The sequence below is a fragment of the Magnolia sinica genome, chromosome 19 (assembly GCF_029962835.1).
Source record: "Magnolia sinica isolate HGM2019 chromosome 19, MsV1, whole genome shotgun sequence".
In the NCBI taxonomy this organism is placed as follows: Eukaryota; Viridiplantae; Streptophyta; class Magnoliopsida; order Magnoliales; family Magnoliaceae; genus Magnolia; species Magnolia sinica.
In genome coordinates this window covers 48,107,228-48,179,316 of record NC_080591.1, presented here as the reverse complement: position 1 = coordinate 48,179,316, position 72,089 = coordinate 48,107,228, and the positions used below count along the sequence as shown (strand labels likewise).

The window sequence follows — 72,089 nt, the reverse complement described above, 5'->3', positions numbered from 1 at the left end:
CAGTGTTTGCGCCCGATCCTGAGTCGTGTCCCGTGTATTAGAGTCGGCTCGACTCAAAACTTGTACCAGTACGACCGCGCCATTACCGAGGTTCGGACGCCGCGCCTCGCACGCCGATGTGATACCCTGGCCAGGAGATGTGGGGCTGCGTTCAGTTTGAGGAAAACTGTAATGACCCAAAAAATTTTATGCCAAGACCCGAGTACTACCTCTATTTTCCTTAGAAGCTATTTGTGGGGTAATTAGCGCTAAACTCGATTGCTTGTGAAATTAGCATCAATCATTTTAAATTTGATCTGCAGGACTCAAAACTTGTAGAATAGTTAGCGCTATGTTACTCAAAAATCTGGGATTCAACGCTAAATCCAGTTGCTCTTAGAAATTTTTAGAAGCTTTGGATCGGACCTGGACCACGCGTCGAAAGTCCGATAACGATGATCTTAGACATTTATGGTCACCATGTTGGACTTGACCATCACCTTAAAAATCAAGTCCAGATGATGTTGTAGGTCGATTTGACTGAGTCCGGAGTGAAGAGTGTGAGAACGGTGAGAAATTAAATGTGATTTTATGAAATCTGAGTCGTGTCGCTTGCGCAACGATTTTAAGCTATCTGACCGTTGGATTCTAACCCAATTTCACCCTCTAATCAGGGAAGATGGCCCAGGCATGTCATTATGCTTGTGGACCTGATCGAGTTTCGGTGACCATTGAATTGAGTGTGGTCCGCCACGGCTGATCTGTAAAGCCGATCGGTACAAAAACTCAGCCTGACCTAGATCCATGGTCAGTGAGCTTAAGTCCGACCGCACGTGGAAAAAGGACCACCGAAAGTGTTCCGTTGGATCGAGAGAGGCCTGATTTGGTTATAACCTAAGTATATCTTGGCCCTGGGGCTATTTTCATCAATGTTAGGCCTATATAAAGACCTTAAAACCCTCACTCTCTTTTCCATACGAATTTCCTAACCCTAGCTAAGAAAGAGAGAGGAAAAGAGAGAGAAAGTGAGAGAGAAGTTGGTGAATCATCTATAGATTCTTTCCTGTTATTCTGCATCCTTAAACCATCACTTTTGAATCGTTATTCCGGCAATTCTAAGTTCCTTCTTGGGTAAGTTAACCTAACCCTAATCTGTTTTAGAGCTTAGAATAGTCTATGTGTTGTTGTAGCTCATTTCTATTCTTGCTTTAGGTTATCTTGTCGCCGTTGACGAAGACATATCATCTGAATCAGTTCGGTGTTCTTTTCTGGTTTAAGGTGCAAGCTATATTCGTATAGGTTATGGTTTTCAAGGCTTTCAATGTCAGTTAATGGTTTATTCTTGTTATGGATGTAATTTCACATGCTAAATGTTATGTTTATATCGTATTCCTGATATATATGCCATGTGTTGAGATTTGTGTATTCTATGTATATGTAGGAAGTACCGTATACGTATAAAATATGAACATGTGTTTGCCATGGTTATTTGTCGTGTACTTGTGCTAATTGTATGTGTGTCAACTCCTTGGCAAAAGGAATTTTCTAAATGCGTATATTTCGACATGCGTCATGTATGTTGAACTATGTATTCTAAGTGTTTATAGAAATGTCTGTATGGTCTAAGGGGTAGCATACTATCCTATTTGCGGGCATTGAGAAGTGATCCTCAACTCTCCTATTGGTGTGTATGATTATCCACATGCAAGTCACTTTCCTTGTTGTTTAATTTCAAGTATTACTTATGTTTAAATCCATGCTAAGTTGATATTCTGCAAATGCTCACATACTACATGATTTGAATTATTGTTCCATTACTATTCTAAATTGTTGATATGAATATCTATTGTAGTGGAATGTGTTGGGACTAGGAAATAGTCCAGGAAATCGGTAATCGGCCTTGAGTTCGTAGCTGAGGTTGCTTTCATCACGAAGGACGTGATTTGACGAACCCGAGTCGTATTAAAGTTGTTGGCGGTGGTTTGGCCACACGGAGTGTTTGTGCACTCTATGTCGTTCAACCCAACGTGCGCTCGTGCTGGTCGACTTCGTCAAGTAACCCGATTGTCTGATGTATGTTCACCATGTATGGATGCTATTGTTTGAATCTAGGGTACCAAACTTACCGATGAAATCCCGTTAACCGTTGTACCTTGATCCGCTAAGACTCATGAGCTGGACATGGTGGTATGGGACACCGTGGTCGAGCTGTCGGCCTACGCTGGGGTGACGAGCCTCCCCGTAGTGACCAGTGAGCAACCAAACTCGTGAGCCAATTATGGTAGTTTGGGACACTATATTTGTGTTGTCGGCCTACATTGATTGGTGACGAGCCCTTTGTAGTGACCTCAAGCATACCTGGATACCGCATTGAGGTGACGAGCCTTATTGTAGTAACGAAGGTATGATAGGCGTGCATTGATTGGTGACGAGCCCTTTGCAGCGACCTAAAACCATATGATCGTATGAGATGTCTAGGACTAACAACTCTAGAATGGATCACTGTGTGGAAAGTGATATGAGGAAGGTACCTTAGCTTCTCAATCCGGCTGTATGAAAAGGACTAATAACAACTTGGTAATCATGTTCATACACCGCATTGCATGTGCCTGGAAGAGGTGGAGCACTTGAGGTGATGTCATGCGTAACGTAAGATGAAGACTCTAAGGGTGTATAAGCGAGGGCATGCATCATTCTACATGCATCCTTTCACTAACAAGAGTAATTAGGACATGTTTGATTGTTCTGCTTTATCATTACTGCTTAATTGAATTGATAACATGTTAACCTTTGTTGTATTGTTCCACTGAGTTGATCACTCACTCCCACGTTCTGGGGCGGTGCTTAAACACCAACCAGACTCTGTCTTAGATGCAGATATTGATGCGACCCCTGAGGCAGAGCAGGAGTTCGAGGATGATGAGGCTGCATTTTCTTTTATGCAGTTTTCAGGCGGGTTCTAGTGAGCCATGTCCTGATGCGTGAGAATTCTGGGTTTCCTTTGGAATAGATAATGTCTTTTAATGCTTGTATTTTTTGATAGCAACACTTGTAATATGACCTGGTATGTATACGGACTTCAGGGATTTACACATGTACACTTATGTTTCTTTAAGTTTTTCGCTTGCGTCTTTCACTTATCCCTGAATTATGTTTACAGTTTGGCTTAATCTTTCCCATGTTTTATGTACTCATATAGACAACATACATCCATCATTAAATATGTTGCATAAGTGATGTTTTGAAACTCGGGAGCTGAGTTATGCTCGACCCCTGAATTTCAGGGCATTACAAAAATGCCGCGCATTGCGAATTCTGAGAGAATCTCTACGACATGTCACATCAATCAATTAATGTACAATTCAAGTACAATCCCATCACACCCATCCTTCTCTCACCCAAAGTCAAAGCAACCCATTCTTAACCGATTCCTTTCTTACCAAAAGTCAAGAGAACCCATCCCTTTTCATCCCATCACCACTCCTCCCTCTCTCATTTTCTCATTCTAAACAAATCCCAAAGGGAGATCCAATGTCCAAGCCCATGGATAGAGCTTGTGTGGCCCACCTTCCTACCTCTCATCTCCACCATCCAAGCTTCATCTCAACCCTTAAATCGAGATCCTTGGGAGCTCTAGATTGTGTTGATGAAAGAAGAAGTCCAAGAAGAAGCATAGGTGGGTGTTCATAGCATTAAATTTCTTTAATTTTGATTATTTGAAGGCCCACATATGGTGGGACCATTTGATGCATGGTTTGTATCGCCTTGAGGGGCCTATAGTGGTGGGGTCCCTCCATCACCATCTGATCTCTCTCTCTCTCTCTCTCTTTTCTTTTTTTTGTATGGTGAGGATGATGAAGAGGTGTGTGGTCCACCTGATGTGTGTATATGTGGCCCACCAACATGTGTTATATCCATGCCATCTAACCGTGGGACCCACCTTGATGGCGTGACCCATCTAGGGCCGCCCGTCAGCTGGACGTCTAGTGTCCCTAGACGAAAGGAACATACAAATATCATCTTAATCCAAGGTGAGGTGGGCCACATGTGTGGACCCACTTTGACCGTGGAAAGTGGATTGGCTTGTCTACCACACAGCAGCTATCTGTAGTTAACAAGTTCTGAAGGTCTAATCACGTGGATCCCACCTTGATGTATGTATCTAATCCACACCGTCCATCCCATTTCTCAGCTCATTTTAGACGTTGAGCCGAAAAATGAAGCCAATCCAAATCTCTGGTGGGTCGCACCATTAAAAGAATTATTTTAATAGTGATGAATTTGTTAGAGCCCACTATGATGTTTCCATATGTTAAAACATATCAAATATTAGGCTCATTGGATCCATCACAAGCTCAGGGACTCAACCGGTGGGGTGGATCTTCTTAATGTGGGCCCCACCTATGAAAAACCTTGATAAAATAATAATAATAATAATAATAACGCCAGCCGCTGCTACTGCCAGCGTCCAGAGGACGCTGCAGCAAGCAGTGGCAAGCTGCTTCAGATGCTGGGTCCATGGGACCCAGCAGTAGGCCCCACCATGATATATGTTTCATTCACACCGTCCATCAAAAGGTGTGACCCACCGTGATGTATTTATTTTATATCTACACCGTCCATCAAGGACGATCGGCCAGTAGCATCAACAGTTGTATTTTGTCAACAAGTTCAGCGAGCCACACCATGATGTGTCTGTCCACACCATCCAACTGTCTGGACAGTGGGGATATCACAAATATCAGCTTGGTCCTAAGCTATGGAGAACACGTGGGACCCACCATATTTGGTAGAGGATTGGCAAGTGTACAGCCATTATATAGCTGCTATATTAACATCAACAAATTTGTGGGTCTAATCGTGATCCCCACCGTCCAACACACACCGTTATGTATATGTTTTCTACCCACATCGTCCATCTAGCTGATGGGCGTAGGACCACATCATATATGTGTTTTAATCTAAATCGGCCATCTTGAGATGGTGTTGCATGAGGCGCACCATGATGTATGTGCCTTGCATCCATACAGTCCACCTGTTTTACATCCAAGCTGTTCATCTATTTTACATCTCAACCGTCCATCTGTTCGACCAACAGCCCAGTTAAGTGGGTCTGTTCATAGAGCATGTGTTTTATCCAACCATTCATCTATTTGGGACCCATGTGCTATAAGTGTTTTACCCACATGTGTGGGTCCCAACTTGATGTGTTGCATATATCCACATCTTCCATGTGTATAGGATGGTGGGCCCTGATTTATGTGGCCTGCCATGGTGTATGTATTATATCCACGCCATCCTTTGTAATTCACACCGTGCATCTGTTTTAAATCCATGTCATCCATATGTTTTATATTCACGTCGTCCATCTTACATAAGGCCCATTTGATGATGCCTAAGTGATGTATTTGTGGCCCATTTGTGCGCGGCCCGTTGATGCGGCCCATCTTAATGTATATGAGGCCCATTGGTGCAGCCCGATGATGAGGCCCACTTGATTTATATGAGACCCATCGTGATGTATTTAGGGACCGGGTGTGAGGCCCATATGAAGTATTTGGCCCATTGAGATTATATGTGGCCATTGTGATGTGTATTAAGCGCATTGTGATGTGATGGGGCCCATCGCGATGTATATTAGGCCATTGTGTGAGGCCATGGGCCCACTATATATTTGGCTCTATGTGGGCCACTCCTTGGGAGCAATGCTGGTTAAATGTCTACATTGATGGGCGATGATAGTTAAATGTCCACATTGTAACCTTCCCTTAGGCCAATTCTGATTATTGAGCCGATTCTGATTGTCGAGACCGATTCTGATTATCGAGGCTAATTCTGATTGTTGAGGCCGATTCCGATTGTCGATACTGATTTCAGGCCAATTCTGATTTGTCGAGGCCGATTCTAATGAACGAAGTCGATTCCGATTGTCGAGGCTGATTACCATTATCAAGGCTGATTCTGATTGTCGAGGCCGATTCTAATTGACGAGGCCGATTACCATTATCAAGGCCGATTTCGATTGTCAATGCCGATTTCGATTATCAAGGTCGATTGTCGAGGTTGATTATCGAGGCCAATTTCAATTGTTGAGGCCAATTCCGATTGTCGAGACTGATTGTCGAGGCCGATTTCGATTGTCAAAGCTAATTACCATTGTCAAGACCAATTGTCGAGGCCGATTATCGAGGTCGATTCTGATTGTCGAGGCCGATTCCGACTGTCGAGGCGATTACCATTATTGAGGTCGATTCCGATTGTTAAGGCCGATTACCATTGTCGAGGCCGATTAACAAGGTCGATTCCAATTGTCGAGCCGATTACTAAGGCCGATTGTCGAGGTGGATTCCGATTGTCAAGGCTGATTCCAATTGTCGAGGCCGATTGTTGAGGTCAATTATTGATGCCGATTATCAGTGTCAGTTGTCAATATTGATTATGAGTATGTGACAGCATAGCATCATGATACATGCCCATACGCATCATTTGCATGTTTGTTATGAGATATGATTGACCATTGCAAATGACCATAGGGCAAGTTGTTATGAGACTCCCTGATAGGTGGAGGTTATCTCACATAAGTGCATAGTATGCGCAGGATTGATGCATGACTGAATTGTATGACTCATACATCTTGCATTGTGTGTTGTGATTACTGTACGCCCTAGCAACATTAGGGTCGTAGCCTCTACAGGCATGTCGTGGATGGCCAGATGAGACACCAAAAATATGTTACTAATATCGGGCCGCCATAAATGGCCCTGGGTGAAAATCCCTAGACCTCTAAGGCCAGGAGACGCCCCAACGTCAAGACCGAGTGAATACATGAGCGCCCGAGTGCCGAATACCATTTGGCCGCTTCTCCCACTATGTCGTGGTTGGTTGGGAAGGGGTGTGGCCTTACCCGCTTGAGGGTAGGAGGCATAGCTAGACTAAGTTTAACCAGCTCATGATTCGGTCCGCTGTTGACGTGCCGGGTAGATATTGGCTAAATACTAGCCAAGCGGATAGTGAGGTCTCTTCCACTTACATGGTTGCGCATCCAATGGGCGGTGATTGCATGTAGAGTGTACTAGACCCCGGTGATGATCCCAAAGATGTACAATACTGATTTGTAGAGTAGGAGTTGCATACTCATTCATTCATCCATTCACTATCCACTCGGGTTGGTGGTGCGCAACTATTTGTTACGTGTACCTTTGCAATGGCAGGATTTTGGTTGGGGCATACAACTAACCTAAGAGCAGGAGTTTACCGCATTAAGTCTGACTATCCAAATTAGGTATGGGACTAGTTTGGATAGAAGTCCCTTCTGATGGACCTCATAGCCTGCGATACTACGTACTATCATCCCGACTTCACAAACTCCAGCATGGTCATTCCATTCGTACCATATATTACATTACATCCGCGGCATATGGCATTTTGGGTTACTGTGTTTCTGCATTTATATGGTCTAGATACAATTGACGGTATTCATGAACTCAACAAGAATTGTATATTACATTGCATCCTCGGCATCTGACATTTGGCTCTTTATGGCTCCTCATTTGTATAGTTGATCTGTATTGCGTACTCTGATATTGTTTAACTTATGGACTTGTCAATATTTTCGCTTACTCTAATATCGTATGATTCATGATCTTGTCAGTATTTTCGATATTGTATGATTATGGCATTGTATTATATTCTTGGCACTTACCTTGTACACACACTTACACCACCCTCTAAGCTTTCTATAAGCTTATGCATAATAGATCATGCAAGTGATGTTAGGTTGCAGCAGCGTTGAGCTCTGGACATGCAGCAGTCTTCTGGAGCTTTGATTTCGACATATATGTGTTTCCCTTTTAGCACTGTATTCAAATATTTATATTAGTGGATATGTGATGATGATGTTGCCTTTGTGATTTGGGTAAACTTATGGTTATGCTTCTTATGAGATAAATTCATGTTGAAAATCCTCCTTGTAGAATCCCAGGATCGGAATATGGTGTATGCACGCTAGGATCCGAGAATGGGGTACTACAGAGGTTGTCGGCACTGGATCCGGCGATCGAAATTTTGTGAGCCCAGTTTCCGAGTTTGGGGTGTGACATGGAGAGTGAACAAACCTCCATCACTAATGATGGCCCGAGGCGTTCCAAACCTAGAAAGGATATTTTCTTTTAAGAATCGAATGACCGTTTTATGATTATTATTCCGGCACAGGATTGCTTTGACCTACTTAGTGACATAGCTTACTGTTAACAAAATGTAAATATTTTCAAAGGATTGGGAGAATGGTCCCATGAAATCAATGCCCCGACAATCAAATGTTTCAATGATAAGAATGGGGTTCAAACGCATCATATTTCGATGGGATAACCCTCCCAATTTTTGACAATGCTCACATGCTTTGCAAAACTCATGAGTATCTCTGAACATCATGGGCCAGTAAAAGTCGCACTGTAAAATTTTTGCGGTGATCTTTTTAGTTGAAAAGTGACCACTACAGGCCTGAGAATGAAAAAGGAGATGACACTCTAATGTTCACTGTCTGGCACACTTCTCCTTAGAATTTGGTCTGGACAATATTTAAACAAATAAGGATCATCCCAGAAAAACTTATGTATCTCGGCGAAGAATTTTTTTCCTTATCTTACGCAGTCCAATATGTTGGCGTGAAACCAGTAGCAAGATAATTTGCAATGTCAACAAACCAAGGTAGTTGGGAGAATTTAAACAAGTGTTTATAAAGGAACATATTGTTTATTAGTGTCGGCTCAAGAGAATCAGGAAGGTCAAGTCAAGAAAGATGGTCAGCCACTACGTTTTCTGCTCCTTTTTGTCTCGTATTTCAATATCAAACTCTTGGAGTAAGAGGATCTATCTTATCAGGTGGGGCTTGGCATCCGTCATAGAAAGAAGATACTTTAACGTTGTATGGTCGGTATGGATGACGATCTTGGATTTGATTAGGTAGGACCTAAATTCGTCCAAAGCGAACACTACAACTAAGAGTTCCTTCTCCGTAGTAGAGTAGTTCACTTGGGCAGAATTTAGAGTTTTACTTTTAAAGGACGAGCTATAGATGTCCTAGAGGGGGGTGAATAGGACAATGCCAAATATTTCAATATAATGCGGAATAATAAATCAATGGAATACTGTAAGTGTTGTGATGTATAAAGCACCCTTATTTGTTAAATTTAATGGGATAAAATAGCATATAATGTGGCTCACACATGTGTTGGAAAGTTCACCTTCAAGTAAATCAAGATGGAAAGTTCACCTTCAAGATCAACACATGAAGTTGGAAAGTGCAAGACATGAAGATAGTTACTTCAAGTTTAAGCTGTACTTCACTTCAAGTTCAAGATCAAGCTACAACAAGTTTACTTCAAGTGGAATATCTACTGAATACTACTGAAGATTCAAGTAGAAGTTTCATGGTATACACTTCAATGTCCAATAATTTCAGGTATAATTGACCCTAGAGAGACCTTAGACTTAGGTTCTTTCATATAGTAAACATGTATAGGTTTTTATACTTTGGTTAGGCTTTAGTTCGACTAGTCTAAGCCTTAGTTCGACTAGTCCAGGCTTTGGTTCGACTAGTATAGGGAACGTTTCGACTAGTCCAAGATTTAAACTTAAAAATGGACTTTTTTTGGTGGTTCCTTGACCGGTCGAGCAGGGTGCTCGACGAGTCGAAGGGTGCTCGACTCAAAGTCCAGCAACCATTTTATGGCACCCTTGACCAGTCGAAGGTTGTGCTCGACCGGTCAAAGAACGGTTTTATCCGATCATGCCCAAAATTTGAAATTTGGTTGATTCTTAAACGAGTCAAAGGACACCTTAGACCAATCGAAGCAACCAATTTTCAACCTATAAATAAAGGCCTTTTCTCATTCTATTTATTCATTTAAAGCCACAAAAAACCTTCACTTTGAGAGAGAAAAGTCTCCATCTTCTTCAAGCTATAGCACGATAATTTTAAATCTTTTTAATAGCTTTTAGCTTTGTAATTTCTTGATCTATTTTATGAATCTTATGTTATAAAGGGAGTTTATACTCTTGTTTTTTAGATCTAAGGAATTCAAACAAGTAGCCCAATGTTTGAATTAATTTAAAATCAATTTAAAACCTAGAACCCTTGATTGTATTATTGGACATTGAACATTTCTACATCAAGAGAAGCGGTTCAACGTGCTACACCAAAGAGTGTCTTCAGAAGAAGATAAGTATTATTCTTTATTCATTTTTGGTTTCTTGAGATATCCAGAAAATCTCTGTATTGGTTTTGACTGAGATAACCAGAAAATCTCAGCATGGGGTTTTGATTGTGATAGCCTATTTGAAAACACAACTGTATACGTTTTAAGGTGAACCTGAGAAAACCTTAATTATAAGTGAACGCCAATATCACGTGGGTTGTGATTATTGGGAGTGGAGTAGGTGTAGCTGTTTGAGAACAGTTGGTGTCCACACCTAACCACTATAACTCCTGATATTTTGTGGTGAATGATGTATATGATGTATATGTGTTGAATGGCTGTAATCTTTTTATGTGCATGTGGTGAATGCTTGTAATAGATAGCTTTATTTCACTTTCCTCTTATTTTAGTTTGTGATCTTAATCCTTACTACATTCAAGAAATCAGGTTGTCCTACCTAAAACATCTGTTTTTGGTGTAAGGTTGTCCTTTGAACAAGGTTTGAATCAATTTCTCAATACTATTACAGTTGAGATCTCTGATTAGTTCTGATTTATTTAATCTTTCAGTTCTTTAATTTTTAAATTGTCATAGTCCTATTCACCCGCCCCCCCCCCCCCCCTTTAGGTCTGAGAGCTCGCCGTTTCAAATACAATTTTGCAAAGTATTGAATTCTTGATATCAAATAATTTGTAGGACAACATTACACCTAAAAGATTTTGGTAGGACAACCTTATGTCACAATGTCTTTAAAATCAAAATATTAAACTAATGCAAAGAATAAATAAATCATAATAATAGCACAAATAATAATATCCCATTATCACAATGCATAAATAAGTTATAGCAGTTCGGTGCCTCAATGCAACCTACTCCACTCCCAAAATTACAACCCTCGCAATTTTAGCTTTCACTATTTTAAGGTTTTCCAGGTTCACCTTAACAACCTTATATAGTTATTGCGATTTTCACAGGTTATCACAATCCAACCCACTTTGTGATTTTACAAAGTCACCACAAACAAACCCGCTAAGATTTTCAGGCTATCTCAGAAAAATCTAAACTGAATTAATTTAAAAGACAGTACTTATCTTCGATTTAGTGAGTCAAAGTCATAGCTGTAGCTTGAATGCAGCGATCTTCTTCTTGAGATATTGATGAAGTCGTTGTATGAGTTCAACCTAAAAATATATAAAGGTATCTAATAGATTTTCAATGAAATAAATGAAACCCTATTGCTGCAGATTCGATTCTCCCTTTTCTCAGGGTAAAGTAAGGATTACTCTATCAAAACAATTTAATCAAACCTTGAGAAAGAGAATGGAATAAGTTAATAATAATAAGAATTACAACACAAATAACTTAAGGAGGCTTGAAGAATTTCTCTTTACAACACAATATGAAACTATGAATTTTTGTTGTTTTAAAGAGTAAGAGAAAGTCTCTATTTATAGCCACGGATCTGTGTAGTTCGGCTGGCCCGAGAATCAGTTCAGCTGGCCGAACTTCAAAGATTATGTTCCAATCTGAACTCAAATATTGCAGGATAAAATCATTCAAAACTTCGGCTAGCCTAAGCCCAAGTTTGGCTAGCCGAACACCAGATTCGGCTGGCTGAGCAGGAGATTCAGCTGGCCTAACTGGTCCAAAATCTGATTTTGTTCTATTGTTGGAAATTAACCTAAACCACCTTGGGCTAGCCGAACCTACTGTAAAAAGACTTTGTCAAATTGTCTTTTTGACCAAATATTGTAGGGTTGGCCCAAATAATTAGGCTGGCCAAACCGGACTTCGGGCTGGAGTAACTTGAGTGTATTTAACATAAAATATGATTCTAAATATGATGAGTGAAATACATTTAACCCATGGTCAAACTAGGTTTATACCACCTGTAGGTTGACTCATACGAAGTGTTCTAAACTTTAAACCATGAATGATCTTGCTATGAGATGTTAAGTCTTCTTTCCAAATGCATAATCTAGTTGATAGCTTGTCTTCAATCGAGGTTGCGATCATAACCGGACTATGAAATTTGACAAAGTAAAATATGTTTTAAATATAAGCACTTACGTAATTGCATAGTGAATACCGTAGGGCTTCTTTTCTTTTCTCTGGCCTAACACCACCCCAATAGCATGTTAGATGCATCACACATAATCTCAAAAGGGATGCTCCAATCAGGTGGCTGCATAATAGGTGCGGTAGTTAACATGCGCTTGAGCTTAGTGAAAGCTTCTTAGCATTGTTCAGTCCACTCGTATGGTACATCCTTTTGAAGTAGATTGCATAAAGGATGAGAGAGATGACTAAAGTCCTTTATGAATCGTTTATAAAATTCGGCATATCCTAGGAAGGATCGCACATCACGTATACTCTTGGGTGGAGGTAGGTTAGAGATAAGATCAATTTTTACCTTATCTACCACAATTCCCTTAGACGAAATTATGTGTCCAAGCACAATTCCCTTGGGAACCATGAAATGGTATTTCTCCAAATTCAGAACCAAATTCTTTTCCTCGCATCACTTCAGCACACATTTAATATTTTTAAAACACTCGCTGAAGGATGGACCAAAGACAGAGAAGTCATCCATGAATACCTATAAATATTGTCCCACCATATCAGAAAAAATACTCAACATGCATTGCTGAAAAGTGACGGTGGTATTACATAATTCGAATGGCATCCTTCAGTAAGCAAGTGTGTCAAAGGGACATATCAATGTTGTCTTCTCTTAATCTTCAAGGGCTATCTCTATCTGATTGTATCCCAAATATCCATCAAGGAAGCAATAGTAAGATTGACCGGGTAGCCTTTATAAAATTTGATCAACAAAGGGCAAAGGAAAGTGATCATTCCTTGTGATGGTATTCAACTTCCTATAGTTAATGCACATTCTCTAACCAATAGTAACTCTAGTTGGCACGAGTTCATTGTCAGCATTGGCTACGATGGTGATTTCAGACTTCTTAGGAACTACCTGAGTTGGACTCACGCATTGACTGTCAGATATAAGGTATATGATACCAAATCTGATAACTTAATTACCTCAGCCTTAACCACTTCTTTCATAGTTGGATTGAGTCGACGTTGTGGTTGTCAGGAGGTTTTTGCATTATCCTCAAGATGGATGCGGTGAGTACAAATCAAAGGGTCAATTCCCTTTAGGTCTATAATCAACCATCCAAGAGTTCATTTATGCTCAACGAGAGTGGAAATGAGCACACTCTCTTGTTCTTTCTCAAGGTGGGAAGAGATCACTACTGGGTATGTCTCATCTTAACCTAAATAGACATATTTAAGATCATCGAGCAAAGGTTTTAGGTTAAGCTTCGATGCTTTGAGGTTAGACGGTAGAGGCACTACATCGGTTTGGGTTAATTTTTCAAATTGTAGCCTTCACCGGTTAACTTCAAGTATCGGCATAGCATCAAGCAAGGCATCCATCTCCCTAATTATGTCATCATCTAAATCAAGGGAGTGGTTCAAGCATGTCTCTAACATGTCAGAGTATAGAGTCAGGAGTTCTCTATCTTCCATGAAAGAATTAATCATATTAATGTCGTGGGTATCGTCATCATCCTCTGGTTGTTTGTTCATGTTGAAAAAGATGTTGAGCTCTAATGTCATATATCCGAAAAATAAATTTATAATTCTATTCATACAATTAATGATAGCATTTGATGTAGCAAGGAATGGGCGACTAAGAATAACGGGTATTTGAGTGCTCACATCTATGATGGGTTGAGTATCCAGGACAATAAAATCTACTAGATAGTAAAATTATCAACTTCGACCAACACATCCTCAATCATCCCTCTCAGTACATGAACTGAATGATCAGTAAGTTGTAATGTGGTCCAGGTGGGTTAAAATTCACCTAGACCCAATTGTTTATAAACCGAATAAGGGATCAGATTTATGTTTGTCCCCAAGTTAAGAAGTGCATGCTCAATCCGGTGGTTCTCAATTACACAAGTGATGGTTGCGCTACTGGGATCTTTGTATTTTTGTGGCACATCTTGCTTGAGGATGGCACTCACTTTTTCTGTCAAAAAAAATTTCTTTTGTATGTTTTACCAACTTTTGATCATACATAAATCTTTCAGAAATTTGGCATATGAAGGGAATTTTTTAATGGCATCCAATAGAGGGATGTTGACCTTTAATTGCTTAAGCACCTCTAGAATATCCTAAGAGTTATAGAGAGGTTTTGGTGCAATCAACCGTTGAGGGAATAGCGTAATTGGCTTACTTTGAGGTTCCGATTCTAACCCATGTGGAGCATTGCTAGGTCTATCATTTTCATCTATTTTTGGGTCCTTATGCTTTGCAGCCCTCACTGGAATAGATTTGTCAATTATCTTCCTACTCCTAAAAGTGGTGATAGACTTAGCCTTCTCCATCTGTTTTGAATAGCTTGGGTCACTGATTTCATATTGTTGTTTTAGGTTGGGGAGAGGCTGAGCCGGAAGGATCCCTTTCTCCCAATTGAATTTTTTGTTTCAAGCCCTCGTGTGGCCTTTGTAAGGCCTTAAAAGGCTTGCAGCATACCTTAATTAAAAAGCTCTTGGTTTTGTATATGTTTTAAGACCGGATCCTCTTGAGGTTTCTTTTGATTTAAAAATTGGTTAAGGATCCCTTGAGGACTAGTTGTTTGTCCGTTCCTCCAACTGAAGTTTGGATGGTTCCTCCAGCTTGAGTTATATATATTTGAGGTGGCTCCACTGAAAGGTTTTTGGTTGTTGTTTACGGCATTTGATTGTTCATTCAATATCTCTTGAAAAGTAGGAATTGTTGGGCAATTCTCAGTTGTATGTATGTTACAAGCACAAATACCACAAACAACTTCTGCAATCTTTTCGGGTTCTACCTTCTTAAGTTCATGGCCTCCACTTTTCTTGTGAGTTTGGCCACTCTTGCATTTATATCATTTTTCTCTTTTAGAACATAAATTCCTCCTCTTTCCTTTGATTAAGTAGGCTTAGAAGTGGTAATTCTTGAAGAGGTATCCCATGATTGCGCGTTTTCAGCAAGTTTATCAAAATAATCCTACACATCATCGGCTTCCTTATTCATAAATTCCCCATTACACATCATCTCCACAAATTGGCGCATGGGTGAGGTCAATCCCTCATATAAAAAGCTTATTATACGCCATGTTTCGTACCCATGTTGTGGACATGAATTTATGAGATCCTTAAATCACTTCCAACTTTAGAAGAAGGTCTCATCATCTTTTTGCGCAAAATTCATGATTATTTTCCTTAAGATATTTATTTTATGACAGGGGAAGAACTTTTTAAGGAACTCCCTTGTCATCTCAGCCCACGTGCCAACGGACCTTGGTCTTAAGAAATGTAACCACAACTCAGTCTTTTCTTTTAAGGTGAAAGGAAACAATTTCAGTCTAATTGTATCCTCAGACGCGTTTGGGAAGTGTAATGTAGATATAATTTCATCGAACTCTTTTATATGTAAGTATGGACTTTTAGATTCTAGTCAATAAAACTTAGGGAGGGGTTGAATTACCCCTGGTTTAATATCCACAGTTCCTGTATTCATTGGAAATATCATGCAGGAAGGTGTACTCACCCTCGTCGGTTGTAAATAATCTCATAGAGTACAAGGTGGGGTGCATTCTGCACCTCATTTTCATTATGAACTTCCTCAACTGGAGGTTAAGATTGATTTGCACCATCACTTCTATTGACTCAGAGGGTCTCAAGTGGTGTCTAATCCTGTGATAGATAGGAAACCCTTTAACTAATCCTCCTTCATTCAAAAGATGTAGAGTGTTATCATGGACCCACTTGAGAATGAAACACTCTCAGCCCTCAAGTAACTAAATAACTAAGCCTAAAAAGAAAAGTAAAAAAAACTAAAACAAATAAGAGATCTAGAAAAGATAAGAAAAAGGGTTGGAACAAAATTATCGACTAAGAGTTGTTATGTTAGGATCCTACAAAATAGAAAACAATGTTAGTTTCTAAAAATAATTTAAGAAAAAATCCTAACCTAAAAACATAACAGAAAAATAAACCCTAATCTTAACTTAATTCTAATACCAATTATTTTCAGAAAAACATAGCCGTAGTCCCCGGCAACAGCGCCAAAAACTTGTTCACAACCCCAAGTGTAGGGTCACGATGTAATAATAACTCGATAAGATTAAGGTCAAATCCACATGGACTAAACTTATACGTATTTTGAAAATAACTTAAACTGAAACTAGAAAAATATTAATTTTGAAATCTAAATAATTGAGAATAATGGTGAATAATGTTGATTAAAACTTATGAATTTAAAGGTAGGAACTAGGGTGTTAAGGATCCACTTATAGCTATCAAGATGCAACCTTATTTAATTCAAGGAACACAATTGGAATTAGAATCCTATCCCAGCCAATTGAATGATAAAGCAATTTAAATCAAATCTGAACTTTTCATTGACCTAATTCTCAATGGAGGAGAATCATGATGATTGGAAGGGATTCCATCACCCTACCATGCCTAGAAGATGATGGTGAACAACGGGATTTACCAATCTTACCATCTCAAAATAGAAAAAGAAGATATCCAAAACTATCATAGCACAATTGTAATTTGAGTCACAATAAATCATAGAAAACTAAAAATATTCCCTTAATATCAAACTAGAAATCAATGAAGTTCAATAAGAATAAGAACAAAAATAATAATAAACATTCAAACATGTTACAAGCTTCACCTCTTAGGCCTAGCTAAGAGGTTTAGCCAACTATAGACATAATCGAAACCAAATCTCTTAGACAAAGTATGAAAAATAAACTAAGGAAGAAGAAAAACTCTTTGGCAGTCGTTGCACCCTTGTGTATGCTCCTTAAGACCTTTACAAACCCTAAAAGATGCTTTGGAGCATCCTAGAAAGTCCAATTTATAGTTGTGGAACTACGACTTTCACACCAAGTTGGAAAAATCTATAAACCGCCTCAAATTTATGCACTCTACACGGTTTTTCAAAATAAATTCGGAGTTTAAATCGCCTCAAATTTATGCACCCTGCATTTAGTTTTTCAAAATAGACTCGAAGTTTCAAAATATGCTTTTCAGGATAATTTCAGGAATATGTTTGATTTCAGGACAATTTCATGATTTCTTTTCTTCACTTCAAATCTTTGATTCTCTTCATTCCTCACTTGGTTTTCTTGGATCTTTGGCATGTGAATTCTTCATTAATGACTTCCAAATCTTCAAATCTTCATTTAGTAATCTTTCGAGCATAAATCTTCCTTTTGGCATCAATTTCACCTTAATCTCTCGAAATCACCTCGCACATGAAAACATACATAATTAAATCGATTAAGCACTATCATGTTTATAAAAACAAGGTATAAATAGAGAAAATAAGCAATATTTCACACTCAAAAATTATCGAGGTAAGGCCGAACTTCCTAGTTTTAATGGCTTATTACGTATAAAAGATTTTCTCGACTAGCTAGCCGAAGTAGAACAATATTTGATTACATGGATGTGCCGGAACATAAAAAGGTGAAATTAGTAGTGTTTAAATTAAAATCCGGTGCTTTTACATGGTGGGAGCAATTATAATTCTCATGTGCCTGACAGAACAAGGTGCCCATCTCATCTTGGCCACAGATGAAATGCCTTCTTCGATCATGATTCCTCCCTAGTGATTATGAGCAAATATTATTCTAGCAATACCAAAATTACCAACAGAGGAATCGAACTATCATAGATTACATTGAAAAATTCCAACAGTTGGCAACGCAGAATAATTTGTCAGAAACTGAATCACAGAAGGTAGTACGATTTATAGGTGAGTTACAGTTAATGATTCAGGACCAAGTTCATGCACCCAGTCGGGACTGTGGATAAAGCAGTTCAGTTGGCAAGTAGGGCAGAAATGCATCTTGTAAGAATTATCACACCCCAAATCCAGAAATTGGATTCACAGGAATCCCGATCGCCGAATCCAGTGCCGACAGCCTCCATAGTACCCTATTCTCGGCTCCCAGCACCCATATGCCAGGTTCCGATCCTGAGATCCTACAATGAGAATTTTCTAACATACATTTATCTCATAAGAAGCATAATCACAAGTTTACCCAAATCACAAAGGCAACATCATCATCACATATCGACTAATATAAACATTTGAATATAATGCTGAAAGGGAAATACATATGTCAAAATCAAAGCTCCAGAAGTCAGCTACATGCTCCAAGCTCCACGCTGTTGCAACCTAACATCACCTGCACGCATCTATCGTGCATAAGCTTATAGAAAGCTTAGAGGGTGGTGTAAGTTTGTGCACAAAGTAAGTGTCAAGTATTCAATATAATGTCATAATCATACAATATCGAAAATACCGGTAAGATCATGAATCATATGATATCAGAGGAAACGGAAATACTGACAAGTCCATGAGTCAAACAATATCAGAGTACGCAATGTGGATCAACTATGTAAATGCGGAACTATAAAGAGCTAAATATCAGATGCCGAGGATGTAATGCAATATACAATTCCTGATGAGTTCACGAATACCGTTAGCCATATCTAGACCATATAAATTCAGAAACACAGTAACCCAAAATGTTATATGCCGCAGATGTAATGCAATATGCGGTGCGAATGGAATGACCATGCTGGAGTTTGAAGTCGAGATGATAGTACGTAGTATTGCAGGCTATGGGGTCTATCACGAGAGACTTCTATCCAAACCAGTCTCATACCTAATTTGAATAGTCAGACTCAATGTGGTAAACTCCTGGTCTCAGGTTAGTCGCGCGCCCCAACCGAAATTCTGGCCATTGTGAAGGTACACGTAACAAATAACTACACACCACCAACCCGAGTGGATAGTGAATGAATGAATAAATGAGTATGCAACTCCTACTCAATAAGTCCACATATTAGTACTGTTCATCTCTGGGATCATCACCAGGATCTAGTACACTCTACACCAGCTTGCTGCCCCATCAAGTGCACAATCAGGTAAGTGGAAGAGACCTCACCACCCGCCTGGCCAGTAGTCAGCGAATATTTACCCAGCACATCAATAACGGACCCATTCACGAGCTGGTCAAACTTAGCCTAGCTATGCCTACTCCCTCAGGCAGGTAAGGCCACGCCCCCTCCCAACCGACCACGACACAGTGGGAGACACGGCCTACTGGTATATGGCCCTCATGCACTCATATATATCCACTCGGTCTCGACGTTAGGGCGTCCTCTGGTACCAAGAGGGTTTAGGGATTTTCACTCAGGGCCATCTATGGTAGTCCAATGCTAATAACATATTTTAGGTGTCCCATCTAGCCATCCACGATATGCCTGTGGAGGCTACGGCTGATGTCGCTAGGGCGTACAGTAATCACAACACACAATGCAAGATGCATGAGTCATACAACCGAGTCATGCATCAATCCTGCGCATACCGTACGCTCATGTGAGCTAACCTTCGCCTATCAGGGAGTCTCATAACAATCTGCCCAATGACATATGCAATGGTCAACCACATCTCATAACAAACATGCAAATGATGTGTATGGGTATGTATCATATGCTATACTTCACATACTCATAATTGGTATCAATAACCAGCATAGACAATCGACCTCGACAATGTGGACATTTAACCAACATTGCTCCCAAGGAATGGCCCACATAAAGCCTAACATATAGTGGACCCATGACCTCACACAAAGACCAAATATACAACACTATGGGCCTCACTCAAGAGCTTAATACACATCACAATGGGCCTTTCACATGAGCCTAATATACATCACAATGGCTCCTTTGCCTAGCCCTCAAATGCATCGCAATGGGCCTCATTACATAACCCTCATATACATCACATTGGGCCTTAAACAAGGGCTGAATACACGTCACAACAGGCCTCAAATACGGGCCATATATACATCACATTGGGCCTCAAACACAGGCCGAATGCACATCACAATGGGCATCAAATACGGGCCGCATATACATCACATTGGGCCTTGACAATCGGCCTTGGCAATCGAAATTAGCCTCGACAATTGGAATCCCCCTCGACAATCGGAATCGGCCTCGACAATTGGAATCAGCCTCGACAATCGAAATCGGCCTCAACAATCGGAATCGGCCTCGACAATCAGAATCGGCCTCGACAATAAGAATCGGCCTCAACAATCTGACTCGGCCTCGACAATCGGAATCGAAATTGGCCTCGACAATCTGACTCCGCTTAAGGGAAGGTCACAATGTGGACATTTACCCATTATTGCCCATCAACGTAGACATTAAACCATCATTGCTTTCAAGGCATGGCTCGCCATAATCATCATTACATACATCATGAAGTAATCATACATCACAATAGACCTAATATACATCACATTCGACCCCATACAAAGGCCCCACATACGTCTCATTGGGCCTCACTTGTGGCCCTTATATCGATCACATTGGGCCTCAACCCATGGGCCATCAAATACATCAAGTGGATTACATCCACAAGCCGCACCAATGGGCCTCATATATATCGAGTCGGCCATGCCATATGGGCTGCACCAGTGGGCCGCTTATACATCAAGTGGACCGCGTCCACGGGCCGCGCTAATGGGCCTCATATACATCAATTGGACTGCATCAATGGGCCGCACTAATGGGCCTAATACATCTCACAATGGGCCTTGCCCATAGGCCACGAATACATCACAATGGCCTTACCCATGGGCCTCAGATTAAGTAGGTGGGCCCCATCATATGGGCCTTATATATATCACATCGGGCCTCACTCATGGGCCTAATATACATCACAATGGGCCTCTCCATCTGGGCCTCACATATATCATGCTGAGTCGCATAGCAGGTGGGCCCTGCACAACCAGTAGGTGGGCTTGCACCTCCCAAATGGGCCCACCAGATGAACAACATGGATGTATAGCACATACATTAAGGTAGAAAGATCATCTAGACCATACCACAAATAGCAGTGGAGATAATGATTTTCACCGTTTAAAATTCTGGGGCCCACCATGACATTTATTTTCCATCTAGTATGTTCATAAGGTCACAAAGACCTGAACTAAGAGGAAAATAAATTTCATATCCATCCAAAACTTTTGACCCCAAATAGGTTTCAATGGTAGACATTCAAATCCCACTGTTTTTTGCGGTGTGGTCCACCTGATCAAGGGCTGGACACAACACAGTGTGGCCCGCCATGATGTATTTTGAGATCCAACCTATTCATAAGTTAACATAAAGATAGATGAAGTGAAAACAAATATCAACTTAATTAGAAACTACTGTGGCCCATAAAAATTAGAACGATGGATGTCACTATCCACTATTATTGCAAATGGTAGGGTCCACTTGAACTTGAGATCTAACTCATTCTTTTACTCATGCCATAAAATGATCTCTCAAATGGTTAGATGGTATGGGTACAGCACATGCATCATGGTGGGTCCATAGATGGACGGGGTGGATGAAATAGGTGGGACCCATAAAACTTGCTGCTGTCAGTACAGTAGCTATATAGCTGGTGTGAGGTACCCAGCCAATCTGCTTTCCACATCTAGAAATGGACGGAGTGGATATACATATCAGGGTGGGTCCCCACGGACGGCCTAGCCCACCAATGATTTGAATCTGACTCATTTAGATGGACAATGTGGATTCACACCATACATCAAGGTGGCTACTTAAGACTCTTGCCCGTCCAACTAAATGGATGGACGGTGTGGATAAAACCATACATCACAGTGGGTATCCACCGTCCAGATAGTTGGACGGTGTGGATCCACACCATACATCAAGGTGGCCCTTGGACAGATGGATGTAACGGATATAGAATAAATACGTCCAGGTGGGTCCCATGCAGGGCCCACCATATATATATATATATAATATTTTATAATATACATCAAGGTGGGTCCCATGCAGGGCCCACCATACCATATATTATATATTATATTATATTATATTATTTATTTATTTATTTATTCATTTATTTAATTAGTTGTTTAGTACACCCTACTGTCAGTTCACACTTCACTGGCCACGTCCAGCGTCCTTAGACGCTGGACGATATGGATACAACACTTGAATCATGGTGGGTCCCACATGGACGTGGCCCACCTGTTTGATCAATCTGATATTTGTGTTTTCTCTACATCTGGCCTGTTCAAACGGAATGCCGTGTGGCCCATTCGATGGACAGCATGGATAAGATGCATACTTCATGGTGGGGTCCATCCGGGTGGGCCACACGGCCATATCATCACAAAAATGAAAGAGAGGGAGAGAGAGAGAAAGAGAAAGATGTGTGATGGAGGGACCCCAGCACTATGGGCCCTCTCTTCCATGATTTACAACATATATCAAGTGGGTCCCATTACATGTGGGCCCACCGATCAAAAATCAACGATGGAGATCATTTCTCCACCAAAATGCAAGGTCTATATGACCCTATTCATATAAGAAAAATAAACATCATGATGGGGTCCATGGAGAATGACCCCATCATGGAATGATCATGCGAATCATAGTGGGCCATTGGCCACACCTAGGGTCCAAAGTGGGATCCATACCATCAATCAGTGGCCCCACTTGGCCCATCATTAAAAGAATGAAATCTGGGCCTAAGAAACACCCACCTTTGATCTTCTTAGACTTCTTCTTCCATCAACGCATCCTAGAGCTCCGGGGGATGAATTTCAACGGTGGAGATGATCTTTGGATGGTGGGATCAGGTGGTAGGGATGTTAGCCACACCTGGCTTCTCCATGGAAGCCATGGACGTTGGGTGCTTGGGTTGCTTGGGAGAATGAGTAGAAAATGAGAGAGAGAGAGAGAGAGAGAGAGAGAGAGAGAAGATGTAAGGAGAGAGGGATGGGAGGAATGGGTTGTTGTAAGGAAAGGTTGACTTTAGGGATAGGAGAGAGAGGGGTGACATCCTTTATTGGTGGGAAAGTGATGGGCTAGGTACTTGCTTGTACTTTAATTGATTGATGTGAGGGGTTGTAGAGATTCCCTCGGAATTCGCAACGCGCGGCATTTTTCTCGAACTGAACGTGGGCCCACATCTCCTACCCGGGTATCGCCTTGGCGCGTAATATGCGGCGACGGCGCGGTCGCTAGGGTACAAGTTTCGGGTCGAGCCGACTTTAGAATGCGGGATACAACTCAGGATCGCACGCAATTGCTGATAATAGATCACAGGTCACCGGAATTCGGCTAGGAGGACCGCGGAAGTCTATGGAACGGTATGGGCTAGGATATGGGTCTTACAAGAATCTTTACTCAATCTTATCCTTCAACTCAACCCCTTATGATAGGTCCCATACAGGATTCAGTGATGGCACAAGGAAAAAAACCAATAAGAGGACGTCATCAACCTCTTGTGACTGCAAACCGTGACATGGAAAGTAGCCCATCTAAGCCTCAATGTGCAGCACCCACAGTAGGGGGTTTGACAAAATAAGACCTCAGATTTTACAAAGATGAACAAACCACTGAGAAAGGAGCTGCTAATGAAGAATGGGTGGCTGAGGATCATAGCAAGTCCATAGTCATGAGGCGATTACTATACACTTAACGGAAGGAATTACATTCACAGCGACACAATATATTCCATATGCGGTACACCGTCAACGACAAGATCTGTGATGTGATCATAGATAGTGGTAGTAGCGAGAACATTGTCCTGAAAGTGATGGTGGACAAGTTGCATATGATAAAACATCTTTCCCCTTACTCAATTGGCTAGATTAAAAAGGTGAACGAGACCAAAGTAACCGAATAATGCACTGTCTCATTTTCAATTGGTAAAACTTATAAGGATCAGATACATTGTGACATGGTCGACATGGAATCATGATATATGTTACTCGGTTGACCATGATAATCGGACCGTGATGCGACCCACCTAGGACAAGACAATGTTTACGTCTTCGTTAAGGACGGTCGAAAAATAGTCCTTGCCCCTATGGCACCAAAGAAACACCCCGAAGCTTCTAAAGTGGAGGGGAGCTCTCTCTTGATCATTCGGGATTTTGTGGAGGAATTCAAGGTGTATGCCGTAGTGGTAAAGGGTGAGGAATTGAAGCTCTTAGACATTCTTCCAAGTTTAAGGTCATTTCTGAATGAATTTAAAGAAGTCTGTCCCTAAGATTTACCCGATGGATTGCCCCCATGAGGAACATCCAACATCACATAGGCCTTGTCCCTGGGGCTAGATTGCTCAACCGCTCTCATTGTCAGGTGAGTCAGAAAGAATGTCAAATCTTACAAGCACAAGTGAAGGAACCTATCCATACTAGTCAAGTCAAGGAAAGCAAGAGTTAAGTCAAGGAGAGCGTGAGTACATATATTTTGTCAGCTCAAGAGTCTATTGTCAAGTACAAAAGAAGAGCTAATAAACATCAGGGTCAGAAGTTATCTGAAAATCATGATCTAAGTCCCTTGAGTAACTCGAGGACAAGTTTTTCTCAAGTGGAGGGATCTGATGTAAAACATGTCACAGATACATTCCTAGCATGGTTAGACCAAAAGAAGGTGGATCGTAAATTGATCTAGGTATCGTTACGGGGCACACCTGATTGAGTATCATGAACTGAAGTAGGACGAGTTCTTTAAAGTGGAGGGGACTAATGTAGAGTAGTCGTGGACACTTTCAAGTTCAAGATGGACCAAAGAAGGCCCGATCGGAGGCAAAAGTCATCAAGACCGTTAGAACCTTGAAGCAAGCATATCTCGTAAACCGGAATGAGTTACTCAATATACCATATATGATTTTGAGGTAGGACGAGCAACTTTAGCCAACCAACCTGGTTATTCTGGGTTGCCCACGCTGAATTTGCGAGATTCCATTAAATCGACAATTGAATTCAATGTTTATTTTTGTTTTTACTATTTTTAGTAAGTTTTGGTTTGGTTGTTAATTTTCATCCATTGGGCTTTAGGAGTTGTGTCCAACATGAAAAGTGTTTAGAAATTTTAGGAAAATAATGTGGTTAAGCCACATAGGACACTTACTATAAATAGCAAATTTATTATCTATGGTAAGTTACGAATTTTAGGGAGTTTTAGTTGTAGTTTAATTCCGAAAGTTCTTCCAAGGCTTGGTATCCCTATATAAAGAGTTGTAGACTCATTTATTTCAATAATCAATCAGTTTACAAATTTTAATGAATATTATTTCTAGATTCTTTTTTTTTTTCCTTATGGATTCGACAAGTCTCTATGAGGAGTCTAAAGAAGCTCCGCGGATTCAGAGTAGTTATCCCCTTGAGGAAGACAGTGATGACCTCATCACATTCATCCTTGCATCAAACTTGCCATCACTTTGAGGTTACATGTTTATCATGTAAACATGTCATTGCCACAATTTGAATGATTAGGGAGAATGTGGAGGATTATTGTGCATAGTACAGTACGGTTGCAGTGTACAATAAATTAAATTATATGAACAACCAATCCACGCAATGCCAAGCCATAAGAGTTGGCCGGAAGTTGACAATGTCGTGCTTCTGCCTATTTGTCAGCATCCTCCTAATCAGACACTCTTCCCCTCAATGATGCTATCACTGACATTGCGGCTCTTGCTCGTATGATCAAGGTCTAAAATCAGTGTATTGTTCACCACTGACATGGCCACCTATTATCGCATATTGTGATGGAACAGGTTAATTTCAGACCAATAAACCCATATAGTTCATGGACAATACTGGAGCATATCAGGAGATACATACCAATTTAAACTTCGAAAATTATTATTTTCCAAGAAAATATGCTAACATGGATTTCATTTTTAAGAGTATTGTTTTAATAGTAAGTAGAAATCTTTGTTCCTCTCACAATATTCACATCTTATCTCGTGCTCAAGCATCCAAACTATGGAAAAGGTTAATGATTGCTTGGTGAAATTCAATATTTTCTTTTGCCATTTAAACAACACAAAAGGTCACATAAATGGAAAAACCTCTTCCATTTGCTTGGATTTCCTTGATTTTACAAGTATCCAAATATATTAGGAGATTACACATGAACAAAAACAAAAGAAAGCTAGAAATCATACAACTGGGTATCAGTTCCCGCATGACTTCTGATCGGATATGAACCCGAAATCCAATATTAATCCATGGAACCAACCCTACAAGCAACTTGCCCAAGTCAGGGCTGAACCAGCCCGACTTGGCCGATCAGGGGTGACTTGGGAGATGACCTGCAATATCGAAACAGATTGTAGTACTTAATCGGAGATGACCTGAACGAGTCTCATGCGATTGACCTGATTTTTAAAATCATGGATTGGATTAGAGTACCCATTGACAAGCCCTATTTCAAAATTCAATTGTTACTGTCCAAAAAGAAATTAAGAAGAAAAAAATGTGACTTCGATGCGGCCAGCTGCACTCCCACCAAAATCCAGGACATTTGGGCTCCTTGGAATATGCATCTCAACTGAGAAATCATGGCAGTACACTCATCAGGTGGGCCCCCAAGCATTCGTGATTTACAGATGTCCACATTCAATACCCAGTAGTAGCCCAATCATATCTACAATCTGCTTAGAGAAGTATTTAAACTTGAGAAGTATTTAAACTTTGACCTTGTAAGAGGATACTGAAATGTAGAGCTTACCAGTCCAGGATGATCAACTGCCAGACAGTCAATGCCAATAAATCACCACCATCCAAATAATTTCCATCTTCATTCTTCCTCTTCTTGTAATCATGATTGATATATACAGCTCTCGTTTCACCAAATTTTCTCACCAAACAACCATTGCATGCCTGATTACTGTAATTGTCAACACCTTTCATAGAATACCAATAATAATAAAAAATATCAGCATATCTGCGGATACTGCTCTCTTCCCAGGCCCACCAATATCTGCCACCTGCATCCGTTTGTGGGTCTGCATCTTGTCTGGTAAGCATGAGAACTCTCTAATCTGATTGGCAACAGTACTAGTGCGATCCAAAATCTCAGTGCCATACAGTTCAGATGACTCAATTCCAATCCTGGGCCACGATAGACCATGCCAACATGGTGCATGAGTGCAAGATTCAAGGCGCCCATTAGACGGGCCCCATAGCATAGATCCCCTGGCTCCAAAAATCTGACCAATCTGCTCACCGGTTGGGCCACGGTACGAAAGAAGCGTATGACTAGACCAATGATCCACATTCAACATGCACGACTGGCCACCAAATCAGCAGAATGGACTTGTCTTTTGGCCCACCCAATGAATGGCTCGGCAAGTTCAAACGCGCGAGTCCTAACTGCATCACCAGAAATCCCTACACGAACACGAGCCATCCCTAAAATGGTGAAACCGATTTGTATCCCGGACAATGATGACCCTCCCTGTGATCTTCGATGCAAACTTCATAACAGAATGGCAGTCCCCACAAATGCGAAGATTCTTCTTGATAGTGATCGGTGCGTCCAATGGTTGGCTGATGAGACCGAAGGCAAGAGCCAGCTTCTCACTGTGGTGTCTCAACAGCTCCTCCTTTTGATTGTCCCCCACATCATGCAGATCATATTCAATCTCAGCCTTATATTCCATCTTCTTCATCTCTTTTTCCAAATCATCAAGCTTCGCATAGATCTCAGCCATTCTTGGATGGCTTCTTTCACCAACCACAAACGTGTGGACCTGGCTCTTAACTTCTATCCAACTCATTCCCATCGCCTTCTTCACCCCACTGTCTTTCAAAGCCTTCCTCGCCTTCACAACTCCCCCCCACTTCTTATTCACGGCATATGCATTTGAAAGCAAAACATGGTTTCCCGCATTGTCCGGCTCAATCTTGAACAGACGATCCGCTGCAACCTCCGCCGATTCAAGATTTCCATAGATCCTACATGAGCCCAACAGTGAACCCCACATGGAAGCTGTCGCCTCAAACGGCATCCGTTCAATCAGTTCACGAGCTTCACAAATCAGACCAGAACGGCCAAGAAGGTCGACCATGCATGAATAGTGATGGACGTTCGGCTCTATGTTGTTGTCTCTGATCATCTGATCAAAATAATGCCGTCCATCCTTGACCAAACCAACATGACTGCAAGCAGATAAAAGAGAAATGTATGTAACTTCATTTGGGCACATACCTGCCTGCTGCATTTTCTCGAATAATATCATGGCCTCAGTGGAACAAGCGTGTTTAGAGAAGCCCGCGACCATTGCATTCCACAGCACCACATTCTTCTCTTCTGCGCCAGAGAATACAAAGTAAGCTTCCTTGATGCTTCCGCACTTCGCGTACATGTCCACAAGTGAGGTGGCCACAAAAAGATTCGAGCCAAAACCTTTCCTTACCAACACTGCATGCACCTGGGTCCCTTCAATCTGAGCCGCTAGATTTGCGCAAGCACTGAGAGCGGCGGAAAGCGTAAACTGGGTCTGTTCCAAGCCCATCTTTTGGGCATGGTGAAACAAGGCTAGAGCCTCCTCATAGAGATCATTCTGCACAAACCCCGCCACCATCGAACTCCATGTGACCGCAGTTTTTTCTTGCATACCATCAAAAACCTTACAAGCATCTTTAATCAAATTGCATTTGGCATAGACATCAAGCACCGCTGTTCCCACAAACACATTGGAACCAAATGCTGTTTTGAGAGCAAACGCATGCAACTGTTTGCTCTCACCGATGGCCAATTTCGCAGCACAAGCGCAGAGAATACTTGAAAGAGTGAATTCACTTGATGGAGTACCCTCATTCTGCATCTGCTTAAAGAGTGTCAATGCCCCTTGTACATCTCCATTCTGAGTATGCGCACCAATCATGGTATTCCATGAAATGATGCTTCGTTGCAGCATTCTATCGAAGACCTGACGTGCAGAGTCAATGAGCCCACATTTGGAGTACATGTTGATGAGGATGTTTGATACCAATGTGTCTGTTTGTAGACCTGCTTGAATCGCACATGCATGGCAGCTCTTCCCTTCTGCAACAGACCTCTTCCTCACACATATCTGTAAGAGATGCTGCAAATCCGACACCTCCCAACTGTCAGTAACAACCCATGTAAGATTTTCTGATTTGGGTGTCTCAGATTTAATGCCGTGAATGGAAGAGAAGACCCTAGATTGGTAACTGACACAAGACGAAGCTTTCCTGTATATGAAAATCAGAGTTTTCATGCTTCCACTTGCAAGAAAAGCTTACCTCTAAAAACCCTCTTTCAAAAACTAAGGAATGACATGCAAATCGTTGTTTCTATAAATTATCTAAGATATGAATATGTTTTTGGTTGACTCTCATCGCTTTGAGAATACAAGAGAAAATCAAATTGATTTTTGTGGATTGTCTTCCTTCTTTTGTGGACTGTCTTCCTTCTGCTTCAATTGAGTATCTTCCTTCCTTGCCATGACCTGCTGTATTCCTTCTTGATATCCTTGAATAAAGCTTTTGAGTGCATCTCTATAGGCAGATGCTCTTGTCATATATACTCGCTGCAGAGCAGGCCTTAGGGTCTCCATTCCACCTCTCGCTGCCACCGCTGTTTATTTGCACAGCCATACAAGATAGAGAAGCCATGTCAGAATTGGAATCAGCGAGCAAAGATGGGCACAAATACAATTATACAGCTAGGAATTTTGAATTGTGACTTCAAATAAAGAGTACCAATGAGTCAGGCCAGCCATCAGATCTTAAGGCCTCGCCCACCATGGATTGGTTCCAACAGAAATTACCAGTCCAGGTAGGAAACCCATTTCTAAAAAATCATGCCAGCTTATGTGGACAGGCTTGTGTCAGGTCAGCATCAGCTCAGCTCTGGACTCACCCCAGTTGGGGATGAACAAAACCAATTTGGCTGAGTCAAGGGTAACTCATACAGGTGACTTGCTGTTGAACTGGATCGGGTCTGACCAGTCCGAGTCGACTTGGACGAGTCACATGGGACTCAGCTGTCTTAAAGCCATGGTCTCAAGTCCATAGTCTATAATAGTGGTCTTGAGCCTTGACCATCCTCCTATACAGGTCATACAGGACTCAGCCAAGTCTTAAAACCATGGTCTCAAGTACCACATTCTATGCTTGAGCCTTGACCATACTCCTGTATACATGGCACATGTGCAGCTGACTGATATACAAGGGCTATAGTTCCAAAGCTTCAAAGAAGAAGTATCAACAAAGCAACATCTACAATGCAGTGCTGACAAATCCTATGTCAGTTTAGCATCAACAAAGGGACAAGGATACCATGCGCAATACTCTTATGTCAGTTTAGCACCATTTTGAAAAGGGTGGGAACTCATCATCCTCACACGTGGCACTGATGTAGAGCTATCCAGACCATCCAAGTTGTGGGTCCCATTATTGATGGAGCATACCTCTAAAATAACAATCATCAAGATATCCTAACCACCAATTACTGGTTACCAAATTGATGTTTAAAAGTAAATAGCAAGTGGTCCAAATTCAAAGGGAGAAAAAACGACTGACCTTCTCGGCACAATACATCGGTTATGCTACAGCCACAGTTGGATCAGCAGTTTGGACAGTCTGCATAGCAGACGCCTCACAACTATGCCATGTGTATAATTGAAGTGTCACTATCATTTCCTAAATGTTGCAAAACTAACACAGGAATCTCTCCCAGATATCATATTCAATTTTACGCTACTAACTACAGGCATTGTACTTTCTTTCAACCAGTTTTAGGTTGAAGAGTCTACTTCGCTTGAGGCTCCATTTTCAGAAGAGGAAGTGAAGGTGGCTGTTGACTCATTGGGGAGTGACAAAGCGCCGGGCCTGGATGGTTTTCCAATGTATTTTTTTCCAAAATCTTTTGGGAGGACATTAAACAAGATGTTATGAAGTTCGTATGATCTTGGTGTTTCCTTCATTGCTATCATTCCCAAAGTTTCAGGTGCGGAGTCGCTAAAGGATTTTCAGCCGATCAGTCTTATTGGCGGACCCTACAAAATCTTGACAAAGATTCTAGTGACTCGTTTGCAGAAGATCATTGGCAGTGTCATCTCAGACAATCAAAGCGCTTTTGTCCCGGGGAGGCAAATCTTGGTTAGTGCGTTAATTGCATATGAGTACCTTGTTTCTAAGTATAAAAGTGGTGAGCAGTGTTGTTATGAGTGGTCACATATACAAATATGCAATCGCAAATGCACATATTTTTGCATTGATCACATATGCGGTCATGGCATATGTGATGGCATATATTTCATATACAAGAATATGTGATCACATATTCACCTAACGGCCAAAAATCTGACTGTTGGGATTATTTATTATTTATTTATTGTGAAATCTGGACTTTTTGCCTATAAAAGGCCTTCAAGTCCCCTCTATATGCAAGTTTCATTCATTTAAACTCTCCTCTACTCTCATACTTTCAAATCTCTCATTCTCTCTTACATTCTCTATATTTCAACTCTCAAGTTCCAAGTCTCCAAGGCCCAAGTTCCAACTTCTTTCATGTTTCAATCAAGAATCAATATTCAAGATAGAAGAAGCAAGAAGACATCAATTTCCAAGTCTCACATTACACAGTTCTACATTCTCTCATTTCATTTTATTCATTTTCTCATTTCATTCATTTCATTTTCTACATTCTCTTACTAATTACTATTAGTTATTACTTATTAGTACAATTTAGTAATTTACATTCTCTCATTTCATTTCTTACTAATTACTATTAGTTATTAGTACAATTTAGTAATTTACATTCTTTCATTCATTTCATTTTCTACATTCTCTTATTAGTTACATACTTCCATTCTCTTGTTTTATTTTCTAGTTTTAAATTTTAAGTTTCTAGAACTAGATTCATTCTCTCATTTCGTTTTCTAATTCTACATCTATCTCATATTCTCATTCATTTCACTTTCTAGTTCTACATCTAGATTCTCATTTCCACAATCTACGATCTACATTCATCCATTCTCATTTCTTTAATCTACAATTCTACATTCATTCATTCTCATTCTCTACAATCTATACATTCATTTGATCATTTCTATTGAAATTTGAAATCTATATCTCTTCCTTTCTCTCTCTGTACATTTAAATCAAGAACAAGAGTCAAGCAAGATATTTTTTTATTTTTACATTTTACAAGCTACAAGTCAATATTCAAATTTCAAGAATCAAGCAAGAGTTCAAAAAAGGCAAGAATCAACATTCTACTACAAGTCTACAACATTCAAGAGTCAAGACAAGAATATATTTCCGAATTTTAGACTGTGTAATTGTGTAACTCTCTCTCTCTCTCTCTCTCTCTCTCTCTCTCTCTCTCTCTCATCTCCTACTACAAGCGGAACTCTAACTCCCTTTCTCCTTTTCTTTTCACTCTCCCTTTCTACTACTACTAGTGTAAGTGTGTAAGTGTAACTCTCTCTTTCCCCCTCTCTCTATCTCTATTCCCTCTTTCTCTCTCTCCCTCTTTATCTCTCACTCTCTCTCTCTCTCCTTCTCCCATCTCTTTAGTCTTGACTCTTTACTATAGTTTTTAGCTTTTACGAGTTTACAACTTACAAGTTATAACAAGAAGAATCAACACACACACACACACACACACACACACACACACACACACATATACCACACCATGTCTTCTTCCCAATCTTCCTCTTTAAAACCTAAGTCAAATTACCCGGGTTGAAGTATGGGCACTATCATAGTGCTATAGATAAGACTCGCATAGTATGTGAGTAATGTGGGTTCTTGATGGGGACATCTCACGCACATGCATGCCCCGCCTACGCACGTACGCAAGGAGGAGGAAGGCCCTACCATCGATCTAGATCGATGACGACGTCCAGGAAGGGTCTCTTAGTTAAAGGGCTGCGTTTTGGTTTGTTAGCGTGGACCCGATAGTCATGTAAAGCTCACCATGGGTTCTCATGATCGTGGCCCACTATTCTGATTAAGCTAGTATTTTAGGTTTTACTTATTATTGTTATTAAGAGTATCAATTATGATTTAGATTGCTTTGATTAGTCGTTATTTTTTATTACTTCATCGCCAAGTAATAGGTTGCGCACATGGCGCGAGTTTCAGGGTATAGGGTTTTATTATAAATAGGAACCCCTTGTAGTCTTTTGAATTATTGAATATTAACAACAACAAAAAAAAAAAAAAAAAATCATGCGTTTTCCTACTCCTCTGAGTTCTTGAGTTGTGGAAATCCAATTGGGTGTGAAGCCCTCCCTTCATTAAAGGGCTAACTACCGTGGTGCGAAGCCACATCTATCCCGATCCACCCCCATCTTCTATCACTCATTCTTCTCACCTTCTACAACCATCCTCACTTCAAATCCGTCAGCTTTTGCAGCAGTTCTTCTCCCTACAGCCGATTTTCAGAATCTGGCCCTACGGGAGGACTAAAACTTTGGCGAAGCACCACGCACAGACCGGGCATCCGATCAACACAAAACTTCGGGGTTTTGAAGCCCTCCCCTGGCCAACCAAGGCCAAGGAGGCGCTTTCGAAGTTCGACGCCCCCTCGCACGTGCGGCCAGGCCCCTGCACACGTGCGTCAGTCCTGGCTCGCTGTCCGTACGCATGGACTGTCGCGAGGTTCATATTTCCTACTTATTTCATCCCTCTCATACCTATTGTCCATAACCCAAGCCTAGATTACATTATTTTCAATTTGTTTGTCCTTTTTCTTACCCTAGGGTTCTCTAAACTGAAACTAGTGAATCCCTTGGATTAGGGACAAATTGTTGTGCATGTGTGGATGAGTTTACTTCCCTTTGAGTATCGTTTGGCTCATAATTTTTATTGATCCAACCCTAACATGTGTAGGCCTGGACCCGTACAGATTCCCCTTGCTTGAATGTTTGAACTTTTGTGTGGGATGTGGAAATTTTATGTGACTGTTTCTGAATTAGTTTGATCTAAAGCCTGAGATCTTGCATATCATAGTTAATTTTCATGTCCTACATCAGTTCCGATGGCATTGCCCGGCACACGCGACACCTTACACATTTACTATAGTCAAATGCAAAAGCATGTAACAAAATTACTCCAGAAATCCGAAGGGAGATGGAGTATACAAATAAACAATCGACAAAGAGATGTGATAGTGCCCTACGCCAAGAAGAATATATGGAATAAGATGTGTACGATGATATAAATGTAGTTGATGTAGATGGAGCTAGCCCTACCCATTGGAGTGATGTCAATCCCATTGGCTTCACAGGGATACACATTTGTACTGAAAATATCATAAAGAAATTTGAATTTTGATTCTAAATGCATAGAGTGCAAACGGTTTCCCTTACGCCTAGAAATCGTCATGCCATTGCACAAGAATCTGGTGACCTCACCCCAGACTCCTAGAGAATTCAAATCATGTTCAATTATACCGATAGAGGATACTGGTACCCCAATAAGTCGAGCAATCGTCACAGGGGTGATTCGGGTGGTGATTTTCCCTATAGTGATGTCTATGGATGGTGGTTCGAGAATGGTAGAGTGGCAATATGCCAGAAATTAATATACTTGTTCATATTGAGGCGCATCGCCAAGATTGAGTATGTTATCCCAACCAATGGTGTCTAATAAGGGCTCAATCCCATGGGGCTATATGCATGTGCGATCAACAATACGTTAAAAAATCATTTCCTTCCCCCTAAATATATTATATAAGCCTTTTGGAGGAGGGGAAATGGCAGAGATAAGATTATCATCGCACAACTTTGTTTTCGTTGCCCTGAAGGACTTTCCTCGTGCAATGGCTTTGCCTTTGTCTTTTACCATAGTGCACTCTCAAAATGAACACGATTTACCAAGAACACCAACTAAGGAATGCACACGAACAAGAAAAAACCTAAATTGACCCAAATAACCTAGACCGAAAATCCTATTTAGGGAAAGTGAGAGTAGAATATGCAAATAGGATTCCTTACACAAATGAAAATGGAAGAAAATTGAATGGAAAACCAGCCACTGGACTCCAAGGAGGGTTGGTGATGGGGACATCACGTCACGTACACCCTTACGTACATATCAGAGGAGGAAGCGGGCTACGCTAATTTCTACCCGTGATCGTGCTAAAGACCCCATGTGCATGTGCGAGCATCTGGAAGACCCCACACTGGGAAGATGCACATGGGCTACTTTATGGAGTGATCCAGACCGTTGGATCGGAGGGACGCGACGATCGGGCCATTGGATCACATGAATCACATGATTGGACCATCGATCATTGATCGTCCACATCAGTTATAGACTTTATCACATTTTAGGATTTAGTTTTTGATTATTTTATATTTGGACACATTTTGAGTGTTTTAGTTGATTTTATTTATACTATGGTTATTTTCGTTTAAGTTCACAAGACGGGGATTTTTGTAATTTTTGAAACCTCTTAGATCTAAAAAAAGAGAAGGGCGTGTGACCTCCCTCATGGAATTTCATGATTAAAATAATAATAATAATAATAATAAACTCTTGCTTTCTTTTCCTATCTTCATGTGATTTGAAGATACTTCCATGCGATTTGGAAGGAAGATTGGTGCGAGGCTAATCTTCATCAACGGAGGTGCGAGGTCTCCATCTATCCCCACACCATCTTCTCTTTTCTTCCCCATCCAGGTATTTTCTTCAGATTCTTAATTCTCCTATCTCAAATCTGTGTCTTCTCCCAAACCCAACTTTTCCATACCCATCCCCAATTCAAACCCTAACCAACCTAAACCCATCCTCTCACACCACATGTGTGACCGTACGGCCACACGTGTGAAACCCACTTGCCCCTTTTAGTTTCCCACCATTATTATATCAAAACCCCTTTCTTCCATCCCCGAAACCCTAACCCTAAACCTAAATTTCCTAAATTTCCTACTTTCCCAAATTACCAAAACCCTAATTTTCACCTTAGGTTGTATTAGGTTTCCTATTTTGAAATAGACTATATCCTATGTTAATTGGATGTCCGTACATCCATTAGATCATAGTTTCTTTTTATTTTAATGATCTTGAGTTACGATGTTGGTAGCTTAGGCTAGGATAATGCATGGTTTTTTTTTTCATGATATTTGTGATGATTTTAGCGATGTTAGTGTTTTTTTTATTAAATATCTTAATTCTGCTATTTGATCTCACATGTTACTCAGCTCATGCATCGGTCCTGCATCAGTTGGAAGACGATCGGACGCGCGGAGGCGGGAGGAGAGATGAAAAATGAAAAACAATCCCGCTCACGCACTATATATAGCCCCCGATACTTCGATGCCATCGAAGGATCTTCGATGTCATCGAAACACCTTTGATGCCATCAAAAAGTGTCCAGTTAGGTCAGCGAGGTATGATGGGTTTTCGATGCCATCGAAGATCTGTTCGATGCCATCGAGGCAATCTTCAAAATAAAAATTTACCAGTTCAGCTTGCACCAACCTATCCTCTAAGATGTACACATATATTTACCAATAAATTAGTATTTGTACATCCAATCAAAATTTACAACAAAAAAATAACTACACAAATAGTCAAAAAGAATAATGAGGCCAAATCCTCGAATATATTAGTTAAAGCAAGTGAGCAATAAACAAGATTAGACAGCACATACTCCAATAGATTTTTGGAGATCTCCAAATCTATTGGCATCCAGCGGTTTTTTCAATATATCGCAAGTTGTTACTTGGTAGGCACATGATCCAACGCAATTATATTTTCCTCTACAAGCTCACATATAAAGTGGTGTCGGATATCAATGTACTTATGTTCTTTAATGTTGGACTGGATTTTTAGAAATGTTAATGGCACTTGTGTTATCACAAAATAGTGTCATTGTTGATTGTTCGATGCCATAATCCAACAACATTGGCTTCATCCAAAGAAGTTGTGCGCAACAACTACCGGCTGCAATGTATTTGGCCTCGGAAGTAGACTGATATTAAGTTTTGCTTCTTGCTATACCAAGATACAAGACAATTACCAACAATAAAAACAACCACCGTTGGTTGATTTGCGGTGATCAATATTACCAGCTCAATTGGCATCTGAATACCCGGCAATGATGGTAGATGTGTCAAACGGATATCATAGCCCAAAATCTGTAGTTCTAATAATTTGATTGAGGGAATAATCCTTAATAACTAGAGTGTCACCCGACGGTTGAGACTCTAAGTTGAGGAACGAAATTTTTTTTATCAGGTTTACCTATAGTGCATGGTTTCACATCATCCTCCACATCAATAGTAAGACCTTTGTAGTCATGTGGTTGGTCATCAACAATCATATTGATTGTTTCTTGAATACTTCAAGTGCATCAAATTTCTCCTGAAGAATTGCGACTCAAGTAAATCTAGAGTGATCATTTATTACTTACCAAAAGGAATATCCCTTGCTTTCATGGCTCTCAACTCTGATGGGACCTACTATATCTATGTGCAATAAATCCAGGGGTTTTTTAAGTTACTACGGTGGTTGACAATCACTGCACACAATTTTTCCTTTCTTCTAGTCTCAGGAAATCCCCTTACCAGATTTCTGAGTTGATTTGAGGTAGTGAACATGGCAAAGTCTTTGGCGCCACAATTCAGACTCATTATCCCAGGCCATAATACATCTTGGGGATGAGACACCTTCTCCATTACTTTCAATTACATAGCAGTTGTTACTTGTGCAAAGACCTTTCATAATAAATTTACCTATGCGGTCCGAGATCTTGCACGACTTTGGAGAACGAGATTAAGTGTTCTTTGTCACAAGTTTGGGTAATACTTAGAAGATTGTGTTTCAGTCCCTCAACACAAAGAACATCTTCATTCTTGGGCAATCCAGGCCCAACTATCGTCCCTCGTCCAACTATCTTGGCGGTGCTCCCATCTCCAAATGTAACTGCCCCGCCATCAAATTCAGTGTAATCACAAAAATGGGACCGCTCCCCAATCATATGTCTGGAGCAACTGCTATCAAGATACTATTTAAAACTACTGCCCGCTTTAAGTGCGGTATGAATCACAAGGCAGTTGTTCTTATTTTTCACTACCCATTTGGTGACCATCCTTTTTGGAGATGATGTTTCATTTTCTCCTTTAGGGTGGTCATCCATGGGTGCTTTGGATTTTTCAAGCAACTGATCCATATTTCCTTGATTCACCAATTCTTTGGTCTTCTGATTCAATTGAGCTACTTGCTTTAGCAACTCCTCCATTCTTTGTGTCATTTTAAGAGGAGTGGGATATTTCCTCCTCTCATTTAGTATCTTCTTTGGAGGACTCTTTTGTTTCTGCATTATTTTTCCGGTTGATTTGAATTTACCTATATTGCTCAACCTGGAAGTGGAGTAAGGTTGTCTTAGTATAATGTAGGGGCATTTTCACATCAGGCTCGAGTGGGGTCGCCTGTGGGATGCAGGGGCACACTCGGGGTGGGCGGGGCCCATGGGGGAGGTCTCGTGTTCGAGACTCCTCACCGAGGGTGATTAATGCGCATTTCACACCGGGCTCGAGTGGGGTAGCCTGTGGGATGCGGGGACACACTCGGGGTGGGTGGCCCATGTGAGGCAGTACCCATGTGATTTGGGGCCCACGAGGGGGGTTCGGCCGAGGTCCTAACCCATGAAATGTGGGGCCTGGGCTATGAGATAAAGGGATTAATTCGCCGTGCTCTAACAATTTGAGCTTTTAGAGCAAGTGTTTAATTGTCCTGCATCAAAGTACTAGACATTCCAACTTATAGTGCCCCATATCTCCACATAAATGGCAGACAAGAGTAGCTCATATGTTGCTTCTTAATGCAACAAATCTCTTAGTCATAGTAAGTGTTGGAGAAGAGCTTGATTTACCAGTTTCCTAGCCTAAGCCTCTCTTATCCCTAAAGTTTCTACCCGGGCCTAAGAGTCTTTCTAGTTTTTCATCACTTTGGGAGAACTAACAACTAAGTTCTACTAAGTGATTGGATTTCCCTACATCTAGATTCAGTTTTTCATTTTCAATTTTTAGTTTCTCATTTTTCTAATTTCAGTTTTCCATTTTCTGATTCTAGATGTTCAATCTTTTTTATTAATTTTTCAATCTCAAAGCCATTATCAGCAGCTTCCCTTTCAAGCTTGGCATTCTCAACATAGTATTCTTGTAGGCTATCAGCCAATTGTGTATTTACAGCCAATGCTTCATCCAAGTTTGTTTGTAGCTGTTTGTTCTCATTGTTGGCTTGCCCAAGCTTTCATAAAACGTTTTTGCTATGAGTATAGAGCTGGTCATAAGCCACTTGGATGCTATCACTTTCTTGTTCTTCTTTTTCTTCATCTGAGGAGGCTTTTTCAGTTGGTTGCTCATCTATCTCCTCATTATCCCTTAGATCCGGGGTGACTGTAGTGGTGGAGGCCATTAGGATTTTTAATGACTTTTGGTCCCCATCACTTTCAGACTAGTTTCTGATTCGAAGTCTTCGGTATCGTCCCATGTGGCTGTCATAGCCTTTCCTTTTGATTTCTTTGTGGGACATTCAGTAGATAGATGGCCATACTTTCTACAATTGTAGCACTGGGGCTCTTTGGACTTTCCGAATGGTTTGCCTATTTGGCACTTATGGTCCGATCATTTCCCCTTGCTGTTGTATGTTCTTCTACAGTTCTTATTGAAGAATTTTTTCAACCCCTTGGCCAAAAGGGCCACCTCCTCATCTCCAATATCCTCTTCACTTTCCTCCTCAGATTCAACTTAGCTTTTGGAAGTCTTGAGGACATGGTGTTTGGATTTTGTTGGAGTTTTAAAGTGTAGCTCAAAGGTTTGTAGAGAACCCACTAGTTCCTCTACTTTCATATCATCAATATTTCTACACTCTTCAATGGGGTAACTTTGGAAATAAAGCGTTCCGGTAGGGATCTCAAGATTTTCTTACAAATTTTACATACAGGAACCCTCTCTCCAAGTCCCCACATGGAGTTACATATATCGTTCAATTTTGTGTAAAACTCTATGAATGTCTCATGTTCGTCCATTTTTATATTTTCAAATTGGACTGTCAAGAGCTGCAGCTTTGAGCGCTTTACTATGCCTGTTTCTTCATGGGTAGTTTCAAATAAATCTCATGCTTCTTTTGAAGATCTATTTTGATTCTATCAATTAGAATCAAAATAGGCATAATTAATTGGTCTCTATCAATTAACGCCCCAAATGAGGTTTCTTTTCCTGAATTCTATAGGAGGTAAACTTCCTAAGGATTCTCCCTCTCACCTTGTAAGTACGTGGAGGTCACTGACTCACTGCACAATACTGATAATGAGAGCTGATAGTCATCAGATGCTTCTACAATATGTACTATTAGGGTTTTTTTTCCTCAAATCAAAGACGATTCCTTTATTCTAATCATAATATATAAAGAACATTGTAAGAAGTCTCATTGTATGTTAGTGTAAAAATTCTCATTGTAGACGCTAGAAAGACTAACCAAATGTAACTAATACTTTATTTGATGAAACTGGAAGTCAAGAGAGTAAGCCAAATGTTTTAAAGTAAAAATGACAGAATTAATGAGTATGCTATGAATATAGAAAACTATATCCACATCTGTATTCAGGTCTAGATTTGAGAATGGAGAATCATGACCATAGTCCCATATGTTTCTCCATATAAGTATCTGTGTCTAAGCAACATAGCCTCCACCCAACTCCTGGCAAAATAACCTTTGGAATAATCAATTTTCACACTAAGTATCTGTGTCTAAGCATCATAGCCTCCACCCAACCCAGGGGTACAACTCAAGCAGGTCGGATCGGATTGAGGGTCAACCCGAACCCAACCTGACCTGAAGAGGACCCAACTCAAAACCTGAACCAGACCAAATTCCAACCTGTGGTGCCCAACCCAAACCCAATCTAAATTCCTCTATACTCAACCCTAGAATGACCCAACCCAACCTGACCCAACTCTATCCAAATACATGTGATCATTCCCAACCTGAGCTAACCCAATCCAAATTTGCTCAACCTAAACTCAGCCCAATTTCAAATCAGATTGGAGTTTTCCAACCCTAACCCGACCTGAGAACCTTGATAACCCAACCCAAGCCAACCTGATCCCAGGTTAGGTCAGCCCTACATGTACCCCCTGCCATGTTGGTAGATGAACAGATGATCCACCAACTCTTCCAGCTTTATCACATAAACTTTTGTTGGCATTCTATGTAAGAAATCCATTCACCAATGCTGTCCACCAAAATGTTTCCTTTCTAAGAGGATGTGGAGGGAGAGGGGAGGGATCGATAAAGGAAAGATCTTCAAAGAAAGATTTGTGAGAGAAAAATCAATCTTCAGCTACTTGGAAAAGAAGTTGTCGCTGCCATGGCGGTCATATCACATTAACTGAATCCTCCACCAATCTCCCCAAGTCCCTTTTTCGAGTAAAATACCCACAATGGCAGAAAAGGATTCAGAAACAAAGGAGCTTCCAAGAATAAATGGCAAGTTAAGAACTTCATCAGAAACAACAAAAGTAGAGTTGCAAACCAAGATCTTCCAATGTTGATGGTTCCTTTTTGTCGTTTGTTGCATTTGTGTCAACAGGTTTATCTTCACTCCCTTCATCCTTCTTGTAATCATTTGGTCGAAGATCAGGACCAATGTCGCGTACCCAGCTTGCTGCATAGAGCCTACATGCCTTCTTCAACACCTGTAAGGGTATAGAGAAACCAATTACAATGTGAAGGAAAATTCACATGGTTGACATATATTAAAAAAAGAAAAAACCAACACGCACGGGGTTTGGGCGAACGGTAAGCATCATGGGTGTGCTCCCCACAAACGTGAGTTCGATTCCTCTCCCCAGGATTACCCGATGCATGTGGTTTGCGTGCATTTGCAGGGAATAGTCTCACCTCAAAATGGGGCAAGGACACCCTGACGTCATCAAATAATAATAATAATAATAATAAATAAGAAAAAACCATGTGTGCATGCATACACAAATGATATATCTGCGGCATTACAGAAGTCCATAGTATAGAGAAACCAATTACAATCTGAAGGCAAATTCAAATGGTTGATATATGGTCGATACATGTGCACAAACATACATAAATGATATGCGTGCGGCATTCCATAAGTCCATAACAAAAATTAAAGCCGATGGCTTATAATTGATGTACTCAAGAATTGAAAGAGATGACCAGTCGAACAAATAAAGCAGAAATCGAAGTTACAAAATTCAGCAGCTGGTGTGAAAACAAGTATGCCAGTCTCCTCTCAATGCAAAAGGGGGAATAAAAAGTGAATAGCAGTTAGTTGTTTTCTAAAGGTGTGATAAATATAAGATATAACACGGCCAACTCTCTCTTCCCTAACTCCCCCTTGATTTTAAATCAGGCCTATGATAAATAATGTCAACCGGATGCTTTATCATTATGTAACCTGCCCATACTTCTTCTTTTTTTGAAGATGAGATAATTTATTAGCAAGGGCAGAAAAAATCACCCAGAAACAACAACGAAACTAAAAGCGAAAAAAGAAGGGAAAAGCAAAAAAGGAAAAGAAAGACAGGAAAAACGACAGCAAAAGCAGAAAACGAAAGAAACAAGAAATACACAGGCTACACCCCCAGCCACAACCCCGGCTAATGGAGTGGCCTTCAATTTGGTGTCATGCGACATAAATACAACCCTTACATTATTCTCATAACTGAGACAGATGCGGGGACCACTAAACTATATCTGATGTGATGGAAGCTAGTTCTTGGCCTCTTGATTATGTGACACCAAATCTAAGTCATTCTCCGTATAAAGTATAAGGCGATCATAGTTTAAGAGCTAGTGTAACATAGTGTAATCTAGTATAGTGGGTATGCTTGTGATTGTGTCTTGGATACTTTGAGATACGGTCACTAGACCATGATACTAATTGTATGTCCACTCAACCAAGTGAAATTATGACATCGACAACCTGCCCATGTGGGAGCTTAATAAAGTGGTTGCCCATAGATGTATGAGTTGTAATATAGTAAAAAATAAGTAACCATGTGACCTTAAATCCTTTATTATGGTAAGTAGAGTGACATTTGTGTGGCCACTCAACCATATGGACTTCTAATAATGAAGTGGCCATGAGACCATGTAAGCATATAAGACTTGTGTGATTACTCAGACTCGTGGACTATGCTGATGGTGTAACCTCTTCTGTATATGAACTTAGGACGCCTTTTAGATTGATTATGGACCCTACCTTGATGTAAGCATTGCATATTTCACCATTTATTCATGAGGCTAGCTAATCCTAGAACATGATTCCAAAATGACCTAGATCCAATTTCTAAATAAGTTAGATGATATGAAGTAGTGTTAATTGAACGTATAACTTTCGAACACTTGTGAACCCACTCAATGTACATATTTTATTCGCACTATTCAATTGTTTTGCCAACCAAAGAGTTCGATCATGGAGCCCACTGTCGTGTGCCTTGTACATCTGAACTGTTCTTCCTTATACCACCTTAATTTATGTGAGATACCTATATTATCTATTTATTGGGAGTCACCGTAATATTTTTGTGTGGACCCATCTACTCACAATACCACTTGGAAGTAGGATCCACTACATTATATAAGACAAACCCGCCTTATTCAACCGTGACTAACTCTTATGTGTATATTATATACCAAGTCATTCAACTCGGGACTCACTGTATCTTATGAGGTTTACCTATGCATTCTAAACCATTGTAAAACTACTACAATAATTATTTGTAAATCCAATCTACTAACAACCCACGTGAAGGTGAAGTCTACTACATTATATGAGTTTCACCAGCACCATCCATCCTATGGCTCATTTACTATATGTTATAATTATACCTTTCATCTCATAACCACTTGGTGCATGTATTTTGCGTCACCACCACTCATTAACCATAAGGCCCAGTTAGGGTATAACCATGTGGTTTTAATAGAAGAAAATCATGTCGGGCCAAAGCCGCTAATGGAATATTTATCTTGCGAAGGATATGGTGTAACTCTTATTAGAATTAATGCTTGTGATTATGATAGTTATATATGATATTAGTGATGTTAGTGATTATGGTTAATAGAATCATGTGATTTGATACTTGATTAATGTTGTTCCACTCCCTAGCATACTAAATTCATCTACTTAACCATGTTGATGTTGATCATACTCATGAACCATGGAATTAATGGTATGTGCAACTGTACTTCAATACATTTGTTCATGTGTAAGATGTGTCTTCTTCAGTTTAGTCACATGACTATGGATTGATATAGTTGATAGTGGCATATGATGATTGTATGTCATTTTTGGCTTAAAGGTTAAGCAGACCCTAAATTTATGGCGTTATATGCATACCACATGCACTTAAATGTATGCCTTATCATGATTGCTTGAATTCATATATAATCATGACATACATGATGATCGAAATACCACAGTCGTGCCATATAACATGAGTTGGATCTTGACGATGGAATGTACATCTATGATGATGACTTGGGTTATCCTTGAAAATGAACGGGACACTGGAAGTGTGGAATTAGTAGGGGATGATGTGCCCCTTGGGTTGAAAGTCCCTAAACCCCTATGCTAGCTAGGGTTGCCTCACTGTCAGGCCGAGTGGATACATGGGTCATGGATTTGACTCCCATTGACGAGGTCGGGTTGAGAAGAGGTGGGTCCAACCTGCTTAAGGGCTGAGGTGCAAACAGGGACCGGTCTGACTCGCCGGCGAGGAGAAGCACGAATGAAGTCCGCTGTTGGCATGTCGGGTGAAAGCCCATTGCAGGGTGGGTATGTGAGGTCAATTACTAGTGTCTAGTGCATGGGTATCGACCACGGTGTTTCCCATAATATACAGTTGTTGGAAGTCCACCATAGGGCAGGTATGCGAGGTTGATTACTAGTGTCTGGTGCATGGTATCGACCACAATGTTTCCCGAGATATACAGTTATGATATGGTATGACAATATGATAATGATGTGTTTACGGATGCGTGTAATACGATTATGACTGTGGTACGGGAGAAATGAAAATATGACTTGGTGATGCTGGTAGTATTGACTCGGAGTATTATTATGATGCATACGCATTGCATTGGCATTGACATCTTACCTTACGTGCTACACACCTTTCATCATACATGATTTCCTTGTGGTATATTTGTCTTGCTTGCATGTATGACACACTGCAAACACGTATGTACTCACTAGGCTTTTTGCCTAAGCTTCCTATTTCCCATTTTTTTAGGACAGGAGTAGCTTGGAAGACTTAGCTTTCTCGATGCATTGTATCTATTTTTCGATTTGGCAATGTTGACGTCGTGTACCTTTTGGAAAGCATTGTACTTGTAACCATTAGGATTTATAATGGAGAGTGTTACTTGGTATTTTGATCATGAATCTTCATGCTCAGTATTATTATATGTATATACAACAAAAAAAATTCAATCAGAAATCTTCCTTGTGGTGCACCGAACTCGGGACTTGGTGTATGGAAGTTGAGTGCCGGATTCGGGGCATCACGGAAGCTGTCCGTCCCCAAATTTGGGGCGTGACACTTATAATTGATGTACTCAAGAATTGAAAGAGATGACCAGTCGAACAAATAAAGCAGAAATCGAAGTTACAAAATTCAGCAGCTGGTGTGAAAACAAGTATGCCAGTCTCCTCTCAATGCAAAAGGGGGAATAAAAAGTGAATAGCAGTTAGTTGTTTTCTAAAGGTGTGATAAATATAAGATATAACACGGCCAACTCTCTCTTCCCTAACTCCCCCTTGATTTTAAATCAGGCCTATGATAAATAATGTCAACCGGATGCTTTATCATTACGTAACCTGCCCATACTACTTCTTTTTGGAAGATGAGATAATTTATTAGCAAGGGCAGAAAAAATCACCCAGAAACAACAACGAAACTAAAAGCGAAAAAAGAAGGGAAAAGCAAAAAAGGAAAAGAAAGACAGGAAAAACGACAGCAAAAGCAGAAAACGAAAGAAACAAGAAATACACAGGCTACACCCCCAGCCACAACCCCGGCTACCGACCCAATTATGGTGCCCAATCCCTAAAGAGAATCGACACCTTAGAGAACACAGCCTCGTAAGAGAGACTAAGGTTCCTGAACGCGCCGTTGTTTCTCTCCTCCCAAAGCACAGCTAGCAATAGGCATCGCCACTTCCTCTTGTCAAGAGCTCCACCATCCTCCGTATGCCAAGAGCAAAACAGATGGTCAACAATAGAGGTCATGGCCCATGACATGCCCACCAGACAAAGGACGCTTGTGGGATCCCGGTCTTTTGCAACATCGCTCGTATGCACACGTGTCCAAACTCGCACCGTTAATAAACCATACACTGCACCCTAGTGCACCTAGAAAACTCACTCAAGTGATTTGTTCCGAATGATCTTGAGACCTCTATCATGTGGACCGCATCGTCGTTGCGATCGCAATGGTGAAAACCGCGCATCAATCCGACGCTCCATTAGTGAGATATGACTATCGAATCCACGGCCCAAATTACGTATCCTATAATACAAGCAACCTTTATTATATTAGACCCATTGGACTTGAGCCTATGTGGGCCTAAAGCCCACTTTTAGAACATGGAAATTACCAACAAATAGGACAATTGCTACATGACAAAATAAAAAGCTAGCACATACAAGACAAGCACTATAAGACAAAATTGGATTCTATTCCAAAACTCATCATTAGCTCTCTCCCCATGCCTTAGAAACTAATCATGACTCATGTCCACCTCATCCTATACATGCATCCAATGCATGTCTTGATTTATGCCACATCACTTCAAACAACCAATTATGACACTCCAATTCATCATCCACCATGCATCACCTACAACCCATAACCCTTATCCATCCATTAGCCAATGCATGTCTAGATTTCTTCCACCTTGGCCAATGCATGCTTAGCACCATCCACCTCATCCATCCACTACCCATACCATACATCACCTTCCACCTCACTTTTAGCACCAATAAGATCCCATAAACTTGCCACATCATCTTGCCACTTAACCCTCAATTCCCTATATAAGAGTAGGAGCTCTCTTGCACTTATTATTTTCCTATACTTGAAATTTTCTGAGATTTTAAGAGAGAGAGAGTGGCCAAAGTGTGGCCCATCATCAAACCTAGAGGGAGTGGACCACACATCATCATCTAACCATCTATCCATTGAGGTGAGTCTACACCCCTCCTTCCATCTTCTTCATCCTCCTCTTTCTTCCTCTTTTTATTTTCTTGATATGTATGGGCCCCATTCGTGTGAAGTTCTTGTGTGTATGTATTTATGGCTATAGTGGTCAGCAAGGTGTCTCACATATAGTAAGATCCACCACGATGAACATCATATCCACACCCTTAACATGTAATCCTATTTTTGTATCTGGACAGCAAGCTTTAAAAATCATATAAAATCAATCGTGACAAGATCGGAGTTGAAACTTGGGAATATTATGAACCATAATATGATCTAACTCTAGGACAAATTTCGTAGCCATCCAACGGTCCAATCATCCGTAGCATCAAGTTTACTTGGCTGCTGTCCAGCAGCACATGCAGGATTCTGATTTGCCTAAAACGGACCCATTTTTAACTCCTTTAATGAATGTATTAAAAATATACGTTTCATTGGATTCGTAGAAAATCGAACCAGCTTTCCAACAGTATATAATACGCCTCAATCGTAGTTTGGACGGCTGAGATCTTGGCCTTACACAAAAGATGCATTTAGGGGTTTCTTATGACCATTCTTGTGTGGTCGATATCCATGATTCCAATAGTCAGATGCATTTGATATTTGTTCTTAACTTACTTGAGATAGTAAATAATCATATGCATGGTCCCTATGATCAGATTCTTTCATGATAAAATTTAGAAAATTCTGAACTGACAGATACTTCCGTAAGGATAAACCTTAAATTGTTTTATATGGTCCAGATGGATCCAAGGCTCTGTATGGTTGGAAATCTATATACAGCCTAAATGATGTATTACTAAACCATCCATTGGATCGGATTTTCCAATAGAGAATCTGATCATAGAGATTTCATCAATATATTTCATGTGCTACTTGATGAATATGTTGGATCTATATTATACATAACAATTATCCTCTCATTAACCCACTTGGGTGTGGGATCACTTGTGATTTATACATTTTAAAATGGGCAGCCATGTGTATTGATGTGTCTCTTATATATGCTTTGCTAGCATGTGGGTCCTACTTGCCTTTGGATCTATTTCATTTCCTTTGCACTTTCTGTTTGCTGAAATTTTCCAAGTACTTAACTGTATTGCATGCAGGCCTCTTTGACACCTTGTAGTGGACACCACACTCTGTAGTTAAGGGTCACACTTTGGAGGATGTTTAATCCTTATATAAGTGAGTTGGGATGTCCCACCTTTTTGTCAGGAATGATTCCCTAAGTGTTTGGAAATTGGGCCCTAAGTTGTGAGAGACCCCATTTCTGAAAACTGTCTAATTATTTATGTTTTGTACCAACTTTGGGCCTCTGTAGTGGACCACACACTGGAGGTTTGAGTAGGCCACCACTTGGAACCTCTAACCTACACTAATGAATAGATAAATAATATTTTAATTGGGCCAAATCAGACCTCACATGATCAGGGAGTGGATCCCAAAATGGGGCCAGGTATGGTTGTGCAGAAAATTAAAATGCCTCTATTTGGCCTTATACTAAACATTAAGTGTGCACAACCAGTTGGTCCCAACTTATAATTTTTGAAGTGCATATATATGGTACAACCAAGGGCACCTGACGGCACACTGAAATGTGGTCCCTTGTTATCATGGGACATATTTAAAATTGGGCCAAAACTAATTCTGCACTATATTTCCTGCACAGTTTCTCCAAGTACCCATGTTTAGGCCATGACTGTAAATTGTATACACCCAACCAATGAGGCCCGTCTTGTACCTTTTAAAGCCCACACATAGATCTACCAAATGGATCCTTCCTTTCACCAGATGTGGGTCCCATATGATCATAAATCTGAATTGAAAATGGCCCAGAACTAACCTTACGCCAAAAGTCTGTTTAACATAGAATTTATGTGGGGCCACGTACCACCTTCCCAAAGCATTGAATGCAGCGTCTAAACTCTGAAAAATAACTCCCAAGTGTTGTTGGGCTCAAAACCTTAAGTGGGCCATCTAGTGTGGCCCATATTTGTATGGGCCTTACCTTTCATGTAATGAGGCCCACCCTGATTATGGATCCCATGCCCAGCCATGGGCTGTCTTATAAGGCCCACCATAGTGCATGTGATTATATTCGTGCTGCCCATCCGTTTTCCAGATTGTATAAGGGCCATGGGCCCCATTGTAAGTTAGATTCATTCCCAAATGGGCTGCACTCTAGGAGCAATGGTGGTTAAATGTCCACGTTGTAGACTCCCTAGGGCCCATTGCTAAGCCCATTCCCCATCTATCTTTATTGGGCTGTCCCGAATCATTGGGCCCCCATTGATGCTAGTGGGATTATCCAAACCATTGAGCCCACCTTGTGCACTTACCGGGCCCCCATAAGAAAGCCTAGCTTGCTATATGATAGAGTGGGTGAGGAAGCCCACGTAATGTGCTTAGGGTCATCCTCTTGACTCCTTTGATTGTATGATTCACCCCATGAGGCCCATCCTTTATATGGTATGACATCTAGACCGTCCATTATCTATGAGTAAGATAATGATACATGTATGGTAACATGACAATGATGATTATGAGTTGTTGGTTGAAATGATAGATATGACTTAATGGATGGTGAATTATAGCATATGCATTGATGATGGATGAGTAATTATTTATAGTACTTATGACATTGTTTACATTAATCATGAAGAGAAAATGATCTTCATGGTAATGATGATGATATTTTATATGTATGCATGATGACAAAACATACTAGTTGACTACCATACTTGATATCCAAGTGATAATAATGCACATATTGATTATCGCAATGATAATGTGGATAAGATAACTATATTTTACTTGATACATGGATAATGATAAACAAATGGTGTTAGTGGACATAAGGATAACCTTATGCATGATAGACAACTAATGCCTAGGGCATGTATAATGATAGAATTGGACAATGGTCATGATATTGATGATGCATGTGAATCCCTATATTCTATGTACTCTATATACATGCTCGCATGATATATACTCATACGCATCATTGGTATGCCTGTTATGAGGGATGATTGATCATAGCATGTCATTAAGCTGAGATGTTTATAGGACTCCTTATGAGACAGAGTTGCCCCCACATGATGGTGCGATACGCACAGGTTTGATGCATGACTGGATGGTATGATTCATGCATCTCGCATTTTGTGTAACATAATCGACACACTGAGAACATGCTTAGTATAACATCATGATACATGCTCATACGCATCATTGGTATGCCTGTTATAAGAGATGATTGGTTAAAGCATAAGCCATTGGGCTGAGATGTTTATGGGACTCCTTGTGAGATGAAGTTGCCGCACATGATCGCACGATATGTATAGGTTTGATGCATGACTGGATGGTATGACTCATGCATCTCGCATTTTGTAACATGATTATTTGGCGCCCTAGCGACATCAGGGCTGTGGCATCCATAGGCTTATCGTGGATAGTCAGATGGGACATCAGAAATGTTTGGGATTTAACATATGGGTACTTTGGATGTCCGTGGGTGAAAGTCCCTAAACCCCCGTGGCCAGGGGCTGCTTCAACTTCAAGACCGAGTAGATATATGAGCACACAAGGGCCGTATACCATTAAGCCACGTCTCCCATTGTGTTATGGTCGGTTGAAAGGGGGTGTGCCCTTATCCGCCTGAGGGTAGGGGGCATATCTAAGCTAAGTTTGACCAGCTCATAAATGAGTCTGCTATCAACGTGCCGGGTAAATATTTGCTACATACTAGCCAGACAAATAGTGTGGCCTTTTTCACCTGCATGGTTGCGTCCAGTGGGCGGCGATCTGGTGTAGAGTGTACTAGACCCCGGTGATATCCCAGAGATGTATGGTACTGATATTTTGACACCCCGTCACAGTTGCGCACGTGGGTGGACGCTGATGTGGGCAGGGCCTAAGGGCCTGGGCGAGCTAACAGTGGTTGGCAAGCTACTGTGAGTACAGTGGGGCGAAACATTGTCCCACATCAGAAGCGTTGTAGTGGTTATATGTGGACTTACTAAGCAAGAGTTGCATACTCAGTATTTGACTCATTCATTCATTCATTCACTATCCACTCGGGCTGGTGGTGCGCAACCAAATCATTATGTGTACCTTTGCAATGGCTAGGATTTTGGTTGGACGCGCGACCAACCTAAGATAAGGAGTTTACCACATTGAGTCTAGCTATCCAAATTTAGGTATATGACTAGTTTAGATAGAAGTCCCTTATGATGAACCCCATAGCTTACGATACCACGTACCATCATCCCGACTACACACTCCAGCTTTGTCATTTCTTTTGCATTGCATACTGCATTGCATCCTTTACATATGACATCATTTCTTTTGCATTGCATCCTCAGTATATGACATTTTGCTACGTAGGCCTTGCATCGCATAGCCTTGGAATGGCCGACAGCATTCATGTCTTGCATCGCATAGCCTTGGTACGGCCGACAGCATTCATGCCTTGCATCGCATAGCCTTGGTACGGCTGATAGCATTCATGGACTTGCCGGCATTTTCTCATTCATGGACTTGTCAGTATCTCCGCTTACTCTGATAGCATATGATGGGGGATTTTGTCCCACTCTTATGTGAGAAAGGTGGATTACCCATATGTGGTATGTTCGTGATTCCTAGTGGAGATGTATCATGTGTTGTGGAGATGTACTCGTAGAAAGGAGGGATGTTCAGCATTTGACTCATGCATTCATTCATCCACTATCATCCCGACTCCAGACGTCAGCTCTGCCATTGCCCTTCCATCGTTTGTCATATAGTAGAAAATGGAATTTGATTATCTTGTACATGATGATCGGTTATTTTAATTATTCATGGTTGCTTGTTGAGTGACATGCTTATTATTGATGTCATGTTCATGATAACCTGTATAGTTACACGACATGCTTGATTGATAACCTACTCACCTATGATAACATGATTGGTTGATAACATGCATATGGTTGTTTTAGATGTCTTTACGGGAGCGCCCTGATAAGACGTGTTTTACTCCCGGCACGCAGTAGACTCACGAGCTGTGGTTTGCTCATATGTATGACTTACACTTTTTCAGGATGCATGCAAGAGCTGTTGAAGTTTACTATTGTTTCCTTCATTACTGTTGACCTGGTGCACCATATTATGTGTGACATGTCAAACAAGTTCGTCTCTTCGATATGCGTTGATACCATGTACAAAATGTGTAACCACCTAAACAGATTAACCGTTCCAAAAAAAAAAAAAAACATTCCTCCGCCATGAGCTGGGTTTAGTGTACGGGAAGTTAACTAACCGTTCACCAAGTTTGGCGAGTGGCGAGGAAGTTGCTCCGACCCGAGTTCGGGACTTGGGAAGTAATAGTTCCTGGGTTCCGAATTTGGGGCGTGACAACACTCCGCCAAATATTTGAAATGAAGGGGCAGTGGATGAAGAGATGGTCCACCGTCTCTTCGTTTTTGAGCCAAAGGAGATATATTTTAGGCAGAATCATTCATCTTTTACGCAGATTGTCGACTGTAAGGATTTTGTTTCTTTCTGCTAGCCAGCCGAAGGCCACCACCTTTGAAGGGATGCTAAAAGACTAGATCGCAACCATGTGACAACAGACGGAGGGGACGAAAGATGATTGTAGAAGGACTTGACAGAGAAGATTCCCGAGCTGGACCGCTTCCAAAAGATAAGAGTCCTCTAATAGGGGATTAGGACGAATTCCCTGCAAAAAAGAGAGCAACGAAATAAATTTGTTGATCTCTTCGTCGTAGAAATTTCTTCAAGGGAGGAATCCAAACTCCCCCCAAACCCATTATGGAAAAAGCAATATTTCACGGTGATATCCTAGTTAGGACAGAGAAAACAAGGTAGGAAAAGCCTCCGCGATCATGGATGAACCACATCATTGGTCCAACTAGAACTTGATCTTATTTCCGTCTCCAAGGGAAAAGCGAACATTCCCGCGATGGACGCAAATAGCTTAGCAATATTCTTCCAAAGAAAAGAGGATTTGTACATTAATGACTCCTTCGTCCACCAACAAGTGGGGGAAGAACCATATTTAGCATCTACAATTTGCCTCCAAAGACTGTTTGGCTTGGTCCCAAATCTCCATAACCATTTTTCAAGAAGGGCTCTGTTTACAATCTCAAGATCTTTAATTCCCGCCCCCCACACCCCCCTCGAAAGATTCACACTGTTTCCTTGCCAAAGAAACTTCCTGCAAATGCTGTCTATTTTGAAGATAACTAATTTGAGGCATTGAAACAACAATAGGAAGTAAATGAGCATGCTCGAGAGGGAGGCCTTGACCAAGTTGATTCTGCCTCCTAAGGATAAAACATTCAACATTCAAGAAGATAGTTTTCTCTCCATTCTTTCCAGGATACTATCCCATAAGAAAAGAGGAGGCTTACCTATACACAAGGGGAGACCCAGATAGAGCGTAGGGAGGGAGCCTACCTTACACCCCAATGAATCAGCAAAGGAAGCACAGACCTCACTTGGAAGATTAATGCCAATCAGCCCTGATTGGCCATGTTGACCTTCAGATAACCTGCCAATACAGAAACTCCAATCCAGAATAATCCTAAACTGTAACAAAAAATGCCATAAATCCTACTAAGAATCTTCTGAATTGTCATTCAGAATCTGTAGTGTACAGGACCGCCTTCCAGCGCCCACATTATCTTTGAATGACATGAATAAATTGGGACAGTCAGAAGAGGGGATTCAACTTGGGTTGAGGTCAACTCAAACCCAATTGATCAAGCCCAAGTTCAGGTCGGATCGGGCTGTCAAGGTAATCATTTGGGTTCAGGTTGGAAAATGCCAACCTGATTTTGAATTCAGTTCGGGTTCAGGTCGAACAAATTTGGGTCAGTTAAGGTCAGGCTGGGAATAATCACATGTACTTAGAGCAGGTTGGGTCGAGTATAGAGGACTTCCAGTTGGGTTTGGTTTGGGTACCTTGGATTGGATTTCAGGTTGGGTCCTTGTGAGTATAGAGGACTTCAAGTTGGGTTTGGGTTGGAAAATACCTTGGATTGGGTTTGACTCTCAACCCAACCCACCCCGCCAAATTGCACCCCTAGTTAGAACCCTTTCTAAGCATGGTGCTTTGTTTTTCTTTCATCCAATGGAAACTGTGAGCCCATATGTACTCCATCAACAATGGAAGGGTAGAGAAACATTCATACGACAGGAAGTGGAGGACATGACCCCACCTACCCCAAAATCAAGGACACAAATACAAGTGAGGGTATCAAATATGACACGTTGATACTATGAAAATTCTTAGCAGAATAACAACCTAATGAACTGCAGACTAAGTGATACCTACAATCCCTAGTACAACAATTTTAGAAACACATCCTATTGTATTAATACCACCAACTTAAACATATGCAAACATATGGGTATCACTATTGGTGGCATAATGCAATCCAGAACATATGACAGCTTTTGGATGTAGGCGACGACAACTGGTTCCATGTAAGCCTTTGTCTATTGAAAACGAAACTAAGGCTACTTTTGCTAGGGTTTCTTTATAACGTGTCTCCAGAAGGCAATTCTTTAGCAAAGGGGTCTATAAAAAATTTCTTTGTATTGGAAACCCTATTTCATAGTTTAATGTAAGGTTTCCTTTTACCCCCTTATTTCAATACATATTTATGTTACTGATCAAAACAAAATGGCAACTGGATGTAGCAAAACAGCAGCTCGTGGACTTCTGACCAACAAGGTACATGCCTACGGGCAGCATGGAGAAGGAACTTCCAATCAACTATGATTGCATTTTTCCACCTTGCCCTGAATCACAAGTGCCAATGCATGGGAAGGTCTGAAACATATCTTTGTGATTTGGTGTCAGCCTGTCCTACCTTCTGAGAACCAAGCATTTCTAAATGCACCCTTGAACAAGATTTGGGTGTGTTTGGATTTCTCCAAATTGGAAGTGGTTTTAATGTTTTCTCAGAATTGATAGCTATTTATTTTTTAGTGTATTTGAGGCCACATCAAAATCAGAAAACCATATGTGGGGGTGTTTGGATGACCCCAAATTGGATATGGTTTGAATATTTTGTCAAGATCAATAGCTATTTCATGGAAGTCAACAAAACCACATTGGTGGGATTTTCTTCTTTTTTGAAACCAAAACAAGAAAAATAACAAAAAAAAAAAAAAAAGCAACTCAGCATCAATCATTGGCAGTGTTCTAAACCATCCTTGTTGTCATTGTTGTCTTCATCTAATCCTTATCCCAATTAATTAGGGTCGGCTACGTGAATCCCATTCTACCATTCCACTCTATCAAGGGCCAGACCTTCAGTTACACATTATGTCAAGTCTTTTCTTACTACCTCCATCCACATCCTTTTAGGCCTTCCACTTGCCCTTTCAGAGCTTTCAACTTGTACCCATTCTCTCCTACTAACCGGCGCAGTTCTTGGTTTTCATTGCACATGACCAAACCATCTAAGTCTACTTTACATGTCTTATTAACTATTGGTACTACTAGTTTCCCTCAAATGCATCCATTTCTAATTCTATCCTTCCTCGTCTTGTCACTCATTCATCTCAACATCCTCATTTCAGATACACACATCCTATGAACATGTTGTTCTCTAAATGTCCAACATTGTCTCATAAAGCATGCTGGTCTTATAGCTATCCCATAAAATCTCCCTTTTAGTTTGAGTGGTACACGACGATCACATAAAACTCTAGAGGCATGTCTCCATTTCTTCTACCTAGCTTGAATTCTATGGGCAACATCCTTCTCAACCTCTCCACTCTCTCTCATGAATTGTTGACTCAAGATATTGATAGAGGTCATTCTGGGGAACTTTTTGGTCAGCCATCTTAACTAATTCCTTGTTTTCACTCCTATTGTTACTAAAATTACACTCCATATACTCTATTTTAGTCCAGCTTATTTAAAATCATTTGGATTCTAAAGCATTCCTCCATAAATCTAGTTGTGTGTTTACACTCTCCCTCGTCTTATTAATCAAAACTATGTCATCTACCTCGTTCCAAACTTCCTCAATATTATTGATATTATCAGTATCATCGAGTGCTCGATATGAATACTGGTGCAAATTTTTTTTTTGTTTTTTACTTCTATCGGATCACACATAATGCCAAAAATCATTGAGATTATCAATATAGCCGACATATCATTGACCCCCCAATACAAATATTTACCTATATCAGTGATATCGCCGACATTACCACCAAGATAGATTGTTGAATGATTTAAGAATTAAGAAAATAAATTAAATTATGTTTATTTAAATAATAATAATTATGTTGTTTCCCAATTATGTCTACAAATGTGTGGATAGGTGGATGGATATGTTATACACGAATGGATGTGCCATGCATGGAATGTATGCATGTATTTATAAACATATGTATGTGCCATAGTTTGCGAACCCAGTTATCGCGTAAATGAGATCTAGACACCCAAATTGCAAATAAACGGACAAGGGTACACCCACAAGAATAGTTGAGTAGAGAATGAGAAATAACTTTGTTGATATCAAACTTCTTCTTACAATACTTCAAACTCACACTTTAAAAAGTTTTCAAAGGTGTTCTCCTACAACACCCCCTTTTATGGATCCAAAATGAATCTTTAATGAGGAAGCCCCCAAAGGACCACAATGAAGAGATTGATTTCAAATCAAGTTAATCTAGCTAAGATGGTAAAAGCCTAATAGTGAAAGCAAATCTAGGAAATAATCCTTAAAATCTTCAATCACATGTTCAATCACATCTTTAAATCAACCCCATATCAAATGGTAAATTGCATTTCTTGATATTTTGGCCCCAAATCTATAAATAAATAATCCAAAATCAACACATTTTAGGCCCTACGGTGGGTCGTGGGCCCGCATAATTCCCCCCGGGTTGGAAAGAACTCAACTCTACTAAGTTGGACGCTTCATAAAGTAGTAGAGGTTCGCATCCAATCGTTTCAATTCGTAACATGTGATCCATGTGCATTCAAAATAGAACTTGCTCTTCCATTTCACCAATTATTGCTTGTATTGACCCTGTCGAGTGCCACTGTTTTAATGCACAACACGTTCAACTCCTTCCTTCTTTTCTTTCGAGAGCTATTTATCCATATGGATAATGACTTCATCTTGCACGTCAAACACCTCACCATGGTACTCCAACAAATCAACCATATGAAAGTTCACGAGATATCTAAGTCGTTTTGCAACTTGATCTTAGGGTTTGTTTGGTTTACTATGTTACTAGCAATTGGAGGAAGGTGAGTAATAATTACAGACCACCTGCGTTTGAAAAAACCATTGAATACAAGCAATCGATGAGGGTTGAAAATAGGGGGAAACGAAATGAAAACGTGGCGTGAAATCTCTCTCCCTGCATGTAATCGAATGGAGAAGACATCTCGACGGCATCTGCAGATAAGACCGTTTCATGGTATGGTGGTCCACAAGAGTACGAATAACTTCGTTGTCTTGCATATCAACTTCATAACTATCAAATCTGCTTCTTCTGTTCAAACTCCCTTCTACAACTAAGTTGCGAAGTTTCAGTCTACCAAAGTACCATCTTCAGGTGTTGTTCTTATGGTTCCTTCCATATATTTCATCATATTTATCGTTTCCTACCCTCTGTTGTGCTTTGTAGAGATTTAAAAGTGGGATTGCTTATACTTTCTTCTCTACTGCGAAGGTCAAACGTCAGGGACGATATCGGAGTTGGTTGCTTGGTCGGACATATGAAGATTTCTTGGAAGGCAAGTTTTCTTTTGCTTCAATGGAACCTTCTTCTTCTTTCGTCTCATTCCATATTTTGCAACATGCATTCGTCAGCCCGACTTGTAATGTAGTTTCATCTATAATCCAACGGGAGGTTGATCGATACTACCCTGCAAACTCCCCACATCGAGGACCCGTTATCCTCGACAGGTAGGTGTCGATCTTCCTGATTACATACATCTTCAAGAAATATAGAGTTGTTTACCTTACTATTTGAGGTTTCCACGATGGGTACCGTGTATGTTGGATCCAAACCGATGAAGCCTCTTGCCATGACACACCATTCACGTCTGGTTTGATATCCCAAAATGTGGAGAATTGGGTATCGTATATGTATGCCGATCGGGCCTGGTATGGGTATCATATTTGAGTATCGTGATTTCGTCCGCTGTGGGTATCATATATGAGTATCATAACGTCTGGCATGGGTATTGTCTTACGTTCCATGTCCAGATGTGCGTTTGTGAAAACCCCCAATGTGGGTTTATGATGCAGGACATGAAATTCAAATATGATTGCGAGATTTCAGGCCCAAGATCACGTTAGTTCAGAAACAATTACACAAATTCCATACCCACATGAAAGTCCAAACATTCAATTAAGGGGAATCTATGCGGGTCCAGGCCTACACATGTTAAGGCTGGATCAATAAAAATTATGAACCAAACGATACTCAAAGATAAGAAATAATCATCCACACATGCACAGTAATCAGTCCCTAATCCAAGGGATTCACTAATTTCAACTCAAAGAACCCTATGGTGAAAAAAGGGCAAATAAATTAAGGGTAATGCAATCTAGGGTTAGGGTTTATGAAAATAGGTATAAAAATGGAAAAATAAGAGAAAACCTAAACCAGAAGACAATTCTCGTGAGGGAACAACGGGCCAGGGCCTGGCACAAGTGCGCACTAGCCTGGCCGCACGTGCGAGCGGGTCCCACACCCGAAAACCGATTCCTTGGCCTTGATTGGCCAGGGGTGGGCTCCAAACTCCCAAAGTTTCAAGGCGATCCAAGCTACGGGCTATGTGCGGTGCTCCGCCGAAGTTTCAGCCCTCCTGTAGGGCTAGATTCTAGAAACTGGCTGTAAGGAGAAGATCCGCTGCAAAACTGATGAATTCAAGGCGAGGATGGCTGTAGAAGGTGAGATATATGGATGGAAGAGGGTAGGGGCGGATGAGGATAGATGTGACTTCGCACCACGATAGTTAGGCCTTCGAAAAGGAAGGGTTTCGCACCCACTTGAATTTTTCCATAACTCAGAAACTCAGAGAATAGAAAAAAACTCGCAAGAATTTGTATTAAACTTCAATGACTCAAAAGAACTACAAGGGGTGCCTATTTATAGGGAAAACCCTATACCCCAAAACTCGAGCCATGTGCGCAACCTATTACTTGGCGATGAAGTAAACCAAAACAAAAACTAACCAAAGAAATCTAAAGCGTTCATGATATTCTAAATAACATAAATAATCAAAACCTAAAATATAAACTTAATCCGACTAGTGGGCCACGATCATGAGATCCCATGATGGGCTTTTCTTGGTTAACGGGCCCACTTTCTTGAACCAAAACTCCGTCTTCTAACTAGGAGACACTCCCTGGACATCGTCATCGATCCAGATCGATGATGGGGCCCTCTTTCTTCTCACGTACGTACGTAGGGGCGTCGTGCGTGCGCGTGTGCGCGTAATGTCCCCATCAATTCTCCCCGGCTGTGAAGATTTCGCCACTGGTGAAATAAAACTCCTGAACCGCTCCAGGATGTCAGGATCAAGTCTCTGAAGCTCCTCCTCAGTGAGCCACATGCTGTCTGAAGCTGGGTGTGACTTCCATTTAACAAGGTATTTTTGAAACCCGCCGTCCAACGTTAAAACTATCTAATAGTCCAGGATATCCTCTATTTCCTCTCTGGGTATGTGAAGATTAAGTATGGGATATAGAGACTAGGAAGAGTAGGTATGGGAGGTAGAGGCTAGGAAAATGGGTCGAGACGGGTAGGTATGAGACGTAGAGGCTGGGAAAATGGGTCGGGAAGGGTAGGTATGGGAGGTAGAGGCTGGGAAAATGGGTCGGGACAGGTAGGTGTGGGACGTAGAGGCAGGGAAGATGGGTCGAGAGGGGGCCATGGATCAAGGGAATGGTTTGGGGCATTAGGATGGTTAGGCGAAAGGCTGGACAATGCATCAATGACCTCTTGAAATGCAACTAGATCCTCCACATTAAATGTGAAACTAATTCCCATGGAAGGTGGAAGATCTACCTCATACGCATTGAGACCGTTTCGCTTTATAATTTTGAAGGATCCAGCGCTACGCGCGTATAACTTACGAAACGGCACCTTAGGGATACCGTTCGGGCCTAATGCGGACCATCACAGAGTCCCTTGCACTGAATTCCTTGAAACATTTATGTTGGTCTGCAGAAAATTTATAATGCTCATTACCAGTAGTGATCTTCTGCCTAATTTCTTGATACCATGAATGAATATGATGCACAAAAGACTCTGCTGGCGCTGACGGCCTATGAGACAGTGACATAGGGACAAGATCAATAAGTTTCTCAGGTTTATAACCAGTAACGACTTCATAAGACTTGGACCTGTGGACCTATCGACAGAACTATTAAACGCAAACTCGGCTATAGGTTGTATGACGTCCCGTGTTCTGGTGTGCTCTATATCCCTCCTAGGGGGAGACTCATCCGGTAAATCATCAGGAAAAACATCACGTAACTCATCCACTACTGGAATGGCCTCAGTGGATAACTGTACACTAGCCTCTAGTACACTCTCCAGCCACAAGGCCGTACATGTTGTACCCCTCAAAATAGTGGTCTTGATGTCCCTCATGGGGTGGGTGCACGGGTGTATGCCCATGACTGATTCCTTGGCCAACTCCATTCATTGGTCTATCCTCCGACCACCTACCTGAGATTAGACATCTACCCCAATGGTGGGGTTTGTCCTAGCAGAGGCCTTTAGTTCGGTAATGCGCACATCAAATTGATCAAAGCGTTGGTCTATATGTTGTTCTCAACGCTTACCCAAAGGCTCGATCTGCTGGGATAGTTTGTTTAGTGACTCTAACAGTTTGCTCCATGTTTAGTGTAGGGTGCAGACCAAAACCGCAACCCGTACGTGTGGGCATACACTTGCTAACTCCACCTAAGGACTTTCTACAATGACTATATGCAACTAAATAGGATTAAATGATCCTATGATACTCTATATTAGGGAACTATGCAGAGTTATTAAAATCCAGCAATATAGTTGTCGAAATAAGGGAATAACAGAAAGTTACAGCAATGTAAATTGCTAACTTCCTACAACCAGAAATTTCAGCAACTAATATTAGGGACTACGGTCTTCTAAACAGCTATATGTGATGAACTGGATGCATGAAGGACCTAAACAAACTAAACCCTAAATATGTGATGTATTCCCCTACAAGAACCCTAGGTTCTGATACCAAATTTGATGCAGGACATGAAATTCAAACATGATGTACGAGATTTCAGGCCGAAGATCACGTAGTTCAGAAACAATTACACAAATTCCATATCCCACATGAAAGTCCAAACATTCAATGAATGCGAATCTATGCAGGTCCAGGCCTACACACGTTAGGGCTGGATCAATAAAATTTATGAACCAAACAATACTCAAAGATAAGAAATAATCATCCACACATGCACAGAAATCAGTCCCTAATCCAAGGGACTCACTAATTTCAACTCAAGGAACCCTAGGGTGAAAAAAGGGCAAATAAATTAAGGGTAATGCAATCTAGGGTTAGGGTTTATGAAAATAGGTATGAAAATGGGAAAATAAGAGAAAACCTGAACTGGGAGACAATTCTCGCGAGCGGACATCGGACCAGGGCTTGGCGCAAGTGCGCACTAGCCTGGCCACACATGCGAGCGGGTCCCACACCCAGAAACCAATTCCTTGGCCCTAGTGGGCCAGGAGTGGGCTTCAAACCCCCAAAGTTTCAGGGCATTCCGAGCTATGGGCTGTGCGCGGTGCTCCGCCGAAGTTTTAGCCCTCCTGCAGGGCTAAATTCTAGAAACTGGCTGTAGGGAGAAGATTCGCTGCAAAACTGATGGATTCGAGGCGAGGATGGCTGTAGAAGGTGAGATATATGGATGAAAGAGGGTAGGGGCAGATGGGGATAGATGTGGCTTCGCACCACGGTAGTTAGCCCTTCGAAAAGGGAGGGTTTTGCACCCACTTGAATTTTTCCACAACTCAGAAACTCAGAGAGTAGAAAAAAACATGCAGGAATTTTTATTAAACTTCAATGACTCGAAAGAACTACAAGAGTTGCTTATTTATAGGGAAAACCCTATACCCCAAAGCTCGCGCTATGTGCGCAACCTATTACTTGGCGATGAAGTAAATCAAAACAAAAACTAACCAAAAGAAATCTAAAGCGTTCATGATATTCTAAATAACATAAATAATCAAAACTTAAAATATGAACTTAATCCGACTAGTGGGCCACGATCAATTTTTTATGCACCATCCACCCATTATGTGCAAGAAGAAGAAGAAGAAGAAGAAGAAGAAGATAGACTTGAGGCATTCGAATTCGACGGACTCGTCTATACAAATGGAACCCACGTTTTGCTCATCTGCAATGACAATATGGCAGGGCCAGGTACATAATGTGTTTCGATATGCTATTTTGATATATCATCCATTGGTAAATTGTTATCTCAAGCCTCTTTATTAAATACCAAATAGAGCCTTCTGTGGAGATGGATCTCCTTTTTTGTTGTCTTACTCTTCTAGAGACAATCATTTTCAGACATCATGTTTGACTATCAATTGTTTGTTATAGAAAATAGTGATACATTTGGGAATTCCAATTTGCATAAGTAATTCGATTGCTGAACGTGATTTTGGAAGAGTAATTATATCAATAGGAATGGTCATATGAAATTGGTGCTTCACATTGGATAAGTTGATCCTGACTCAGTTTCCTTCCATGTGGGTACAAGAAAAAATCCAAACATGGAAGGACTTGGATGGACGGAAGAGGAGATGGCTGCATTTGTAGCTATACTTGCTGCAGCAACGACAATTATTGCAGTGGGGGAATATTGCAGTAGTCAACTATTTAGGACACCTTCGAGACGTGGGGATTACGAAAGAAGCAAGATAATAAATGGTATAATTAGAGCAAGAGACAATGAGTGCGTCGCACAACTCAAAATGAACAAGGCTACATTCTTCCACCTATGCTCATTTCTCAGGGATAGGAATCTCCTTCCTAATGGGAAACATGTATGCGTGGAAGAACAACTAGTCATGTTCCTTCATACAGTGGGGCATAATGTGCGAAACCGTGTCATCGGTAGTCACTTCTTAATGTCAGGAGAAACCGTGAGCCAATATTTCAGTAAAGCTTTGGATGCTATTGTCAAACTATATCCAGAGTTCGTGAAACTCCTAGGTACAGAAACCCCTAACGAGATTCTGTCAATCCTAATTGGAACACGTACTTTCAGGTAATATCAATTGTATTCAGAAGTATTTAACACCCTCCTTGTATCTAGATCATTTCTTTTTTATCTATTAATACTATTCAAATTAGGACTGTATTGGTGCAATTGATGGGACCCGCATACCAGAATATGTCCCTACTTTGGAACGTGCTACCTATCGAAACAGAAAATGGGTCATTTCTCAAAATGTAATGGCCGCATGTACATTTGATATGAAGTTTGTTTATGTGCTCACCGGATGGGAGGGATCTGCCTCTGATGCACGCGTCTTACAAAGTGCATTGACACATAGTCATGATCGCTTCACAATGCCAGAGGGTACTTCGTGTTTACCTATACGCTAGAACTTCTTCACAATATAAATAACATGAATTTATACTTATAATTAATCATAATTAATTGTAGGTAAGTACTATGCAGTTGATGCTGGTTACGCACATTCATTCAGATTCTTGGCTCCTTACCGTGGAATACAGTACCACCTCAATGAAATATAAAATAAAATAACATGATGAAAATGCATCGTCTAGTGGTGTAATGCGTTGGACCAATGAAATGGATGACTGCCTCATTGATACGTTGATGGATGTTGTTGCAAATGGTCGTATGAGTGCTAATGGGTTTAAGAAAGAAACTTAAAAGACAGTTGTGGATACAGTGAAGAGTGCCCTAGGTATATCACTTCAAGAGAAACATGTTGGAAATCGGTTATGCACGTTGAAGAGGTTGTATTATGAGGTCCGGGACACGCTAAATGCTAGTGGGTTTGGCTGGGATGATGACATGAAGATTGTAACCACCCAAGATGAGGTTTGGAAGGACTACATACGGGTGAGCTTAACAATGTTTTTGCTTTCCCATAAGTTTAATTTCTTTTTTGTTTAATAACATAGTAAATATGAAAATGATGTTTTCTTATATTGTCTTTTCATCCTTCTTGTGAATAGTCACACCCATATGCACAACATGTACAAGGCAAACCAGTGCAAAGGTACGATGACCTAACGTACCTGTTCGGCAATAACCGAGCTACTGGACGACGTTGTTCCACTGACAATATACCCAACGATTTGCGTTCGAGAAAGTCCGGCGATCCCTAAATGTCGCCGAAAACGTTGGTTGATCTGAATGACAACACACTCGTGTTATCCAGTGACGATGTAAGGGACAGTGCACCTGAATTCCTATGGTCGTTTCAAATTCGTGACGGCACTAATAGATCATACCGAAGTCCGAAAGTAAACGGGAACAACTCGGTTAACACAAGCAGCACGGTCAATTCAAGGAATAGAGCACGAATGAGTCGCCCATGCGACATCATTGGAAAAGGAATGAGCTACATTGCGGAGGCTGTAAAGTCACTAGCTATAACCATTCACCAAGGGAAAGACATGGTACGTATGTCACAAATTGTACCGGCTTTGGAGCAAACAGAAAGCCTGACAGGACATGAGATCCTTTGTGCAACAAGGATTTTCTCAAAAGACGAACAACAATCCGCCTCATTTCTTTCACTCCCCGATTATAGGAGGTTGGACTTTGTGCTGATACTGCTTTCACCAAATCAGTCGTCTGACTGAGCTCTCTGGAACATAGTTTTGTGATATTTTGGATGAATAGCTGGTTTGGCTATGAGTTTTTTGGACTATTATTTTTGGCTCTATGCCTAGTTATGTTGGCTAGGTGAATGGATGTGCCTATTTAAAACAGGGCATGTGGGACATCTTTATTTTTCTTTTTTTTGAATTTTGGATGGACTGTTAATATTTTGGATAATGATGTGTATGGATGGTTGATCCTCGCTCACTTACAAACCTCTTCTGAACATGTATTATAAGTGGATATGAAGTGAAGTTGGTCACTTCACTATTTATTTCTGCGTAATGTAATGGAAAATTTTGCAGGTGTTACTATTGGAAACAGGGTCGAGTATGTTAATTGAACAATTAGAAAAGCAGGGTGCTCCAATGAGTGGAAGAAAAACTGATACACTATTTGTTCCAATCATTATATGGAACAAAAATTTATTTACATCATCTAGTTGTTATAAATTATCCTGATATTTGCACATTTTATTTCATATTGTGCAGATGGGTAAGAAGGTATACGTCGTATTCATTGGCCACCGACCCGGGATATATTATGATTGGGAGGAGTGTCATGCACAGGTGGAGGGATATTCCAAGGCCTGTTTCCGTGGTTACAGTTCGGTTGCAAAGGCATCTATAGGTTGGGCAACTTCCTATGAGAAAATTGGCCATACAAATATACGAGGGGATGATATCCCGGACGGCTTTGAGAGTCAAAGGTCGAAATATAGTGAGCGGTGCAGTGCTAGTTGCACGAGTCATCCTACACGCTGGTCCTCAAAACTGACTTGTAGTTGTCCATCCACTAGTGACACTGACTCACACAGAGAATGTGTCGAAGAAAAGCGAAACGGTGATGTGGCGATCATTATAAAGTTAATCTTCGGAATCTTAATTTTGGTTCTCTCTATTCAGCTCATGTCATTGCGCTGAATTAGTGAACATGTGATCTGGTTGGTGAACCCCATGGTTGGGGGAGACTATTTGACAATGTTTTAAGGGCCTATTTTGGACTTTTATATGCATGATTTTAATTTTCAGCCACTACATGATTGTGCAAATGGGATCCGGAATTGGCCACCGCCACTAAGCAAGCCTTAAAAACTCATTGTGTGGTTAATGTGTATACATTGTTTTCTATAATGTGGCCAACATGATGAATGGGTAGAGCTGATTTTCTTCACAGGGATGAAGGTATGGTGGAGCAAAGCTATTGGATGGATTGGATTTTGTAAGAAGTTAATTGGTAGAAAGATTTCGGTACGTGGACTGTAACTTTTTATCCAACTTATTGGATGGGAGACCTGCTCGCATGTATTGATATGGTTAAGAAAATCCCCAATGATCATAATCTGAAGTGAACCACTCCGCAGCAACGTTCGGTCTCAATTTTCCATGCAACGGTCAGCAACTACACCCGAGTATGATGCAAGTCGTATCCAAACAAGATTTCAATTCATATGATAGAGGAGGTGGTGGACACCATAAGTCTGATATGACAATTAACCCCTGTGCCCAAACACCCACACACTGATTTGATGCATGTTCTACTAAAAAGAGTGTAAAAAACAAACATTGGGGAGGAAAGTCTTATTCCTCTGACAACCATTGTCTTTACATGCACAATGTAAGCATTCCTACTTTACCGCCAATTACTCAGGTAATTGGAAAACCAAACAGGCCCTTATAGTCATTATCACCCAACTTCCTCTTGACTTGGCATTAACCAATCTTCTTAAACGTGAGTTTGTTGTAAGTTCTCCTTGGAAACTTTTCTTTACGAAGATAAACCATAACTAAATCACCTTCTTTATATATTTTCTTATGGCAATGTGCATTTATAGCTTATCGGTACTTGGTTATGAACTCTTTGATATCCTTCTTTTTCCTTCTTTTGAACTTCTTAACGTCAGACCATTCAATTGGCAAGAATTTAACTTGTTTGGCTAGAGTCATTCGGTAATGCGTAAGATTCGACACGTTTGAACCTTGGTTATGAATTCTTTGATATCCTTCTTTTTTTCTTCTTTTGAACTTCTTAATGTCGGATCATTCAATTGGCAAGAATTTGACTTGTTTGGCTAGAGTCATTTGGTAATGCATAAGATTCGACACATTTGAACCAAGCACCATGTCAGTATGATGTTGAATATTCCTCATGGGAGGAAGTCCAGTTGGGAGTTCTTCAGGCACTAAGTCTTGATATTTACGGAAGAGTTTATACGTGAAAGGTGAAATATCCGACTGTTTTACTTCTTCTTTAGCAACAAAACATAGATGATTTCTATCTCCTTCCTTTCTTCTTCAAACTTTTGTACACTTAGTGATTTTTTAGCCTCTTCTTTATCATATTTAGGTGTTAAAATATATTTCATTAGGCAATATGATATTGACACCATTCTAACAAAGGAATAGGTGTTAGTCGGAGTCTAGAGCACCATCTCTGTCCTATAACCAAAGTCTCCCTAACAAAATGTGGCATGCATCTAGGAGGAACACGTCACACCACACTTCATCCTTGTACTTGGATCCAATATAGAAGGAAACTAAACACTAGAGTTAACAAAAACTTTTACCCATTTCTTGAACCAATGCATCTGGCATAGGCATGGATATTTATGTTCTTTGAGTTTTAATTTATTCATCATTTCTCACGAGACAATGTTCTCACTGCTCCCCCTATCTACCGAAATCGTGCATATCTTCCCAATAGAAATGCAAGCGGTGCGGAAGATATTGTGTCACAACCATCACCCCACATGTAACATGTCCCATGTGCTAATGCGCTATGTGTCACCGTCCATCTTCTCTTGCACCCCACATGTGCTAAACTGCTAATGTGTCACGTGCACAACCATTCATCTTATCTTGCACCCCACATGAGCAAAGCCCTCCACATGCACCAATTTGTCACGTGAGCCACTTATGCCACTGTCCATCTTCAATCACTCCAAATATGCCACATGTGTCAATGGTGCCGATGTGCACAAGTGCTGCCATCTAGCTTCAAGTGACTACGTGTCAGATGTGTCAATGCATGTCTCGTGTCACGTGCCACCGCACAACTTCAAGTACCTCACATGTACCACATGTGCCGCAATTCAGCTTTGAGTGCCCACATATGTGGCGTATGCCTCATGTGTCACTATCCATCTTCAAGCATCTCACGTGCCACGTGTGCTAAATTGGCACATGCTAGAACTTGTTTCTGAGAAAAAATTTTGTTTTGCGAAACAACAAATTTGAAAATTGATCCTGAGTTTCTAAAAAACCTTGTTTAAAAACAAATAAGGAAAACATTGTTTCCTTTCCCACAATTTCCTAGAAATAAGGTTTCCCAATAAACACTATTTCCATTCCTATGCTTTCCATGAATCCAAACAAGCTCTTAGCAATCTTTTCCAAATATCAATGATAATATCGGCAATATCAACACATGTTTCCATATCCCCCATAGGTGATGCATGTTACAATACCAATACTCTGAACACTAATCACCAACTCTAATTTGGGGCAAAGAAATCAACAAACAATATGCTACCAAATGCAGTTTTTTATCTAAAACCGCCACAAACATAGCATAGTGAATAGTGATCCATTCTGCCAAAATATTCAAACCGTCCGCAATTTGGAGTACATTTCGAGTAAAAGAGTATACTGAAGATAGAAGACTTACATTGAAGCGTTCTTTCCAAGTCAACTTTCTTCGCTTCTTAATATGAGGAGGGTCAGGTAAAGACGATGGAAAAGAAATCTCCTTTAGATCATAGCGAACATAATCGTATACTTTCCTACAAACTATTTTCAGCTTCATTTTGCTGACCAAGTCCTCTCAACACCAACCTATAACATTAAGAAGCAAGCAAGATGACGTATGGAAGAAATTTTGGTGCAACCATTTCACAGGCACACCAAAATAAACCATCAATATTTGGCATAAAATAGTAAAGGGAAAAGTACTATGAGATTGACCTCATGGGAAGCTTCCCATGAGGTTGAGCATTGTAGGCCCCACCGTGATCTATGTCAGACATCCACACCATCAATTAGATGCGCCCTTCCATGGTGGGCAACAGGCCTAAAAGTCAAGCCAATCAATGAGTTTGGTGGGCCACACCACAAACAATAGGTGAGAGTATATACCCACCCATTGAAACTTTCACGATCATTTATCGGGCCCACTGAGATGTAGTTCAGAGTCTCAGACATGCAGCTATCCATTGTGTGTGTCCCACTAAGATGAGGGGTCACACTAAGTTTCAGCCATATCAAAAACTCAAGTGGGCCCCACCAAGTGGTTATTTTAGGTGTTTTAGGCACAATTTCACATAATTTTAAATGGTATGGGCCATATGGCCCACTTGAGTTCTGGATATGGATGATTTTTGGGATATCCCATAACCTAGAGGGGACCCGCCAAATGCACGATGTGGATGTCTGACATTGTTCAAGGTGGGGCCCGCAGAGATCAACCTCATGGGAAGTTTCGACCTATAATAATCAATGAAACACTTCAAGAAGCTCACGTTGTTTGAATGCCTGTAAATGGTTCAGGTTGTAGATGATTTATAGGTGTAAATCATTTACTACCTGTCTTTTTTGTCTTTAAGTTGTAAATGAATTACAGGTAAATGATTGTCTGTGTTTGGATAGCATGTCTTGTAAATGGAGAGCCAATCTTTCCATTTATAGCCGTTAGGACATAAATGGAGAGGAGCCTGTAAATGGAATCCAAACTTTTACCCATAAATGAGATCGGGTTAAATGTTGTAAGCCATTTACAGCCTGTAAATGATTTACAGGCAAAAAAGGGACATCCAAACACCAAGTGTAAATCATTTACAACTTGGCCCATTTACAGGCATCCAAATGAGTCCTCGAAGGAACTTAGTTCAAAAAAATAAGCATTGTGTTAGCATACAAGCAAATTTGCCAATTTGGTACTTCAGTGCAAGATCCTATCCTTTAATCAAATGGGCCACACTATCTATGCGCCATAAATAAAATTTAAATTAAAATAAATAATAAAAAAAAAGGGCCAATCCAGTAATCGGGTAGGCTGCGTTTGTATAAAAAATAATGGTTAAAGAAGGTTTTCCAGTGTCCACGTTCAACACAAACATACGATCCACCCGAACGTGCAGGGCCCAGGCCGTACATTAGGAGTGGCATCATGTGACCATACCCCACACCGAGAAAATTCCATCTCATCCATTTTTCGGGTGGGCGACAGTAGTGAGTGAATCTGGATCATGAATCGACTTCCCCAACAGGCGCCGACATATACACCACACCAGCCGGACAGAAATGATTCGGGACGGTTTATCTTGTTCATCAAAACATTCCTTAACGAGATTACGAACAATTCAGAAAAAGAAAAACGAATGTCTGGTATGAATGCTTTAGGCTACGCTTGGACGAACGCTTATTGAATCAAATTGTAATAAATACCTGAATTTTTTTACTCTTGAATCGTCAAGATCCAGCAAGGGCATTCCAAAATTTGACAGAGTTTCAGAAAGTTTGAGAGATATGACTGAGAGATGGGGTTTAGGGTTTACGGTTTACGGATTCGTGAGTGACCCTTTGGTACCGACTGTGGACCCCACCATGATCTGTGTGATTTATCCGTGCGGTTCATCCATTTTGCCATATTATTTTAGGACATTAGGAAAAAACAGAGGCAGATCCAAATTTCAGGTGGACCACACCACTGAAAACAGTGGTGATTGAGCGCCTACCATTAAAACCTTCACTGGGTGACATGTTTTGGATCAAGCTTATACTTTCTGAAAATATTAGCACTGTAGACTCTTCCGTACTATGTTTTTTTTTTTTTTTAAAGGACGCCTTAAAATCATGTAAAGATTTTTAGGGCACGGAAGTAAAGTCATGGACAAAAATGCCCATGGAAAAGTGAGGGTATTTTCATTTTTATGGTTTTTCGGTATAAGTAGAAGTCTAATTTAGTTTAGTAGATTTTGTACAGATCAAGTAAAAAAAGAGAAATTTGCGACTGTACGACCCATTTACGGCCCATTTAGGAAACTACGCCCACCTCATTTTCCTTTGCCAGAATATGGCCCGGCTGTACGGAAGGCTTGCCAAAGGTCGAAAATGCACCTGCTTGTTCCTTCAAGCGGATATGTGGTGCTCGAAGACGAGCGCTGACACTCCTCAAACTCCGAGTTGTACCAACGGTTCAAAAGATATCAGAGTTACATGGGCCCCACAATTACGTATTTATTATATCCACAACGTTCATCCATACTTCGAGATCATTTCGGAGCATTATCAAAAAAAAAAAATCCTATCCAAAGATCAACTGGACCACACCACAAAGAGCAAAGGGAAAATTGATTTTAACCGTTAAAAATTTTGTAGGGCCCACCATAACATTTATTTTCCATCCAATATATTCATAATGTCACAAAGACCTGGCTGGAGAGGAAAAACAAATTTTGTAATGATCCAAAACTTTTGGGACCCCTAAAAGGGTTTCAATGGTAGACGTTCAATCTTCCACTGCCTTTTACAGTGTGGTCCACTTGATAGCTCAATCTGTCTTATTTTTCTTCCCAAGCGTTAGTACGAGTTCGCCAAATAGATGGAGAGTTTGGATATAACACATACCTCATAAAAGGACCCACAAAGGCGGTGGAGATTACAACAGAGAAAAAAAAGAGCTGGTATCTTTAGCTACGGATTATAACCGTAGCGATAACCGCAGCCAATGCTTTTTCAATATGTCCTCTACTATACATCGAAGGTCTTTCAATATGTACTTCGATATATCGAATGTCTTTCGATTAATCGGAAAAGGTCCAAAACTGTCCAGCAACTTTGCATAAAAAAAATCC

At 40.7% G+C, this 72,089-nt stretch overlaps 3 protein-coding genes and 1 non-coding gene across 6 annotated transcripts; 1 reads left to right on the top strand and 3 right to left on the bottom strand.

Annotated features, from left to right (window-relative positions):
- Nucleotides 1–15,342: 15,342 nt before the first annotated feature.
- LOC131235767 (small nucleolar RNA R71) lies at nucleotides 15,343–15,450 on the top strand. Its single transcript, XR_009166288.1, has one exon. It is a non-coding gene; the product is annotated as a small nucleolar RNA R71 (small nucleolar RNA).
- Nucleotides 15,451–26,232: 10,782 nt separating this feature from the next.
- LOC131234419 (uncharacterized) lies at nucleotides 26,233–27,432 on the bottom strand. The gene is made up of 2 exons (XM_058231276.1): nucleotides 26,819–27,432; nucleotides 26,233–26,399 (listed from the first exon to the last, which is right to left on the bottom strand). Exons 1-2 carry the CDS (start codon nucleotides 27,115–27,117, stop codon nucleotides 26,348–26,350), a joined length of 351 nt encoding a protein of 116 aa, XP_058087259.1. The 5' UTR covers nucleotides 27,118–27,432; the 3' UTR covers nucleotides 26,233–26,347.
- Nucleotides 27,433–27,439: 7 nt separating this feature from the next.
- LOC131234417 (pentatricopeptide repeat-containing protein At5g04780, mitochondrial-like) lies at nucleotides 27,440–29,343 on the bottom strand. The gene has a single exon (XM_058231271.1). It carries the CDS (start codon nucleotides 29,334–29,336, stop codon nucleotides 27,468–27,470), a length of 1,869 nt encoding a protein of 622 aa, XP_058087254.1. The 5' UTR covers nucleotides 29,337–29,343; the 3' UTR covers nucleotides 27,440–27,467.
- LOC131234418 (uncharacterized) lies at nucleotides 29,316–70,988 on the bottom strand. 3 transcript variants are annotated; one of them, XM_058231272.1, is made up of 4 exons: nucleotides 70,681–70,988; nucleotides 68,906–69,072; nucleotides 41,621–41,783; nucleotides 29,316–29,695 (listed from the first exon to the last, which is right to left on the bottom strand). In XM_058231272.1, the coding sequence occupies exons 2-4, from the start codon at nucleotides 69,041–69,043 to the stop codon at nucleotides 29,481–29,483; spliced, it is 516 nt and encodes a 171-aa protein (XP_058087255.1). In that variant the 5' UTR covers nucleotides 69,044–69,072; nucleotides 70,681–70,988; the 3' UTR covers nucleotides 29,316–29,480. The 3 variants fall into 3 exon arrangements, with proteins under 3 accessions (XP_058087255.1, XP_058087256.1, XP_058087258.1); XM_058231273.1 differs by lacking the exon at nucleotides 70,681–70,988 and adding an exon at nucleotides 70,388–70,574; XM_058231275.1 differs by lacking the exon at nucleotides 70,681–70,988 and adding an exon at nucleotides 41,871–42,010 and having other exon boundaries at nucleotides 68,906–69,037.
- Nucleotides 70,989–72,089: the final 1,101 nt, after the last annotated feature.

Coding starts and splice junctions, on each gene's coding strand:
- LOC131234418 (XM_058231272.1), bottom strand. CDS start 69,043: ATGAAGCTGAAAATAGTTTGTAGGAAAGTATACGATTATGTTCGCTAT. Junction 41,784..68,905: donor CTTGGAAAGAACGCTTCAAT/GTAAGTCTTCTA, acceptor ATACCCTTACAG/GTGTTGAAGAAGGCATGTAG. Junction 29,696..41,620: donor ATCAACATTGGAAGATCTTG/GTTTGCAACTCT, acceptor GCAAATAAACAG/CGGTGGCAGCGAGAGGTGGA.
- LOC131234419 (XM_058231276.1), bottom strand. CDS start 27,117: ATGCTTACCAGACAAGATGCAGACCCACAAACGGATGCAGGTGGCAGA. Junction 26,400..26,818: donor CAGTTGATCATCCTGGACTG/GTAAGCTCTACA, acceptor TCGATATTGCAG/GTCATCTCCCAAGTCACCCC.
- LOC131234417 (XM_058231271.1), bottom strand. CDS start 29,336: ATGAAAACTCTGATTTTCATATACAGGAAAGCTTCGTCTTGTGTCAGT.